Source organism: Myotis nattereri (assembly GCF_964212035.1).
Source record: "Myotis nattereri genome assembly, chromosome: 1".
Classification (NCBI taxonomy): Eukaryota; Metazoa; Chordata; class Mammalia; order Chiroptera; family Vespertilionidae; genus Myotis; species Myotis nattereri.
In genome coordinates this window covers 42,750,103-42,819,993 of record NC_138075.1, presented here as the reverse complement: position 1 = coordinate 42,819,993, position 69,891 = coordinate 42,750,103, and the positions used below count along the sequence as shown (strand labels likewise).

The window sequence follows — 69,891 nt, the reverse complement described above, 5'->3', positions numbered from 1 at the left end:
TTATTTTATTTTATTTTTAAAAATATGTTTTTATTGATTTCAGAGAGAAAGAGGGAGAAGGAGAGAGAGATAGAATCAATGATGAGAGAGAATCATCCATTGGCTGTCTCTGCATGCCCCCTACTGGGGATTGAGCCTGCAACCGGGACATGTGCCCTGACCAGGAATCAAATGGTGACCTCCTAGCTCATAGGTCGACACGCAACCACTGAGTCACACCGGCCGGGTGCATGTGGGTTTTAAGAGGCAACGCCATTCTGCTGGGCGTGGAAGAGAACAGGCACCCTCAGCTTTTGCTGGCTTCCTCAGACAAGCTGTCCTGCAAGCCGATGAGCCGAGTCCCCTGGGCTAGTGTCTGATGGAAAAGATGAGTGAGGTGCAACTTGCCAGGATGACAGAGAAGAGCTCAGCTGCCTCTCCCTGCTTCATTCAGACATGAGGACAATTCAGCCAACAAGCACCATTTGCCACACGGAGGTTCCCGGACCCTGGGGTATAGGCAGGCCTGGGATGGACCCTGCACAAGCTTAGCTCTGGATCTTATAGTCTTCCCCTCCACTCCACCGTATGTGTCTCCATCTCCCTGGACCCTCACTTCCTTGACCTCTGCATCTCCCTTTTCTTTTACCCTATGTCCAAAAAATATCTCCCATCCACCCACTTCTCTCCATTTCCATGGCCTCTACCAGAGTTTAAAGCACCGTCATCTCTTGCCCGGAGTGGTCAGACGAATTTCCACTCTTCCATGGCCCAACCCATTCTCCCCACCACAGCCACCGGGACCTTAAAATGTCAGTCCTCTGCTTGAAACCCTTTGTTGGTTTCCCACTGACAAAGAATGAAAGGTTTTGCAATGACATTTTACTTAGCTGTTCCCTTCTTGCCGGACAACTGGAGTGTTTAAACGTCTTTCTAGTGTTCTAGCGATGCCTCCCTGTGCGTGTGTATGACCATTTCTCTAAGGTAGAGACCGGCATGAGGAACAGCTACATTCAGGGGCTGGCATATTTTTTAATGTGATAGATACATGTCTTTAAACCACTCTTCTTGGCACAGAAGAGACCTCCTGGGAGGCCAGGTGAGCAAGGAGATGCATGTTCATGGCGGTCAGCTCTCACAAAGCACTCAGCTCCGCACACCTCTCCCTTTCTCACTTCCTTCTGAATCCTCTGGTCTTTCCACCCCCGACGACTTCTCTTCTGTGCCTCTTCCCTTGTGGAATTTCTTACTGGTTTACAAAAAAAAAGGAGACCTCAAGTTTTCTTTGGCATTGCTATTGAATGGAAATAGGAGCCCACTGTAGCCCTCTGCTGAGGAAGCCAGCCCAGCGCCAACTGAGGGACAACTTTGAGTTCCCTCCCCGACATCAAACTGTTGTTGCCTCTCCCACCCTCTCTGGTTCCTCAGTGGATGTAGGGAAGGGCCCGGCAATTACTTATCTCAAGAAGAAGAAAAAAAAAATGATTCCCCTATGGAGTAGGATGGGAGCAGAAAAAACTTGAGAAAAGGTATAAGAAATCCTTTGTTTAAAAATAGCCCAGAATTTCTGCTTGGTATTTTCCTGATGTTTATTTATTGAAAAACCTGACTCCCGCTCCTCTTGAGTGTGAGGTGGACAGTGGAAAGGCTTGGCCTCACGCTGGAGCCCGGCATGCATTCAGCAGGTTGTTACTGAGCACCTCAGGGCTTGGCCTCACCCTGAGCCCGGCATGCATTCAGCAGGTTGTTACTGAGCACCTCGGGGGCTTGGCCTCACCCTGAGCCCGGCATGCATTCAGCAGGTTGGTATTGAGCACCTCGGGGCTTGGCCTGGGCACTGATTAACGGAGTCATCACTGGCCCTGATGCAGAAGTAGGGTCCTGGAAGCTCCCTGCCATGTGAGTCAGTGCCTGTTTAGTTGGTGTTACGGATTGAATGATTGTGTTCCCCCCAAATCCCTATGTTAAAGCAGTAACCCCCAACCCCCAATGTGATGGTATTTGGAGATGGGGCCTTTGAGTGGTAGTTAGGGTAAATGAAGACAGGAGGGTGGGGCCCTGGTCTGCTGATATTAGTACCCTTATAAAAAAGAGAGAGAGAGAGAGAGAGAGAGAGAGAGAGAGAGAGAGAGAGAGAGAGACTGGAGAGTTCTCTCTTTCTTCTCCTCCCCTCCCTTTCCTTCCCCTCTTCTCCCCTCCCCTCCAATCCCTGCCCCTTCTCCCCTCTCCTTCCTTCCTTCTTCTTCTTCTTCTTCTTCTTCTTCTTCTTCTTCTTCTTCTTCTTCTTCTTCTCCTGTCTCTCTCTCTCTCTCCCATCCAAGTACTAACCAGGCCCGACCCTGCTTAGCTTCCGAGATCAGACGAGATCTGGCGCATTCAGGGTGGTATGGCCATAGACTCTCTCTCTCTCTCAATGAGAAGGCAGACATCTGCAAGCCAGGAAGAGTGCCCAGCTATCCCCAGGAATCCAATTGGCCATCACCTTGATATTGAACTTCTGTGCCTCCAGAACTGTGAGAAAATAAATTGCTGTTGTCATAGCCACTCAGTCTATGGAATTTTGTTATGGCAGCCTGAGCAGACTAAGGTTGTTGGGTACCCGGGAGATGCCATGAGGGTGGGGTCCATGGGAACTTGGGGGTAGTGGCTAGTCACCAATAGGTACCGAAATATTTCACTATTTTAACAACTGGTACCAATATACTGTTATATACCAGCACTGTTCATGGGGTTTACATTACAGAGGGGGCTGACTATACACAAAGTAAGAAAAATAAATAATATGTCAATGGTGTGATGTGCTATGGAGGAAAACAAGGAAGTGGAGCAGATTAGGAAGCACCCTGGGGCAGGGAGGAAAGAGAAGGAAAATGGCTTGTTCCTCGTCCTTTAAGGGCACTTTCCAGAAGTTGCACATTACACTTAAAGCCCGTTGCTCAAAACTTAGTCACACAGCTACACCTTGCTGCAAGGGAAGATGGGAAACCTGGCCTAATTCTGCAGAGTTTCATTACTGATGATGCATACAATGGATATTGGGGGACAGAAGGGGAACACCAATAACAGGCCAAATTGATATCATGCGCCTCTTAATGTGATGCCCTGAGAAGAACTACAAAAACATGAGCATCACGAAGTACAAGAAAGGGTGGGGGAATCTGCTAGAACACAGGGCACTAAAGGGATGGGACAACGAACTGCAATTTGTCAGCCATGATTGGATCTTAAATTGAAAAAATTGAATATGGTTATATATTAAGTAATATTATCATATCATTGTTAAGTTGAATGATACTGTAACAATGTAGACAAATGTTCAAGTCCTTAGGTGGTACACATTGAAATATTTAGGGGAGAAGTGTTATGACATAAGCAACTTATTTTCAAATAGTTCAGGACAAAAATGTGTATACATAGAGACAGAGGAAGTGAAACTACAGACGGAGCTAAATGCCTAACAACTGGTGGGTCTGGGGGAAGGATAGGTGGATGTGCATTGGAGTATTCTGTAAACTTCTCTGTAGTTTGATTTAAAACAAAAACAAAACGTTGGAAAAGATGGTACAGAACCTTGGATGGGTTGGAGGGAGGACAGGGCTGGGCCCAAGCATGGCTGAAAGCGGAACTCCATCTCCTCAGCAGCTCTCGCCGCATCCACCAGCGCTTCTCTCTGCAGCTGGGGCTCTTTCTGTCTTGCTGCAGACAGGCTCAGACCAGGAGCAGGGCACAATCCACAGGCCTCTAGATTCCAGCCTCCCATCTAGTAACCAGAGAGGAAAGAAGTGCTCAACTCCGTGCTTCAGGCTCAAGAATCCTGGGAAGAGCCAGGACCCAGGGGTAGCTATTGACTCCAGGTGATGGGCGGGAGGGGGGGTGGGGGTGGGGGGGACTTCATAAAGGCAAAGGCACCAGGAGGGAGAATCAGTTACAGCTGGTGGGGAGGAGGAGAGGAGCAGTGGAATCAGGTTGATTCAACACTTTCTTACTAAGGTGACAGGGGAAGGTGAGGCCATTGCCTACAGGAGAGAAGATAAGAAGACAAGTTGGGTGTTCTATTTCGAACGTGGTGAGTTCAGAAGCTCTGAGGGCATCTGGGGGGAGACATCTCACATATTGTTGGAAACAGTTCTGTAGCTCAGAAGAGCATTGGCAGTCCCAGGCTCTTGGTGACTGTGTGGGTGTGTCAGTGTCATCCCTGGTCCTGCAGCCTAGCAGCAGGGCCTGTCCCTGTAACTGGCCCCCTGGGTGGGGGAGACCTGGCTAATCACAGGGGAGCAGAGGCCGGAGCCATGGAGAGTCATTGCATCCACATTTCTGTTCAATGCTTCAGCTTTCCCGGCTCAGCGAGGGCTGCTCCTGGGCGGTGCTGAGCGAGTGTTTGAACAGCATTTAGTTCCTAAGCCTGCAGTGGCGTGAGCCCCCCAGGTTCAGAGCCTCCTGCTGGGGTAGGCAGCCCTCTCAGCTTCTCCTTCAAGCCCAGCTACTGCAGGAGCCATAGAGCCACTCAGAGCTCTGGCCTGGCTTTCCACAGACAGCTCCTGCCAAGAAGTGTGTCACTGGGGGAAGGGAAATATAGCCAAAGGCCCAGGGGACTGGCCCCTTCTCCTAGCTTCCTCTCTGGACACACAGGGCTCCTTTATTTGCTGTGGTCCTTTCCCCTTCTTACTCAGGGGAAGTTGAGCCTGTGTCTATCCCTGAGATCCAGAGTGAGTCAGGCATGGATTTGGATTCAGTTTCTCCATCCACCAAATGGGAATAGTAGTGCCTCCTGGGAGGAAGTGGAAGTCAGTGAGTCAGCTCAGCATAGGAGCTGGGCACACAGCTTGGCGTGTGAGGGCTGGGAGACGTGTCAGCTGCTCTCCCCAGGAGAGTCTCCTCTCCTGGTGCCGCTCAGCCCTCCCCTGGGGAGGTTTCTGGTCACAGAACAGAAGAGATCTTTTCAAATTGGAGGCCAAACGATGCTGTAGGGAGGGAGGCTGGAGGAGGGTGGCTGGGACTTCACTTGGGTAACTCCCAGGCAGAAGACTCTGGGGCTTTCCTATCATCTTCGCAGTAAATGGCCCATTTAGAAAGCTGAGTCACTACCAGCCACTCAGCCTGTGGAGACAGACAGAAACAGGAAACAAGGTGAACACCCCAAAGCAGGGCTGTCACCCACAGGCCTGGGGTCTGCCTGGCTGTTCAGCTCTCAGAAGCACCTGGACAGGCTCAGGGTCTGCATGTTCCTGGACCAAGTTTACTCTCATCCCATTGATTCCTTTTCTTTGCTCCCAAATAGCCTCCTTGTTTTGGAGTTATACATTTACAAAGAAAGTGTGGCCTCCTCATGGCTTGCTCACAGAGGGTGCCGGGCCTGTACCTCCCTCCACTTCCAAACTAAGCGGTCTGACATCTGAGTGAAAAGTGAGGCATCTACTGTGTCCCCATAAGAACAGACCTGCCTGGCTGTCTATGCTTATGCCGAACTCTATCATAAAAAGCAAATTCCCAGGAGAGTTTCCATAGACGCTCTGGGTGCCTAAGGTGCTGAATTCATGAAAGGCAGGAAAAAAGGGAGCAATGAGGGCAGCACAGGTAGCAAAGAACAGCTGCAGGAATGTGGCCATCAGTTCATCCAAGGCAAACCCTTGAAGAGGGATCAGGAGGGCACAGGCTTCCAATTGCTGATTTTATAGCCACTCAACCCCCAACTGAATTCTGAGTCACCAATCAGGCTGTTAAACCAGGGGCTCCCCATCCTGCCTCCAGCAGCCTAGTCAGTGCCAGTGCCCTGCAGGGGAGAGGGCGGCCCCATGGCACCATCTCCTGGTGTGCAGAGAAGTTTCCAACCCAAGGCAATATTTTTTGAAAAAAGATTATCATTGATTTCAGAGATGAAGGGAGAGAAAGAAAGATATAGAAACACCAATGATGAGAGAGAATCACTGATTGGATGCCTCCTGCACGCCCCCTACTGGGGATCGAGCCCACAACCCCAGTGTGTGCCCTTGCCTGGAATCGAACCTGGGACCCTTCATTCTACAGGCTGATGCTCTATCCATTGAGTCAAACCAGCTAGGGCCAAAGCAACTGTAGCACTCAACTACAGCTGCCCATTGAAAAAGGGAAACCAGTGGCCCAGTGAAAACATTCTCAACCTGGCCCCTCCCTCAGTAAACTTCTTGTCAGGACCAAGTGTGGGGCCCCAACTTGTCTGTGGCTTGAGGATCCAGCTCTCACTTGTGGGAGCTCTGAGATGCAGGAGGTTCCGTTCCTGGGAAGTTCCTGGGCCCCCACAGCTTTGGGCATCAAGGTCCCAGCAAAGCATGGTGACCAGGGCAGTCATGGGATGGAGCTTCTATCAGTTGGTCAGTGTGGGCTGGTGGTGGGAGGGGTGGGAGGTGCCCATTCCTGTCTCCCAGGGGCTTAAGCTCCTCCCACTGCCCCCACATTAGGTGACCAGGGCTTCTTTGGGTGACACTGCTGGGTAGTGGGTCTCTGGTCCAGCTTCTCTTCTGGAACCTTAGACTCTTTTACCATCTACCATCCCTGAGAATTCCCAGGCCCCACCCATCCACGTTCCCCTCAAGTCTTTCCCTTCATCCTCTTCCCCCTCTCTAAATCCTCCCTCTCTTTATGGTGACATTCTCCTCCCCTTTCCTGCTTCCAGAGGACTCAGGCCACCTTTCCTCCCATCACAGCGGTCAGTGGCCTGACTAGCAGGTCTCTCTCTGAGTCTTTGGGGAACTCCCATGTGAGCATCACGGAGGCCCAGGCCCTTCCCCGTGGTGGGGGGAGGAGGAAACATTTTCTACTCCTTCCTACTGAGTCATCTCCCCAACCTCCACCACCCACCACAGGAATTAAATGGGGTGGAGGGGAGTGCTTTTTTAGAGAGAGAAAGAGAGAGAGAGAGAGAGAGAGAGAGAGAGAGAGAGAGAGAGAGAGAACAGGATGTAAGCTTACAATAAAACAAAGACTCACCGAAACCGGTTTGGCTCAGTGGATAGAGCATCGGCCTGCGGACAGAAAGGTCCCAGGTTCGATTCCGGTCAAGGGCATGTACCTGGGTTGCGGGCACATCCCCAGTAGATGTGCAGGAGGCAGCTGATCGATGTTTCTCTCTCATCGATGTTTCTAACTCTCTATCTCTCTCCCTTCCTCTCTGTAAAAAATCAATAAAATATATTTTTTTAAAAAAAAAACAAAGACTCAAGCAAATTATAACTAATAAGATTCAGCAAGTTTGCCAGAAACAAGATCAACCTGCACAAATCAACAGCATCTCTCCCACCCACAGCAGCTACTAGAAAATATTACTAAAGAAATCATTCACAGTAGCAGTAAGGATCACAAAATATCTGGGCATTAACACTAAAACTTCTATACAAATTTAAAAATTTAAGATGATCTGAATAAGTAGAGCATCCTCCCGTGCTTCTGTACTGGATAACCTAATATAGAATGCCTCATCTTGGATGGCTTTATTAAGACCTAATTGAATTAATGATTAACCTACAGAGGCAGTGCAATTCCATTAAAAATTCCAAATTGGATTTCTTTTTGAGGAACTCAGTACATCATTAAGAAAAAGTTATTTGCTTTTTCTTTGTGTGTTGCATCAGTTTATTTAACAATATAAGATATGGGTTGGTACTTTACTATACTGATTGAATCTTCTTGTGTTTTCATATCTATGGTAATTATAGCACTGGCATGATTGACACTAGACTTGCTTTTCCTCATTTCAAGTTTCACATAGAAGAATCTCTTCTCTATTAACATTAGCATGGCCTAAGAGAGTGATCATCCCTATTTTTGGTCTAAAATCAGTTTTATCAGAGAAACTAAGCAACATTTTCAACATCTTTGACAAGAGTTTGGCTTAAGACAGAATGTATAGATGGATATGGTGTGTGTGTGTGTGTGTGTACTCAGGAGCCAATTCCAATCATCCAGGGGCAATAATTTGAGAACACCCTGAGGAAATAATAGAAAAAATCTCCCCACAATGTCAGAAAGCCGTCAGGATACATTTTAAGCTTGCATTATTTCAGGAATCAGTTTCTGAGTATTATTTTTCTTCTCTTTTAAACATAAATGTTTCAAATCTTAAAAATATAGATATAATGAACTTTCTTTCCTATTAAGAAAGCATGAGTCACCAGCAATTACCCCCCACCCCCTCCCAGGAACGAAAAATGTTTTAAGAAAGCAAAAAGAGAGACATTTAAATCAACTGGCTTTTAACAAAAACATAAACTTTTTATTGTTTCTTTGAACAGCAATCTACCCTTCTGTGGCTTGGAAGTAGCAGTTCCATCTAGGAATAAAAAAAGCCTAGATTCTTGAATTTCAGTACAAATGGTCCAAGAACATTGAACAAAAAAAGTGATTTCTCACAAGGCTACAAAACCTACACAAACTTTTCTAGGGTGTCTACTGTGGTGTCACCGACCAGGACAGCTCACTGGGCAATGCACTCCTGTGGGGGTGTTCAGCTGTGGTGGCATTGCATGTTTGGGGTTCCCCAAGTGTCCCTGATCTATGGAGCTGGCCATGGTGACTGGGAGTCCTGGGTGGGGAGAACCAGTCTGGAGGGAGAGATGGTGTGGTGAAGGCTGGGCATATCCGTGGTGATGGGCTGGAACGTGGAGGCTGCGACTGGGGTCTGGAGACTGGACAGGGGTCAGAGATCTCACCTGGCTACTGAGGGATGTGGCCATCTGCTGGCCAGGGAGGAGAGGCCTGTGGCTCTCTGAGAGCATGTGCTGCTGGGGCTCACGGGGTTTGTTAGGTCCGTGCTGACAGCAGACAGGTCAAAAGATGTTGTGAGAATTTAGAAATTTTATTTTTTTAATTTTAAAAATACAGTGGGGCCTTGACTTACGAGTGTCCTGACTAACGAGTTTTTCGAGATAGGAGCCGTCTCTCGGCCGATTTTTTGCTTTGAGTTGTGAGCTAAAATTCGGGTTACAAGCCAGTTTCAGATACACCACCGCTAGTTGGTGCAGCGAACGTCACAGTGAATGCCACAACATCAGTCCAGCATCACGTCTCATTCGTTCACTTTAAGATTTGACATACGAGTATTCTGAGTTACGAGCTCCGTTACGGAACGAATTAAACTCGTAAGTCAAGGCCCCACTGTATATCTTATTGATTTTTTTTACAGAGAGGAAGGGAGAGGGATAGAGTTAGAAACATCAATGAGAGAAAACGTTATCAGCTGCCTCCTGCACCTCCTACTGGAGATGTGCCTGCAACTAATGCATATGCCGCTGACCAGAATTGAACCTGGGACCCTCAGTGTGCAGGCTGACACTCTATCCACTGAGCCAAGCCGGTTAGGGCTAGAAATGGTATTATTAATACACCAGCATATCCATTTCAGCAAGCAAGAGTAGGGAGGGCGGGATATTTATGTCTCCGTGTGGGCTGGATGGAGGTGCAGGTGGTTGCAGGAAGCTGGGTCTAGAGCTGCTTTTCTCGGCTGCTTAGCTGTCTCCTGTGACACCTGAAATGAGAACAACAGGAAAACGGCAGAGAGGACAGGAGCCTCAAGGGGGGACAACAGAAAGTACTGAACGCAGGGGAGAAACTGAGGGCAGGGGAAAGGTACAGAATATGCCTGACAGGGTTTGGCCGGCCTGGGACCCAATCGGCTGCTGGATCTGCGGCTGCTGCATGGCTGCTGGTGGCATCATGTCCCTGAGGCTGCTGGAACTGGGCGTGTCCTGCCAGGCCTGCGGCCATGCCAGCGCTGCCCTCCTGCTGCTGCTGCTGCTGCTGCTCCGCGGCATCTCTCTGTGCTGTGGTTCATTCTCGCCACGCTGGGGTTGCGCCCCGGGTACATGATGTTCAAGGCCTGGCCCTGGGGGTTCAGGCCTCCCACTGTTGCTGCTGCGGAGGGACAGCAGGTCAGGGCCCGCTGGCTTGCATGGCGTTCAGGTTCTGCAGGCTGGGCTGCAGGCTGGGCTGGAGCTGAAGGTTAGTGGGCTTCCCCGTGGACACTGGTGGGGCAAAGTTCTGGCCGAGCTAATGAAGCCGGCTGGTGACATGCTTACAGGCCAGGGCTGGGACTGAGTCGGAGGCTGTGGTGTCTGGGGTGTGTTGGGCTGCTGTGGGGGTGTCCAGGGTGGTGCTCAAGGAGGGGATAGCAGACTGCTGAGGCACGTGACGGGAGTTCATGGTGGCATCCGCTGGCGCATGAGCTACCCTTGCAGCAGGCGGTTCCCAATCCGCTGCAGGCGGAGCCGGAGCCGCTCTCGGCGGAGCCTGAGCTGCTGCTCGCGGATCTTCTGTTTGATGTTGAGGCACAAGGGAACCGGGCATGGGTTTTCTTGGCATTCTTTGGCATGGTAGCAGCAAAGGGCGATTAGCTGCTTGCACACTGGGCAGCCTCCAATGGCCTTGCGCTGGCAGCGCGTGGTGTGCAGCACAACACGCTTCAGCTTCTGACAGTCGTTCCGAGAGCAGTTGGCGTCGCCGCAATGGCGGGCGTGCCTCAGGGTCTGGATGCTGCGCAGGATGCTCAGGCGCCGAGCCTCCCGGATGCTCCTGAACTGCATCTCCCCCTGGTTGCCGCCCTGATCGGCCTCCTCGGCCTCTTCCTCCCGGCCCAGCCCCACCTTCACCATCTCGTGGGTGTGGCCCTTGGTGTTGTAGCAGTTGATGCAAAGGTCGTAGTCCTCGCACCCGGGGCAGTGCCAGCCTGTCTCCACCTGCTGCTTGCACTCAGTGCAGGTGAGGACACAGCGGTCCTGGCCCTGGTTGTGCATCGGCAACAGCATCGCTAGGGAACCTAGGAAAGAAGAGCAGAGAGGACAGACTTGTTCAAATACCTTCAAAACCACAGAAATACATGCAGACTTACCTTCTCAGGGGTCAAGAACCAGTTACGGTTTTGTTGGGCTATTGGCTGCATGGGAACCAGTGCCCCTAAGGAACAACAACTCTGCACCTTGAGGTCCCTGTGTGGCCAGAATGAACTACAAAAGAGTGGCTCCGGGCGAGAAGGCACTTGCTGTTCCCCAGGCCGCCTATGGGAGCTGCCTCCGAAAGTCAGCGGCAGCGACACCGGCCTGCGAGTGAGACACAGGAGGCAGAGGCACAAACGGAGGCAGGCGGCGCTGCCTCCGAAAGTCAGCGGCAGCGACACCGGCCTGCGAGTGAGACACAGGAGGCAGAGGCACAAACGGAGGCAGGCGGCGCACACAGCACAGGCCCCGTCTCCCCACTGGACACTGTGGTGTCGCTACTGAGACCGGCTCCCACCGCCGGAGGAGCTGCGCTGCGAGCTGAGGGGATGCACTCGGGCTGAGACCAACGTCCGCCATTCCACCAAACAGCCCCATTCTCAGCATCCTGCAACTTTTACCTCCACGAGGCCACGCGGACCTTCAGCTCCCTAAACTCTGTCAGGTCTGATCAAACCACCGCAGCGACACCCCCGCCCCGGGAAACAGTCCCGTAGACCATTTGGCAACTGACCGTCCCTTCCGCTCAGACCACAGGCCCTTCCGCTCAGACCACAGTCCATTCCGCTCAGACCACAGGCCCTTCCGCTCAGGCCACAGTCCATTCCGCTCAGACCACAGGCCCTTTGCTCAGACCAGTCACTTTCCGTCCCATCCTTGCCCACGGTCCTGACCGGCCCAGAGAATTTCCCGCAGGAAAAGCCCCTTTAGAGCCCTTTGAACCCTCTGCCTCCCCCGTCCCCGGGTGCTGGCACCATTTGGGGCCTGAGCCCATCTGCTTTCCGGATGAGGATGATCTAATAAATGTATAATTCGTTACCACTTTTGGCCTCGTGCACGTGAGGTCTGATCAAATAATCAAATAGATAGCCCTCCCCTGGGAAACAGGCCCTCAGACCATTTTGCAGCCGACATTCCCTTCCGCTCAGACCACATTCCCTTCGCTCAGACCAGTCACCGCCCCGCCGGACCCGCCCGGAGAATCCCCGCCACGGAAAAGCCCCCTCGAGTCCTTAAAAACTCTGACCCCCCGATCTCTGGGTGCGGCACCATGTAGGGGCTCGGCCCATCTACTTTCTAGATGACCTCACACATTTTTAATTCTGTACCTCTGTCAGCCTCGTGCAGGTCCTCCTTCGCTCCTCCAGCGACCCTCACAAATTCCTGAGAGAAGTAATAAGAAAGCTATCGACAACTTCCGGTTTTCACCAGACAGAAATCCGGAAGCGGTCCGTTCCCTTTCCGCCTCCGTTCCGTTCCTGCCTCCGTTCCCTTCCGGCCTCCGTCTGCTTCGCTGCCTCCGCCCCCTTCCTGTCTCCGCCCCTTCCCCGCGCCGCTCCTCGCCCCCCGCCCGCGCAGGGATTGCCAGAAGGGGGTGTGCTCCTCCCAGATCCTTGGACAACAGATTTGGGTTGTTCTCCGGTTGGGACAACAGACAGAGACGTTTCCAGTGACGAGGAAGGAGACGGAGGCTCCTGCAGGGGCTGACTTGCCCAGGTTCACCTCCCTAATAAGTGGTGGAGCAGTTACAGAGAATTCAGTTGCGTTGGACGAAAACAAAACCGGACATGGAGGATAAGTAGTGGCATATGGACTGATTTTGTGAAATAAAGTTGACTTCATGTCATTTGTTAAATGAATCCATCAGACTGATTGTCCCAATTATGCCCCGATTAATTAATTATCTGTCTAGACTTAGTGGGAAAAACGCAGGTTATAGGAGTCAGCAATCACGGCCTGTGCCCTGGTACTTCAATGTCTAGACAGCTGAGCCGAACCGGAACACAAGAACACACAAGACAGAATCAGTGTGCAATCACTCAGGGTTTACTTACCTATTCCTAGCGGGTCCTAGGCTCCAGCAGAGGCCACCGGCCATGCACACCGAAAGACGGACGATGAAGACCGAGACAGACAGGCGGCCGCACTTGGTTCAGGTCGCACGGCAGAGCAGTCAGTCGGGCTTGTCCCACGGAGCTGAGCGATGCGGAGTCCTCCTCTCATCAGGCGGGAGACATCGACTGAACGAAATCTGTTGCTTATGTAGCCAGTGGTCAACAACTTGTGTCTCATCCGTGTGGGCCTTTGCTAGGAGCCGGGTGTGTAGGCTTTAAGGGCTTTAGCCGTGGTTCTCAACCTTGGCTGCACATTAGAATCTCCTGGGAATCTTCTTAAAATCCTGATTCCTGGGCCTCATCCTCCGGAAATTCTGTTTCTTTGTCATGGGGTGGGGTCACAACATTAGTAACAAAGAAACAGAATTTCCGGAGGATGAGGCCCAGGAATCAGGATTTTAAGAAGATTCCCAGGAGTTTCTAATGTGCAGCCAAGGTTGAGAACCACTGGCTCAGGGCATTCACATCCAGATAGTGGGGCGTTCACCACATTTTGGAAGTTACCCAGTATTGGGGTCTTCACACAGCAAACATTTCACACATTAATCATTTCACACCGTAATTCTTTCCACACATTACAGGGGTTTCCTTATGACCATAACGTTAATATAAAACTGCTGTAATACAATTGACTGTAGATTTGGAAAAACTCGGGTTTGTGTTTACATGTATGCACACATTCCAGACATAATTCAGTAGGAAAGCCCTTTCTAAAGCATATTGAAACGAAAATAATCACATTTTCCAAAAGTTTAATGGTGCTTGTTAGCGTTTACGTGGAAGTAGGCAATCAACTTTAGTCCTGTTGCATTTCCAGTGCAGTTGCCAAGCAGTTGGAGCTTCTGGTTTCTAGATGTGCTTAGATTTCTAGAGGAAAATAAGTAACATGGAAGGCAGCTCCTACAAGAAAAATCCAAATTGCCACTCATTTATAATATTAGAAAATCAGAAATGATCTCACTAAAAAATAAGGCATAACAATCAGATCTCATCAATTCTATTTCCACTCTCTTTGCCAACTTGTCATTCACTTGGTATTACTGCAAAATAACACCCTTTCCTCTTGTTTTTAGCAGGAGTCGTCTAGGTCAGTGGTCGGCAAACCAGGGCTCACAAGCCACATGTGGCTCTTTGGCCCCTTGAGTGTGGCTCTTCCACAAAATACCACGTGATGGCGCACAAGGACAGTGCGATTGAAACTTCTGTGGGATACAGGGAAGGCCCGGGCCATTCATGCAGGAGCTGAGTGAGCCAGTCAGCCAGCAGTCTCATGTGCAGTGGTTAGTCCTAGTCGCGTCTGCAAATCGCGCGCGGGTGACAAAAGTACCTACTCGACACATAAAGTTACCTGTATTTTTCCAACCAACGGCAAATCCTACAGGTTTTTTTTGTCATCAGCTTAAGAATTGTAATTGTTTTGTGTTGATGGCTTTATTATTATAAAATGAAACATTTTTTAGGTGCCCTGTTTGAGATGGCTACAAAGAAGAAGCAAAGAAAAACAGAAGACGAAAACCGTGAATTTATAGTTGAATTTGAAGTTGAATGTACCTACCTATATAGTTTAAGTTTAAAAAATTTGGCTCTCAAAAGAAATTTCAATCGTTGTACTGTTGATATTTGGTTCTCTTGACTGATGAGTTTGCCGACCACTGGTCTAGGTTTTGCTGTATTAGTAAGCAAACCCCAAATTACAGAGGCTTATAGCTTGATCGTAGTTGAAGCTAAGGAATGAGTATGGCAGTTTTGGCAGTCTATTGTCCGTGCTTTTATATAGGTTTATTTTTGTAATAAACAGTTTTTAAACCTCCATTGCTTAAAGCAACAGAATTTTGCTTTTTGCTCACACTCCAGGTCCATCATGGATCAGTAAGGTGTGTCCTCCTCTACTGCACTCTGTCCTCAGTGAGAGACACAGGCCAGCAAGCTGTCACCATCAGGAGTGTTGCTGGTTACACGCGGAGTAAAGGACCATGCAGGAGCCATGAGCTGGTCCTTAAGGCTTTGTGAGGAAGTAAGCTATCATGGTGTTCTCCTTTCACTGGCAAGGGAATGCTCATGGCCACACTTAACTTAAGGGGCTTGGGAACTATGATCCTACTGTGCGCTCAGGAGAAGTAAAACAGGATCTAGTTGGTGAACAGCACTAATACTTGTCACAGCCCTGAAGAGATGTGAATCTGGGAATTGAAGGCCAAAAGGTGCTTTTAATTTTTCCTAATAGATCTCACAACAAAAGACAAAAACACTCAGCTTTCTCATTTGGGAAAAAGCAGTCACATTATAGAAATATGGGCAGTCCCACAGAATCAGGAACAGCTTATCTGTCTCTACGTTTCCAATGTAAAGTGTCCTGTCCTGTCTTTATCAGGTGCTAACGTAAGATTTGCTGAACTAAAGGAAACTGGGGCAAGCAGCGTGCATTACCGGGCATCCCCTAGAGCACCCATTTCTCATCTTGCTTCTGACTTTTCCAAACTCTGTCTCATGACATCCCCGGGCAGAGCGGGGAGGGCCTGGTGCTTTTCTAGTTCACTGGGTTATGGAGGCTGTTCTGCATGGCCAGGATTTCTCAGCTGAGAGCCTTGAGCTTGACCTCACCAATGTCAGGGGCTCCAGGAGGGAGCCTCAGGATCATCCTACCCCAATACTGCATCTTCCAGCTGAGGAAACTGAACCCCAAAGAAAGTAACCACTTCTATTTAGGACTATATGGCTCCCAAGACCCTTGGTCTTAACATTCTCCATGCTTACATCTGAATTGACTTTGCAACCTCGCTATCCTGGGCCCCGTCATGTGCTTTCTCTGTCTCTCTCTTTACTATGTTAGCCATGCTGAGAATTGCCATGTGTTCAGGCAAACGAGGGGGGGTGGGGAGGGAAGAACTATGTAAATAGTGCTGACAATTCTACCTGCTATTCCCCTAAATGAAGGAAGGAGAATCTCCTACTCCCAGTCGGTCTTGCTCTCCGGCCCCTCCTGTGTGTGATAATTAGTGAGGATTTGTGTAGTTCTAGCACAGTCCCTAGATACAGGCCAACTCTTCACCTGGGGCTCTACTGAACAAACACTACGTATTCTGTCCCCAAACTCGAGTAAAAGCTGGTCCATCATATGGAATCATGGTCTCCAACGTGGCAACTTCTGAAAGGATTTCTGAGGGTAATTGGGACTCTTATCACTGTCTTAGGACCTAAGCGGGGGTGTGATGTGCCTATGCCCTAATCGTGGCCCACACGGGAGACAGGCTGACAAGAAGGGACACACTCAGAGCAGGGCCAGGTGTAAAGTCACCCTGTGGTGGGCTCTAACTGGAGAGTCTTTTGGGCAAGAGAGTGTGGAGAGAATGAAAACATCACTGAACTATAAAATCATTATAATATCGAAGAATTTAAAGACTTAATGACTCAGCAAAGGTGGAAAACGTTAAAACACAGAGCTCAGTCATTAGAAATGCGTTTTGCACACCACGTTCACCCTCTGTGAAAATGGGGGAGAAATACATTTAGGGTAGGATTGCCACACTTGCCCAAGCGGGTGGGTGAGAAAAGTGGTCCTAAGCGCCCAATGAGACGAAAGCTCTCAGGTGCCCCCATTGCCTTTCTGTAACTATTTGAAGCCGCCACCAATTCACCACTCCAGGGACTGCCGACTGTGCAAGATGCAGAAGCATTTTGCTGAGAGAGATTCCCTCATGGGGAAGAGGCCACGAAGAGACGGGCTTGGTGGAAGCATCAGGAGGAAAGGCAGCTGGAGAAATGTGTGGGCAGCAACACGAGGGAAGCAACCTGCCAGAGAGCACATCAGTCTCCTACCCGTGCATGGTGCTTTCTTCGTACCCGTCCTTAGTTACCCACTGTACTCACTTGCTGGGGCTGCCAAAACCAAGGATCAGAGACCGGGGGCTTGCCCAACAGACACGTTTCCTCACGTTTCTGGAGGTTGGAAGCCCCAGATCAGGTGTTGGCAGGTTGGTTTCTTCTGACGTTTCTCTCCTCGGCTTATAGATGGCTTCCTCCTTTCTGTGTCTTCACGCGTCTTTCCTCTGGGCCGGCTGTGCCCACATCTCATCTTCTTCAAAGGACACCCTCTTTTTGGTGCAGGACAGACCCTCAGGAGCTCCTGTTAAACTTAATTACCGTGCTGAGGGCCTTATCTCCAAGTCAGTCACCTGCTAAGGTACTGGGAGTTAGGACTTCAGCATATAAATTTGTGGGGCGGGGGAGACACATTTTAGCCCATCACAGTCACTAGATGATTATAATACATCAAAAAGGGAGGCTGAGAGGTTTCTTTCCTTCACAGAGAAGATGAAAAGGTCATGGTGTATGGGGTGGCTTCTGCCTTTTAAGCTGTTTGATGGCCTGAAACTCCAACAAGGACTCCTGTTGCCAAACTGCTGGGACAGTGAGGGGGCAAAAGCCAGGGCTGCTGGCCGTGGACCAGGCATGTGACCCTCAGCCATGCCTCAGTTTCCTTATCTGTGAACCACAGGAATTAGGTCCTGACTGGATGTAATGATTGGCACTCCAACTTGCTTCTGTGAGCTTTCTCGTGTGGCAGAAACAAGACAGCTGACACCTCCATTCTGGTTCTGAATTCGGTCACCCAGCTCAATGCACTGTGTGAGATGGGAGGACAGCAATGAAGGCAAGGCTACTTTTCTGTTGCCATATCTGCTGTCCAGGTGAATCACATAAAAGGAAAGAGGAGGCTGGAGTTAGGGTGGTAGGGTCTCATAACCGGACTGAAGGTCTTGCAGAACAGTTGCTGTGAGGGAGTAGCAGCAGAGCAGTGCCCTGGAAACCCTTAAGACATGATGCAAAATGTGAAAAAGTGCCTAGCTGCATTGCTGTAATAATAATGCTAATGCCTGTCAATAAGGGCCTGGCTGAATAAGCAGTGGCATATGCACACACACACACACAGTGGAATCCTATATAATAAGGGTAATATGCAAATCGACCTAAGGCTTGAACACCTGGAACAAATGACCAGTCGCTATGATGCGCACAAACTATGACGGGGCAGACACTTAACACAAGAGCTGCCCCCTGGTAGTCAGTGTGCTCCCACAGGGGGAGCGCTGCTCAGTCAGAGGCCTGCTCATGGCTGGCCAGTGCAGCTGCAGTGGTGGGAGCCTCTCCTGCCTCTGTGGCAGCACTAAGGATGTCTGACTAATGGCGTAGGCCCACTCACCACGGGGATCGGGCCTAAGCCGTCAGTCGGACATCCCACAAGGGCTCCCAGGCTGCCAGAGGGATGTCTGACTGCCAACTTAGGCCTGATCCCCCAGGGAGTGCTGCAGAGCTCTGGCCTAACTTTCCACAGACAGCTCCCTGCCAAGGAGTGTGTCACTGGGGGAAGGTAAATATAGCCAAAGGCCGAGGGGACTGGCCCCTTCTCCTAGCTTCCTTTCCAGGACACAAAAGGCTCCCTTTCTTTGCTCTGGTCTTTTTTGCCTGTGTCTATCCCTGAGATCCAGATTGAGTTTTGGATTTGAGTTTCTCCATCTACCAAATAGGAATAATAGTGCAGCTGCCTCCTGGGAGGAAGTGGAAGCAGTGAGTCAGCTCAGGTTAGGAGCTGGCAGAGAGATTGGCATGTGGGGCCTGGGGGACAAGGTGAACACGCAGTAGCACGGGCCTCACCCACTAGCTTGGGGTCGGCCTGGCTGTTGAGCTCTCATCAGCAGCTGGACAGACTCAGGGTCTGCATGTTCCTGGACCAAGTTTACTCTCATCCCATTGATTCCTTTTCTTTGCTCCCAAATAGCCTCCTTGTTTTGGAGTTATACATTTACAAAGAAAGTGTGGCCTCCTCATGGCTTGCTCACAGAGGGTGCCGGGCCTGTACCTCCCTCCACTTCCAAACTAAGCGGTCTGACATCTGAGTGAAAAGTGAGGCATCTACTGTGTCCCCGTAAGCACAGACCTGCCTGGCTGTCTCTGCTTATGCTGAACTCTATCATAAAAAGCAAATTCCTAGGAGAGTTTCCATACATTCAGGGAACTGGGTGCCTGAGGTGCTAAATTCATGAAAGGCAGTAAAAAGGGAGCAATGAGGGCAGCAGAGATAGCAAAGAACAGCTGCAGGAATGTGGCCATCAGTTCATCCAAGGCAAACCCTTGAAGAGGGATCAGGAGGGCACAGGCTTCCAATTGCTGATTTTATAGCCACTCAGCCCCCAACTGAATTCTGAGTCACCAATCAGGCTGTTAAACCAGGGGCTCCCCCATTCTGCCTCCAGCAGCCTAGTCAGTGCCAGTGCCCTGCGGGGGAGAGGGCTGCCCCATGGCACCATCTCCTGGTGTGCAGAGAAGTTTCCAACCCAAGGTAACATTTTTTGAAAAAAGATTATCATTGATTTCAGAGATGAAGGAAGAGAAAGAAAGATATAGAAACACCAATGATGAGAGAGAAGCACTGATTGGCTGCCTCATGCACGCCCCCTACTGGGGATCCAGCCCCAACCTCAGCGTGTGCCCTTGCCTGGAATAGAACCAGGGACCCTTCAGTCTGTAGGCTGATGCTCTATCCATTTGAGTCAAACCAGCTAGGGCCAACTACAGCTGCCCATTAAAAAAGGGAAACCAGTGGCCCAGTGAAAACATTCTCAACTCCGGCCCCTCCCTCAGTAAACATCTTCTCAGGACCAAGTGTGGAATCCCAACTTGTCTGTGGCTTGAGGATCCGGCTCTCACTTGTGGGAGCTCTGAGATGCAGGAGGTTCTGTTCCTGGGAAGTTCCTGGGTCCCCACAGCTTTGGGCATTAAGGTCCCAGCAAAGCATGGTGACCAGGGCAGTCATGGGATGGGGCTTCTATCAGTTGGTCAGTGTGGGCTGGTGGTGGGAGGGGTGGGAGGTGCCCATTCCTGTCTCCCAGGGGCTTAAGCTCCTCCCACTGCCCCCACATTAGGTGACCAGGGCTTCTTTGGGTGACACTGCTGGGTAGTGGGTCTCTGGTCCAGCTTCTCTTCTGGAACCTTAGACTCTTTTACCATCTACCATCCCTGAGAATTCCCAGGCCCCACCCATCCACATTCCCCTCAAGTCTTTCCCTTCATCCTCTTCCCACTCTCTAAATCCTCCCTCTCTTTATGGTGACATTCTCATCCCCTTACCTGCTTCCAGAGGACTCAGGCCACCTTTCCTCCCATCACAGCGGTCAGCGGCCTGACTAGCAGGTCTCTCTCTGAGTCTTTGGGGAACTCCCATGTGAGCATCATGGAGGCCCAGGCCCCTCCCTGAGGTGGGGGGAGGAGGAAACATTTTCTACTCCTTCCTAGTGAGTCATCTCCCCAACCTCCACCACCCACCACAGAAATTAAATGGGGTGGGAGGAGTGCTTCTTTAGAGAGAGAGAGAGAGAACAGGATGTCAGCTTACAATAAAACAAAGATTCAAGCAAATTATAACTAATAAGATTCAGCAAGTTTGCCAGATACAAGATCAGCCTGCATAAATCAACAGCATCTCTCCCACCCACAACAGCTACTAGAAAATATTACTAAAAAGAAATCATTCAGCCGAAACCGGTCTGGCTCAGTGGATAGAGCATCTGCCTATGGACTGAAGGGCCCTGGGTTCGATACCGGTCAAGGGCATGTACCTGAGTTGTGGGCACATCCCTAGTAGGAGGTGTGCAGGTGGCGGCTGATCGATGTTTCTCTCTCATTGATGATTCTGACTCTATCTCTCTCTCTCTTCCTCTCTGTAAAAAATCAATAAAATATATTAAAAAAAGAAAAGAAATCATTCACAGTAGCAATAAGGATCACAAAATATCTGGGCATTAACACTAAAACTTCTATACAAATTTAAAAATTTAAGATGATCTGAATAAGTAGAGCATCCTCCCGTGCTTTTGTACCCGATGACCTAATATAGAATGCCTCATCTTGGATGGCTTTATTAAGACCTAATTGAATTAATGATTAACCTACAGAGGCAGTGCAATTCCATTCAAATTCCAAATTGGATTTCTTTTTGAGGAACTCAGTACATCATTAAGGTAAAGTTATTTGCTTTTTCTTTGTGTGTTGCATCAGTTTATTTAACAATAGAAGATATGGGTTGGTACTTTACTATACTGATTGAATCTTCTTGTGTTTTCATATCTATGGTAATTACAGCACTGGCATGATTGACACTAGACTTGCTTTTCCTCATTTCAAGTTTCTCACAGAAGAAAGAATGCTCTTCTCTATTAACATTAGCATGGCCTAAGAGAGTGATCATCCCTATTTTTGGTCTGAAATCAGTTTTATCAGAGAAAGTAAGCAACATTTTCAACATCTTTGACAAGAGTTTGGCTTAAGCCAGAATGTATAGACGGATGTGGGGTGTGTGTGTGTGTGTGTACTCAGGAGCCAATTCGTATCATCCAGGGGCAATAATTTGAGAACACCCCGAGTAAATAATAGATAAAAAATCTCCCCACAATGTCAGAAAGTCGTCAGGATACATTATAAGCTTGCATTATTTCAGGAATCAGTTTCTGAATATTATTTTCCTTCTCTTTTAGGCAAAAATGTTTCAAATCTTAAAAATATGGTTATAATGAACTTTCTTTCCTATTAAGAAAGCATGAGTCACCGGCAATTACCCCCCACCTTGTCCAACGAACAAAAATTTTTTAAGAAAGCAAAAAGAGAGACATTTAAATCAACTGATTTTTAACAAAAACATAAACTTTTTATTGTTTCTTTGAACAGCAATCTACTCTTCCCTGGCTTGGAAGTAGCAGTTCCATCTAGGAATAAAAAGAGCCTAGATTCTTGAATTTCAGTACAAATGGTCCAAGAACATTGAACAAAAAAGTGATTTCTCACAAGGCTACAAAACCTACACAAACTTTTCTAGGGTGTCTACTGTGGTGTCACCGACCAGGGACAGCTCACTGGGCAATGCACTCCTGTGGGGGTGTCCAGGGTGGTGCTCAACAAGGGGATGGCAGACTGCCGAGGCACGTGACAGGAGTTCATGGTGGCATTCGCTGGCGCATGAGCTACCCTTGCAGCAGGCGGTTCCCAATCCGCTGCTGACGGAGCCGGAGCCGCTGCTCGCGGATCTTCTGTTTGATGTTGAGGCACAAGGGAACCGGGCATGGGTTTTCTTGGCATTCTCTGGCATGGTAGCAGCAAAGGGCGATTAGCTGCTTGCACACTGGGCAGCCTCCAATGGCCTTGCGCTGGCAGCGCGTGGTGTGCAGCACAACACGCTTCAGCTTCTGACAGCCCCTCTGAGAGCAGTTGGCGTCGCCGCAATGGCGGGCGTGCCTCAGGGACTGGATGCTGCGCAGGATGCTCCGGCGCCGAGCCTCCCGGATGCTCCTGAACCGGCGCTGCCCCTGGTTGCCGCCCTGATCGCCCTCCTCGGCCTCTTCCTCCCGGCCCAGCCCCACCTTCACCATCTCGTGGGGGTGGCCCTTGGTGTTGTAGCAGTTGATGCAAAGGTCGTAGCCCTCGCACCCGGGGCAGTGCCAGCCTGTCTCCACCTGCTGCTTGCACTCAGTGCAGGTGAGGACACAGCGGTCCTGGCCCTGGTTGTGCATCTCCACCAGCATCGCTAGGGAACCTAGGAAAGAAGAGCAGAGAGGACAGACTTGTTCAAATACCTTCAAAACCACAGAAATACATGCAGACTTACCTTCTCAGGGGTCAAGAACCAGTTACGGTTTTGTTGGGCTATTGGCTGCATGGGAACCAGTGCCCCTAAGGAACAACAACTCTGCACCTTGAGGTCCCTGTGTGGCCAGAATGAACTACAAAAGAGTGGCTCCGGGCGAGAAGGCACTTGCTGTTCCCCAGGCCGCCTATGGGAGCTGCCTCCGAAAGTCAGCGGCAGCGACACCGGCCTGCGAGTGAGACACAGGAGGCAGAGGCACAAACGGAGGCAGGCGGCGCACACAGCACAGGCCCCGTCTCCCCACTGGACACTGTGGTGTCGCTACTGAGACCGGCTCCCACCGCCGGAGGAGCTGCGCTGAGAGCTGAGGGGATGCACTCGGGCTGAGACCAACGTCCGCCATTCCACCAAACAGCCCCATTCTCAGCATCCTGCAACTTTTACCTCCACGAGGCCACGCGGACCTTCAGCTCCCTAAACTCTGTCAGGTCTGATCAAACCACCGCAGCGACACCCCCGCCCCGGGAAACAGTCCCGTAGACCATTTGGCAACTGACCGTCCCTTCCGCTCAGACCACAGGCCCTTCCGCTCAGACCACAGTCCATTCCGCTCAGACCACAGGCCCTTTGCTCAGACCAGTCACTTTCCGTCCCATCCTTGCCCACGGTCCTGACCGGCCCAGAGAATTTCCCGCAGGAAAAGCCCCTGTAGAGCCCTTTGAACCCTCTGCCTCCCCCGTCCCCGGGTGCTGGCACCATTTGTGGCCTGAGCCCATCTGCTTTCCGGATGAGGATGATCTAATAAATGTATAATTCGTTACCACTTTTGGCCTCGTGCACGTGAGGTCTGATCAAATAATCAAATAGATAGCCCTCCCCTGGGAAACAGGCCCTCAGACCATTTTGCAGCCGACATTCCCTTCCGCTCAGACCACATTCCCTTCGCTCAGACCAGTCACCGCCCCGCCGGACCCGCCCGGAGAATCCCCGCCACGGAAAAGCCCCCTCGAGTCCTTAAAAACTCTGACCCCCCGATCTCTGGGTGCGGCACCATGTAGGGGCTCGGCCCATCTACTTTCTAGATGACCTCACACATTTTTAATTCTGTACCTCTGTCAGCCTCGTGCAGGTCCTCCTTCGCTCCTCCAGCGACCCTCACAAATTCCTGAGAGAAGTAATAAGAAAGCTATCGACAACTTCCGGTTTTCTCCAGAGAGAAATCCGGAAGCGGTCCGTTCCCTTTCCGCCTCCGTTCCGTTCCTGCCTCCGTTCCCTTCCGGCCTCCGTCTGCTTCGCTGCCTCCGCCCCCTTCCTGTCTCCGCCCCTTCCCCGCGCCGCTCCTCGCCCCCCGCCCGCGCAGGGATTGCCAGAAGGGGGTGTGCTCCTCCCAGATCCTTGGACAACAGATTTGGGTTGTTCTCCGGTTGGGACAACAGACAGAGACGTTTCCAGTGACGAGGAAGGAGACGGAGGCTCCTGCAGGGGCTGACTTGCCCAGGTTCACCTCCCTAATAAGTGGTGGAGCAGTTACAGAGAATTCAGTTGCGTTGGACGAAAACAAAACCGGACATGGAGGATAAGTAGTGGCATATGGACTAATTTTGTGAAATAAAGTTGACTTCATGTCATTTGTTAAATGAATCCATCAGACTGATTGTCCCAATTATGCCCCGATTAATTAATTATCTGTCTAGACTTAGTGGGAAAAACGCAGGTTATAGGAGTCAGCAATCACGGCCTGTGCCCTGGTACTTCAATGTCTAGACAGCTGAGCCGAACCGGAACACAAGAACACACAAGACAGAATCAGTGTGCAATCACTCAGGGTTTACTTACCTATTCCTAGCGGGTCCTAGGCTCCAGCAGAGGCCACCGGCCATGCACACCGAAAGACGGACGATGAAGACCGAGACAGACAGGCGGCCGCACTTGGTTCAGGTCGCACGGCAGAGCAGTCAGTCGGGCTTGTCCCACGGAGCTGAGCGATGCGGAGTCCTCCTCTCATCAGGCGGGAGACATCGACTGAACGAAATCTGTTGCTTATGTAGCCAGTGGTCAACAACTTGTGTCTCATCCGTGTGGGCCTTTGCTAGGAGCCGGGTGTGTAGGCTTTAAGGGCTTTAGCCGTGGTTTTCAACCTTGGCTGCACATTAGAATCTCCTGGGAATCTTCTTAAAATCTTGATTCCTGGGCCTCATCCTCTGGAAATTCTGTTTCTTTGTTACTAATGTTGTGACCCCACCCCATGACAAAGAAACAGAATTTCCGGAGGATGAGGCCCAGAAATCAGGATTTTAAGAAGATTCCCAGGAGATTCTAATGTGCAGCCAAGGTTGAGAACCACTGGCTCAGGGCATACACATCCAGATAGTGGGGCGTTCACCACATTTTGGAAGTTACCCAGTATTGGGGTGTTCACACAGCAAACATTTCACACATTAATCATTTCACACCGTAATTCTTTCCACACATTACAGGGGTTTCCTTATGACCATAACGTTAATAAAAAACTGCTGTAATACAATTGACTGTAGATTTGGAAAAACTCGGGTTTGTGTTTACATGTATGCACACATTCCAGACATAATTCAGTAGGAAAGCCCTTTCTAAAGCATATTGAAACGAAAATAATCACATTTTCCAAAAGTTTAATGGTGCTTGTTAGCGTTTACGTGGAAGTAGGCAATCAACTTTAGTCCTGTTGCATTTCCAGTGCAGTTGCCAAGCAGTTGGAGCTTCTGGTTTCTAGATGTGCTTAGATTTCTAGAGGAAAATAAGTAACATGGAAGGCAGCTCCTACAAGAAAAATCCAAATTGCCACTCATTTATAATATTAGAAAATCAGAAATGATCTCACTAAAAAATAAGGCATAACAATCAGATCTCATCAATTCTATTTCCACTCTCTTTGCCAACTTGTCATTCACTTGGTATTACTGCAAAATAACACCCTTTCCTCTTGTTTTTAGCAGGAGTCGTCTAGGTCAGTGGTCGGCAAACCAGGGCTCACAAGCCACATGTGGCTCTTTGGCCCCTTGAGTGTGGCTCTTCCACAAAATACCACGTGATGGCGCACAAGGACAGTGCGATTGAAACTTCTGTGGGATACTCAGCACAGGGAAGGCGCGGGCCATTCATGCAGGAGCTGAGTGAGCCAGTCAGCCAGCAGTCTCATGTGCAGTGGTTAGTCCTAGTCGCGTCTGCAAATCGCGCGCGGGTGACAAAAGTACCTACTCGACACATAAAGTTACCTGTATTTTTCCAACCAACGGCAAATCCTACAGGTTTTTTTGTCATCAATTTAAGAATTGTAATTCTTTTGTGTTGTTGGCTTTATTATTATAAAATGAAACATTTTTTAGGTGCCCTGTTTGAGATGGCTACAAAGAAGAAGCAAAGAAAAACAGAAGACGAAAACCGTGAATTTATAGTTGGATTTGAAGTTGAATGTACCTACCTATATAGTTTAAGTTTAAAAAATTTGGCTCTCAAAAGAAATTTCAATCGTTGTACTGTTGATATTTGGTTCTCTTGACTGATGAGTTTGCCGACCACTGGTCTAGGTTTTGCTGTATTAGTAAGCCAACCCCTAATTATGGAGGCTTATAGCTTGATCACAGTTGAAGCTAAGGAATGAGTATGGCAGTTTTGGCAGTCTATTGTCTGTGCTTTTATATAGGTTTATTTTTGTAATAAACAGCTTTTAAACCTCCATTGCTTAAAGCAACAGAATTTTGCTTTTTACTCACACTCCAGGTCCATCATGGATCAGTAAGGTGTGTCCTCCTCTACTGCACTCTGTCCTCAGTGAGAGACACAGGCCAGCAAGCTGTCACCATCAGGAGTGTTGCTGGTTACACGAGAAGTAAAGGACCATGCAGGAGCCATGTGCTGGTCCTTAAGGCTTTGTGAGGAAGTAAGCTATCATGGTGTTCTCCTTTCACTGGCAAAGGAAGGCTCATGGCCACACTTAACTTAAGGGGCTTGGGAACTATGATCCTACTGTGCGCTCAGGAGAAGTAAAACAGGATCTAGGTGGTGAACAGCACTAATACTTGTCACAGCCCTGAAGAGATGTGAATCTGGGAATTGAAGGCCAAAAGGTGCTTTTAATTTTTCCTAATAGATCTCACAACAAAAGACAAAAACACTCAGCTTTCTCATTTGGGAAAAAGCAGTCACATTATAGCAAGATGGGCAGTCCCACAGAATCAGGAACAGCTTATCTATCTCTACGTTTCCAATGCAAAGTGTCCTGTCCTGTCTTTATCAGGTGCTAACGTAAGATTTGCTGAACTAAAGGAAACTGGGGCAAGCAGCGTGCATTACCCGGCATCCCTTAGAGCACCCATTTCTCATCTTGCTTCTGACTTTTCCAAACTCTGTCTCATGACATCCCCGGGCAGAGCGGGGAGGGCCTGGTGCTTTTCTAGTTAACTGGGTTATGGAGGTTGTTCTGCATGGCCAGGATTTCTCAGCTGAGAGCCTTGAGCTTGACCTCACCAATGTCAGGGGCTCCAGGAGGGAGCCTCAGGATCATCCTACCCCAATACTGCATCTTCCCGGTGAGGAAACTGAACCCCAAAGAAAGTAACCACTTCTATTTAGGACTATATGGCTCCCAAGACCCTTGGTCTTAACATTCTCCACGCTTACATCTGAATTGACTTTGCAACCTCGCTATCCTGGGCCCAGTCATGTGCTTTCTCTGTCTCTCTCTTTACTATGTTAGCCATGCTGTGAATTGCCATGTGTTCAGGCAAACGAGGGGGGGTGGAGGGGAAGAACTATGTAAATAGTGCTGACAATTCCGCCTGCTATTCCCCTAAATGAAGGAAGAAGAATCTGCTACTCCCAGTCGGTCTTGCTCTCCGGCCCCTCTTGTGTGTGATAATTAGCGAGGATTTGTGTAGTTCTAGCACAGTCCCTAGATACAGGCCAACTCTTCACCTGGGGCTCTACTGAACAAACACTACGTATTCTGTCCCCAAACTTGAGGAAAAGCTGGTCCATCGAATGCAATGAAAAATGGAATCATGGTCTCCAACGTGGCAACTTCCGAAAGGATTTCTGAGGGTAATTGGGACTCTTCTCACTGTCTTAGGACCTAAGCGGGGGTGTGATGTGCCTATGCCCTAATCGTGGCCCACACGGGAGACAGGCTGACAAGAAGGGACACACTCAGAGCAGGGCCAGGTGTAAAGTCACCCTGTGGTGGGCTCTAACTGGAGAGTCTTTTGGGCAAGAGAGTGTGGAGAGAATGAACACATCACTGAACTATAAAATCATTATAATATCCAAGAATTTAAAGACTTAATGACTCAGCAAAGATGGAAAACGTTAAAACACAGAGCTCAGTCATTAGAAATGCGTTTTGCACACCACGTTCACCCTCCGTGAAAATGGGGGAGAAATACATTTAGGGTAGGATTGCCACACTTGCCCAAGCGGGTGGGTGAGAAAAGTGGTCCTGAGCGCCCAATGAGACGAAAGCTCTCAGGTGCCCCCATTGCCTTTCTGTCACTATTTGAAGCCGCCACCAATTCACCACTCCAGGGACTGCTGACTGTGCAAGATGCAGAAGCATTTTGCTGAGAGAGATTCCCTCATGGGGAAGAGGCCATGAAGAGACGGGCTTGGTGGAAGCATCAGGAGGAAAGGCAGCTGGAGAAATGTGTGGGCAGCAACACGAGGGAAGCAACCTGCCAGAGAGCACATCAGTCTCCTACCCGTGCATGGTGCTTTCTTCGTACCCGTCCTTAGTTACCCACTGTACTCACTTGCTGGGGCTGCCAAAACCAAGGATCAGAGACCGGGGGCTTGCCCAACAGACACGTTTCCTCACGTTTCTGGAGGTTGGAAGCCCCAGATCAGGTGTTGGCAAGGTGGTTTCTTCTGACGTTTCTCTCCTCGGCTTATAGATGGCTTCCTCCTTTCTGTGTCTTCACGCGTCTTTCCTCTGGGACGGCTGTGCCCACATCTCATCTTCTTCAAAGGACACCCTCTTTTTGGTGCAGGACAGACCCTCAGGAGCTCCTGTTAAACTTAATCACCGCGCTGAAGGCCTTATCTCCAAGTCAGTCACCTGCTAAGGTACTGGGAGTTAGGACTTCAGCATATAAATTTGTGGGGCGGGGGAGACACACTTTAGCCCATCACAGTCACTAGATGATTATAATACATCAAAAAGGGAGGCTGAGAGGTTTCTTTCCTTCACAGAGAAGATGAAAAGGTCATGGTGTATGGGGTGGCTTCTGCCTTTTAAGCTGTTTGATGGCCTGAAACTCCAACAAGGACTCCTGTTGCCAAACTGCTGGGACAGTGAGGGGGCAAAAGCCAGGGCTGCTGGCCGTGGACCAGGCATGTGACCCTCAGCCAAGCCTCAGTTTCCTTACCTGTGAACCACAGGAATTAGGTCCTGACTGGATGTAATGATTGGCACTCCAACTTGCTTCGTATGGCAGAAACAAGACAGCTGACACCTCCATTCTGGTTCTGAATTCGGTCACCCAGCTCAATGCACTGTGTGAGATGGGAGGACAGCAATGAAGGCAAGGCTACATTTCTGTTGCCATTTCTGCTGTCCAGGTGAATCACATAAAAGGAAAGAGGAGGCTGGAGTTAGGGTGGTAGGGTCTCATAACCGGACTGAAGGTCTTGCAGAACAGTTGCTGTGAGGGAGTAGCAGCAGAGCAGTGCCCTGGAAACCCTTAAGACATGATGCAAAATGTGAAAAAGTGCCTAGCTGCATTGCTGTAATAATAATTCTAATGCCTGTCAATAAGGGCCTGGCTGAATAAGCAGTGGCATATGCACACACACACACACAATGGAATCCTATATAATAAGGGTAATATGCAAATCGACCTAAGGCTTGAACACCTGGAACAAATGACCAGTCGCTATGATGCGCACAAACTATGACGGGGCAGACACTTAACACAAGAGCTGCCCCCTGGTAGTCAGTGTGCTCCCACAGGGGGAGCGCTGCTCAGCCAGAAGCCGGCTCATGGCTGGCCAGTGCAGCTGCAGTGGTGGGAGCCTCTCCTGCCTCTGTGGCAGCACTAAGGATGTCCGACTAATGGCGTAGGCCCACTCACCACGGGGATCGGGCCTAAGCCGTCAGTCGGACATCCCACAAGGGCTCCCAGGCTGCCAGAGGGATGTCTGACTGCCAACTTAGGCCTGATCCCCCAGGGAGTGCTGCAGAGCTCTGGCCTAACTTTCCACAGACAGCTCCCTGCCAAGGAGTGTGTCACTGGGGGAAGGTAAATATAGCCAAAAGCCCAGGGGACTGGCCCCTTCTCCTAGCTTCCTTTCCAGGACACAAAGGGCTCCCTTTCTTTGCTCTGGTCTTTTTTGCCTGTGTCTATCCCTGAGATCCAGATTGAGTTTTGGATTTGAGTTTCTCCATCTACCAAATAGGAATAATAGTGCAGCTGCCTCCTGGGAGGAAGTGGAAGCCAGTGAGTCAGCTCAGGTTAGGAGCCAGCAGAGAGCTTGGCATGAGGGGCCTGGGGGACAAGGTGAACACGCAGCAGCACGGGCCTCACCCACTAGCTTGGGGTCGGCCTGGCTGTTGAGCTCTCATCAGCAGCTGGACAGACTCAGGGTCTGCATGTTCCTGGACCAAGTTTACTCTCATCCCATGGATTCCTTTTCTTTTTTCCCAAATAGCCTCCTTGTTTTGGAGTTATACATTTACAAAGAAAGTGTGGCCTCCTCATGGCTTGCTCACAGAGGGTGCCGGGCCTGTACCTCCCTCCACTTCCAAACTAAGCGGTCTGACATCTGCGTGAAAAGTGAGGCATCTACTGTGTCCCCGTAAGCACAGACCTGCCTGGCTGTCTCTGCTTATGCCGAACTCTATCATAAAAAGCAAATTCCCAGGAGAGTTTCCATACATTCAGGGAACTGGGTGCCTGAGGTGCTAAATTCATGAAAGGCAGAAAAAAAGGGAGCAATGAGGGCAGCAGAGATAGCAAAGAAGAGCTGCAGGAATGTGGCCACCAGTTCATCCAAGGCAAACCCTTGAAGAGGGATCAGGAGGGCACAGGCTTCCAATTGCTGATTTTATAGCCACTCAGCCCCCAACTGAATTCTGAGTCACCAATCAGGCTGTTAAACCAGGGGCTCCCCATCCTGCCTCCAGCAGCCTAGTCAGTGCCAGTGCCCTGCAGGGGAGAGGGCGGCCCCATGGCACCATCTCCTGGTGTGCAGAGAAGTTTCTAACCCAAGGTAACATTTTTTGAAAAAAGATGATCATTGATTTCAGAGATGAAGGAAGAGAAAGAAAGATATAGAAACACCAATGATGAGAGAGAAGCACTGATTGGCTGCATCCTGCACGCCCCCTACTGGGGATCGAGCCCACAACCTCAGCGTGTGCCCTTGCCTGGAATCGAACCAGGGACCCTTCAGTCTGTAGGCTGATGCTCTATCCATTGAGTCAAACCAGCTAGTGGCAACTACAGCTGCCCATTAAAAAAGGGAAACCAGTGGCCCAGTGAAAACATTCTCAACTCCGGCCCCTCCCTCAGTAAACTTCTTGTCAGGACCAAGTGTGGGGCCCCAACTTGTCTGTGGCTTGAGGATCCAGCTCTCAATTGTGGGAGCTCTGAGATGCAGTAGGTTCCGTTCCTGGGCCCCCACAGCTTTGGGCATCAAGGTCCCAGCAAAGCATGGTGACCAGGGCAGTCATGGGATGGAGCTTCTATCAGTTGGTCAGTGTGGGCTGGTGGTGGGAGGGGTGGGAGGTGCCCATTCCTGTCTCCCAGGGGCTTAAGCTCCTCCCACTGCCCCCACATTAGGTGACCAGGGCTTCTTTGGGTGACACTGCTGGGTAGTGGGTCTCTGGTCCAGCTTCTCTTCTGGAACCTTAGACTCTTTTACCATCTACCATCCCTGAGAATTCCCAGGCCCCACCCATCCACGTTCCCCTCAAGTCTTTCCCTTCATCCTCTTCCCACTCTCTAAATCCTCCCTCTCTTTATGGTGACATTCTCCTCCCCTTTCCTGCTTCCAGAGGACTCAGGCCACCTTTCCTCCCATCACAGCGGTCAGTGGCCTGACTAGCAGGTCTCTCTCTGAGTCTGTGGGGAACTCCCATGTGAGCATCACGGAGGCCCAGGCCCCTCCCTGAGGTGGGGGGAGGAGGAAACATTTTCTGCTCCTTCCTAGTGAGTCATCTCCCCAACCTCCACCACCCACCACAGAAATTAAATGGGGTGGGGGGAGTGCTTCTTTAGAGAGAGAGAGAGAGAGAGAGAGAGAGAGAGAGAGAGAGAGAAAGAGAGAGAGAGAGAGAGAGAGAGAGAGAGAGAGAGAGAGAGAGAACAGTATGTCAGCTTACAATAAAACAAAGATTCAAGCAAATTATAACTAATAAGATTCAGCAAGTTTGCCAGATACAAGATCAGCCTGCACAAATCAACAGCATCTCTCCCACCCACAACAGCTACTAGAAAATATTACTAAAAAGAAATCATTCAGCCGAAACCGGTCTGGCTCAGTGGATAGAGCATCTGCCTGCGGACTGAAGGGCCCCAGGTTTGATTCCGGTCAAGGGCATGTACCTGAGTTGTGGGCACATCCCTAGTAGGAGGTGTGCAGGTGGCGGCTGATCGATGTTTCTCTCTCATTGATGTTTCTGACTCTATCTCTCTCTCCCTTCCTCTCTGTAAAAAATCAATAAAATATATTAAAAAAAGAAAAGAAATCATTCACAGTAGCAGTAAGAATCAAAAAATATCTGGGCATTAACACTAAAACTTCTATACAAATTTAAAAATTTAAGATGATCTGAATAAGTAGAGCATCCTCCCGTGCTTTTGTACCCGATGACCTAATATAGAATGCCTCATCTTGGATGGCTTTATTAAGACCTAATTGAATTAATGATTAACCTACAGAGGCAGTGCAATTCCATTCAAATTCCAAATTGGATTTCTTTTTGAGGAACTCAGTACATCATTAAGGTAAAGTTATTTGCTTTTTCTTTGTGTGTTGCACTCAGCTTATTTAACAATAGAAGATATGGGTTGGTACTTTACTATACTGATTGAATCTTCTTGTGTTTTCATATCTATGGTAATTATAGCACTGGCATGCTTGACACTAGACTTGCTTTTCCTCATTTCTAGTTTCACATAGAAGAAAGAATCTCTTCTCTATTAACATTAGCATGGCCTAAGAGAGTGATCATCCCAATTTTTGGTCTGAAATCAGTTTTATCAGAGAAACTAAGCAACATTTTCAACATCTTTGACAAGAGTTTGGCTTAAGCCAGAATGTATAGATGGATGTGGGGTGTGTGTGTGTGTGTGTACTCACTAGCCAATTACAATCATCCAGGGGCAATAATTTGAGAACACCCCGAGTAAATAATAGAAAAAATCTCCCCACAATGTTAGAAAGTCGTCAGGATACATTTTAAGCTTGCATTATTTCAGGAATCAGTTTCTGAATATTATTTTCCTTCTCTTTTAGGAAAAAATGTTTCAAATCTTAAAAATATGGTTATAATGAACTTTCTTTCCTATTAAGAAAGCATGAGTCACCGGCAATTACCCCCCACCTTGTCCAACGAACAAAAATTTTTTAAGAAAGCAAAAAGAGAGACATTTAAATCAACTGGTTTTTAACAAAAACATAAACTTTTTATTGTTTCTTTGACCAGCAATCTACCCTTGTGTGGCTTGAAAGTAGCAGTTTCATCTAGGAATAAAAAGAGCCTAGATTCTTGAATTTCAGTACAAATGGTCCAAGAACATTGAACAAAAAAGTGATTTCTCACAATGCTACAAAACTTACACAAACTTTTCTAGGGTGTCTACTGTGGTGTCACCGACCAGGGACAGCTCACTGGGCAATGCACTCCTGTGGGGGTGTCCAGGGTGGTGCTCAACAAGGGGATGGCAGACTGCCGAGGCACGTGACAGGAGTTCATGGTGGAATTCGCTGGCGCATGAGCTACCCTTGCAGCAGGCGGTTCCCAATCCGCTGCTGACGGAGCCGGAGCCGCTGCTCGCGGATCTTCTGTTTGATGTTGAGGCACAAGGGAACAGGGCATGGGTTTTCTTGGCATTCTTTGGCATGGTAGCAGCAAAGGGCGATTAGCTGCTTGCACACTGGGCAGCCTCCAATGGCCTTGCGCTGGCAGCGCGTGGTGTGCAGCACAACACGCTTCAGCTTCTGACAGCCCCTCTGAGAGCAGTTGGCGTCGCCGCAATGGCGGGCGTGCCTCAGGGACTGGATGCTGCGCAGGATGCTCAGGCGCCGAGCCTCCCGGATGCTCCTGAACTGCATCTCCCCCTGGTTGCCGCCCTGATCGCCCTCCTCGGCCTCTTCATCCCGGCCCAGCCCCACCTTCACCATCTCGTGGGGGTGGCCCTTGGTGTTGTAGCAGTTGATGCAAAGGTCGTAGCCCTCGCACCCGGGGCAGTGCCAGCCTGTCTCCACCTGCTGCTTGCACTCAGTGCAGGTGAGGACACAGCGGTCCTGGCCCTGGTTGTGCATCTCCACCGGCATCGCTAGGGAACCTAGGAAAGAAGAGCAGAGAGGACAGACTTGTTCAAATACCTTCAAAACCACAGAAATACATGCAGACTTACCTTCTCAGGGGTCAAGAACCAGTTACGGTTTTGTTGGGCTATTGGCTGCATGGGAACCAGTGCCCCTAAGGAACAACAACTCTGCACCTTGAGGTCCCTGTGTGGCCAGAATGAACTACAAAAGAGTGGCTCCGGGCGAGAAGGCACTTGCTGTTCCCCAGGCCGCCTATGGGAGCTGCCTCCGAAAGTCAGCGGCAGCGACACCGGCCTGCGAGTGAGACACAGGAGGCAGAGGCACAAACGGAGGCAGGCGGCGCACACAGCACAGGCCCCGTCTCCCCACTGGACACTGTGGTGTCGCTACTGAGACCCGCTCCCACCGCCGGAGGAGCTGCGCTGCGAGCTGAGGGGATGCACTCGGGCTGAGACCAAAGTCCGCCATTCCACCAAACAGCCCCATTCTCAGCATCCTGCAACTTTTACCTCCACGAGGCCACGCGGACCTTCAGCTCCCTAAACTCTGTCAGGTCTGATCAAACCACCGCAGCGACACCCCCGCCCCGGGAAACAGTCCCGTAGACCATTTGGCAACTGACCGTCCCTTCCGCTCAGACCACAGGCCCTTCCGCTCAGACCACAGTCCATTCCGCTCAGACCACAGGCCCTTTGCTCAGACCAGTCACTTTCCGTCCCATCCTTGCCCACGGTCCTGACCGGCCCAGAGAATTTCCCGCAGGAAAAGCCCCTGTAGAGCCCTTTGAACCCTCTGCCTCCCCCGTCCCCGGGTGCTGGCACCATTTGGGGCCTGAGCCCATCTGCTTTCCGGATGAGGATGATCTAATAAATGTATAATTCGTTACCACTTTTGGCCTCGTGCACGTGAGGTCTGATCAAATAATCAAATAGATAGCCCTCCCCTGGGAAACTGGCCCTCAGACCATTTTGCAGCCGACATTCCCTTCCGCTCAGACCACATTCCCTTCGCTCAGACCAGTCACCGCCCCGCCGGACCCGCCCGGAGAATCCCCGCCACGGAAAAGCCCCCTCGAGTCCTTAAAAACTCTGACCCCCCGATCTCTGGGTGCGGCACCATGTAGGGGCTCAGCCCATCTACTTTCTAGATGACCTCACACATTTTTAATTCTTTACCTCTGTCAGCCTCGTGCAGTTCCTGCTTCGCTCCTCCAGCGACCCTCACAAATTCCTGAGAGAAGTAATAAGAAAGCTATCGACAACTTCCGGTTTTCTCCAGACAGAAATCCGGAAGCGGTCCGTTCCCTTTCCGCCTCCGTTCCGTTCCTGCCTCCGTTCCCTTCCGGCCTCCGTCCGCTTCGCTGCCTCCGCCCCCTTCCTGTCTCCGCCCCTTCCCCGCGCCGCTCCTCGCCCCCCGCCCGCGCAGGGATTGCCAGAAGGGGGTGTGCTCCTCCCAGATCCTTGGACAACAGATTTGGGTTGTTCTCCGGTTGGGACAACAGACAGAGACGTTTCCAGTGACGAGGAAGGAGACGGAGGCTCCTGCAGGGGCTGACTTGCCCAGGTTCACCTCCCTAATAAGTGGTGGAGCAGTTACAGAGAATTCATTTGCGTTGGACGAAAACAAAACCGGACATGGAGGATAAGTAGTGGCATATGGACTGATTTTGTGAAATAAAGTTGACTTCATGTCATTTGTTAAATGAATCCATCAGACTGATTGTCCCAATTATGCCCCGATTAATTAATTATCTGTCTAGACTTAGTGGGAAAAACGCAGGTTATAGGAGTCAGCAATCACGGCCTGTGCCCTGGTACTTCAATGTCTAGACAGCTGAGCCGAACCGGAACACAAGAACACACAAGACAGAATCAGTGTGCAATCACTCAGGGTTTACTTACCTATTCCTAGCGGGTCCTAGGCTCCAGCAGAGGCCACCGGCCATGCACACCGAAAGACGGACGATGAAGACCGAGACAGACAGGCGGCCGCACTTGGTTCAGGTCGCACGGCAGAGCAGTCAGTCGGGCTTGTCCCACGGAGCTGAGCGATGCGGAGTCCTCCTCTCATCAGGCGGGAGACATCGACTGAACGAAATCTGTTGCTTATGTAGCCAGTGGTCAACAACTTGTGTCTCATCCGTGTGGGCCTTTGCTAGGAGCCGGGTGTGTAGGCTTTAAGGGCTTTAGCCGTGGTTCTCAACCTTGGCTGCACATTAGAATCTCCTGGGATCTTCTTAAAATCCTGATTCCTGGGCCTCATCCTCCGGAAATTCTGTTTCTTTGTCATGGGGTGGGGTCACAACATTAGTAACAAAGAAACAGAATTTCCGGAGGATGAGGCCCAGGAATCAGGATTTTAAGAAGATTCCCAGGAGTTTCTAATGTGCAGCCAAGGTTGAGAACCACTGGCTCAGGGCATTCACATCCAGATAGTGGGGCGTTCACCACATTTTGGAAGTTACCCAGTATTGGGGTCTTCACACAGCAAACATTTCACACATTAATCATTTCACACCGTAATTCTTTCCACACATTACAGGGGTTTCCTTATGACCATAACGTTAATAAAAAACTGCTGTAATACAATTGACTGTAGATTTGGAAAAACTCGGGTTTGTGTTTACATGTATGCACACATTCCAGACATAATTCAGTAGGAAAGCCCTTTCTAAAGCATATTGAAACGAAAATAATCACATTTTCCAAAAGTTTAATGGTGCTTGTTAGGGTTTACGTGGAAGTAGGCAATCAACTTTAGTCCTGTTGCATTTCCAGTGCAGTTGCCAAGCAGTTGGAGCTTCTGGTTTCTAGATGTGCTTAGATTTCTAGAGGAAAATAAGTAACATGGAAGGCAGCTCCTACAAGAAAAATCCAAATTGCCACTCATTTATAATATTAGAAAATCAGAAATGATCTCACTAAAAAATAAGGCATAACAATCAGATCTCATCAATTCTATTTCCACTCTCTTTGCCAACTTGTCATTCACTTGGTATTACTGCAAAATAACACCCTTTCCTCTTGTTTTTAGCAGGAGTCGTCTAGGTCAGTGGTCGGCAAACCAGGGCTCACAAGCCACATGTGGCTCTTTGGCCCCTTGAGTGTGGCTCTTCCACAAAATACCACGTGATGGCGCACAAGGACAGTGCGATTGAAACTTCTGTGGGATACGCAGCACAGGGAAGGCGCGGGCCATTCATGCAGGAGCTGAGTGAGCCAGTCAGCCAGCAGTCTCATGTGCAGTGGTTAGTCCTAGTCGCGTCTGCAAATCGCGCGCGGGTGACAAAAGTACCTACTCGACACATAAAGTTACCTGTATTTTTCCAACCAACGGCAAATCCTACAGGTTTTTTTGTCATCAATTTAAGAATTGTAATTGTTTTGTGTTGATGGCTTTATTATTATAAAATGAAACATTTTTTAGGTGCCCTGTTTGAGATGGCTACAAAGAAGAAGCAAAGAAAAACAAGACGAAAACCGTGAATTTATAGTTGAATTTGAAGTTGAATGTACCTACCTATATAGTTTAAGTTTAAAAAATTTGGCTCTCAAAAGAAATTTCAATCGTTGTACTGTTGATATTTGGTTCTGTTGACTGATGAGTTTGCCGACCATGGACTAGGTGTTGCTGTATTAGTAAGCAAACCCCAAATTACAGAGGCTTATAGCTTGATCACAGTTGAAGCTAAGGAATGAGTATGGCAGTTTTGGCAGTCTATTGTCTGTGCTTTTATATAGGTTTATTTTTGTAATAAACAGTTTTTAAACCTCCATTGCTTAAAGCAACAGAATTTTGCTTTTTGCTCACACTCCAGGTCCATCATGGATCAATAAGGTGTGTCCTCCTCTACTGCACTCTGTCCTCAGTGAGAGACACAGGCCAGCAAGCTGTCACCATCAGGAGTGTTGCTGGTTACACGCGGAGTAAAGGACCATGCAGGAGCCATGTGCTGGTCCTTAAGGCTTTGTGAGGAAGTAAGCTATCATGGTGTTCTCCTTTCACTGGCAAGGGAAGGCTCATGGCCACACTTAACTTAAGGGGCTTGGGAACTATGATCCTACTGTGCGCTCAGGAGAAGTAAAACAGGATCTAGTTGGTGAACAGCACTATACTTGTCACAGCCCTGAAGAGATGTGAATCTGGGAATTGAAGGCCAAAAGGTGCTTTTAATTTTTCCTAATAGATCTCACAACAAAAGACAAAAACACTCAGCTTTCTCATTTGGGAAAAAGCAGTCACATTATAGCAAGATGGGCAGTCCCACAGAATCAGGAACAGCTTATCTGTCTCTACGTTTCCAATGCAAAGTGTCCTGTCCTGTCTTTATCAGGTGCTAACGTAAGATTTGCTGAACTAAAGGAAACTGGGGCAAGCAGCATGCATTACCCAGTATCCCTTAGAGCACCCAGTTCTCATCTTGCTTCTGACTTTACCAAACTCTGTCTCATGACATCCCCGGGCAGAGCGGGGAGGGCCTGGTGCTTTTCTAGTTCACTGGGTTATGGAGGTTGTTCTGCGTGGCCAGGATTTCTCAGCTGAGAGCCTTGAGCTTGACCTCACCAATGTCAGGGGCTCCAGGAGGGAGCCTCAGGATCATCCTCCCCCAATACTGCATCTTCCAGGTGAGGAAACTGAACCCCAAAGAAAGTAACCACTTCTATTTAGGACTATATGGCTCCCAAGACCCTTGGTCTTAACATTCTCCACGCTTATGTCTGAATTGACTTTGCAACCTTGGTATCCTTGGCCCAGTCATGTGTTTAAAATGTTAGCCATGCTGTGAATTGCCATGTGTTCAGGCAAACGGGAGAGAAAAAGAGAGAGAGAGAGAGAGAGAGAGAGAGAGAGAGAGAGAGAGCTATTTAAATAGTGCTGACAATTCTGCCTGCTATTCCCCTAAATGAAGGAAGGAGAATCTGCTGCTCCCAGTGGGTCTTGCTCTCCGGCCCCTCCTGTGTGTGATAATTAGTGAGGCTTTGTGTAGTTCTAACACAGTCTCTAGATACAGGCCAACTCTTCACCTGGGGCTGTACTGAACAAAGACTACGTATTCTGTCCCCAAACTCGAGGAAAAGCTGGTCCATTGAATGCAATGAAAAATGGAATCATGGTCTCCAACGTGGCAACTTCCGAAAGGATTTCTGAGGGTAATTGGGACTCTTCTCACTGTCTTAGGACCTAAGCTGGGGTGTGATGTGCCTATGCCCTAATCGTGGCCCACACGGGAGACAGGCTGACAAGAAGGGACACACTCAGAGCAGGGCCAGGTGTAAAGTCACCCTGTGGTGGGCTCTAACTGGAGAGTCTTTTGGGCAAGAGAGTGTGGAGAGAATGAAAACATCACTGAACTATAAAATCATTATAATATCCAAGAATTTAAAGACTTAATGACTCAGCAAAGATGGAAAACGTTAAAACACAGAGCTCAGTCATTAGAAATGCGTTTTGCACACCACGTTCACCCTCCGTGAAAATGGGGGAGAAATACATTTAGGGTAGGATTGCCACACTTGCCCAAGCGGGTGGGTGAGAAAAGTGGTCCTGAGCGCCCAATGAGACGAAAGCTCTCAGGTGCCCCCATTGCCTTTCTGTCACCATTTGAAGCCGCCGCCAATTCACCACTCCAGGGACTGCCGACTGTGCAAGATGCAGAAGCATTTTGCTGAGAGAGATTCCCTCATGGGGAAGAGGCCACGAAGAGACGGGCTTGGTGGAAGCATCAGGAGGAAAGGCAGCTGGAGAAATGTGTGGGCAGCAACACGAGGGAAGCAACCTGCCAGAGAGCACATCAGTCTCCTACCCGTGCATGGTGCTTTCTTCGTACCCGTCCTTAGTTACCCACTGTATTCACTTGCTGGGGCTGCCAAAACCAAGGATCAGAGACCGGGGGCTTACCCAACAGACACGTTTCCTCACGTTTCTGGAGGTTGGAAGCCCCAGATCAGGTGTTGGCAGGTTGGTTTCTTCTGAGGCTTCTCTCCTCGGCTTATAGAGGGCTTCCTCCTTTCTGTGTCTTCACGCGTCTTTCCTCTGGGCCGGCTGTGCCCACATCTCAGCTTCTTTGAAGGATGTGGGGGGAAGGATGTCGGTATTGGCTATAGAGTTAAGCATGGGATTGACCGGGGGCAGAGCCACAAACTAGTCCCTGTTTAGAGGGCAGAGACCTCTTAGCATAATTAAGTTTGACCTTATGGCCGCCCCTAGATCTTTCCTGGGTAGCTGATGGGCTGTGGGAGGTGAGCGGGTGCTGCCAAAACAAGTGAAACTCACAAGAACATTGTAACTATGGTGACCACTATCTTGTTTTTCTCCGACTATAAAATAAAGCTTGCAGTCTGGATCCTTCTCTGTGGCCTCAGCCAGGGACAGGAGATCCATTGAGCCCCAGCTGTATTCTCTTCGTCTGTCTTTTCTTGAGTCCTTTGCCGACCCTCCTCAGGCTCACCAAACCCTTGGTTGTGCTGGCCTGGCACAGGAGGACACCCTCTTTTTGGAGTAGGGCCGACCCTCAGGAGCTCCTGTTAAACTTAATCACCGCACTACAGGCCTTATCTCCAAGTCAGTCACCTGCTAAGGTACTGGGAGTTAGGACTTCAACATATAAATTTGTGGGGCAGGGGACACACACATTTTAGCGCATCACAGTCACTAGATGATTATAATACATCAAAAAGGGAGGCTGAGAGGTTTCTTTCCTTCACAGAGAAGATGAAAAGGTCATGGTGTATGGGGTGGCTTCTGCCTTTTAAGCTGTTTGATGGCCTGAAAGTACAACAAGGACTCCTGTTGCCAAACTGATGGGACAGTGAGGGGGCAAAGGCCAGGGCTGCTGGCCGTGGACCAGGCATGTGACCCTCAGCCATGCCTCAGGTTCCTTACCTGTGAACCACAGGAATTAGGTCCTGACTGGATGTAATGATTGGCACTCCAACTTGCTTCTGTGAGCTTTCTCGTGTGGCAGAAACAAGACAGCTGACACCTCCATTCTGGTTCTGAATTCCATCCCCCAGCTCAATGCACTGTGTGAGATGGGAGGACAGCAATGAAGGCAAGGCTACTTTTCTGTTGCCATTTCTGCTGTCCAGGTGAATCACATAAAAGGAAGGAGGAGGCTGGAGTTAGGGTGGTAGGGTCTCATAACCAGGCTAAGGATCTTGCAGTGCAGTCGCTGTGAGAAAGTAGCCGCAGAGCAGTGCCCTGGGAACCGTTCCTTAAGACATGCTGCAAACTGTGAGAAAGTGCCTAGCTGCACTGCTGTAATAACAATTCTAATGCCTGTCAACAAGGGCCTGGCTGAATAAGCAGTGGCATATGCACACACACACACACACACACACACAGTGGAATCCTATATAATAAGGGTAATATTCAAATTGACGTTAAGGGCAGTACAACCGGAAAAAATGACCAGTCGCTATGATGCGCACAAACTATGAGGGGGCAGACACTTAACGCAAGATCTGCTTCCTGGTAGTCATTGTGCTTCTACAGGGGGAGCACCACTCAGTCAGAAACCGGCTCATGGCTGGCCAGTGCAGCTGCAGTGGTGGGAGCCTCTCCTGCCTCTGTGGCAGCACTAAGGATGTCCGACTAATGGCTTAAGCCCACTCACCACGGGGAGCGGGCCTAAGGCGTTAGTTGGATATCCCACAGGGGCTCCCAGGCTGCCAGAGGGATGTCTGACTGCCAGCTTAGGCCTGATCCCCCAGGGAGTGCTGCAGAGCTCTGGCCTAGCTTTCCATAGACAACTCCCTGCCAAGAAGTGGGTCACTGAGGGAAGGGAAATATAGCCAAAGGCCCAGGGGACTGGCCCCTTCTCCTAGCTTCCTTTCCAGGACACAAAGGGCTCCCTTTCTTTGCTATGGTACTTTTTGACTGTGTCTATCCCTGAGATCCAGAGTGAATTTTGGATTTGAGTTTCTCCATCTATCAAATAGGAGTAATAGTGCAGCTGCCTCCTGGGAAGAAGTAGAAGTCGGTGAGTCAGCTCAGGTTAGGAGCCGGCAGAGAGCTTGGCATGAGGGGCCTGGGGGACAAGGTGAACACGCAGCAGCACGGGCCTCACCCACTAGCTTGGGGTCGGCCTGGCTGTTGAGCTCTCATCAGCAGCTGGACAGACTCAGGGTCTGCATGTTCCTGGACCAAGTTTACTCTCATCCCATGGATTCCTTTTCTTTTTTCCCAAATAGCCTCCTTGGTTTGGAGTTATACATTTACAAAGAAAGTGTGGCCTCCTCATGGCTTGCTCACAGAGGGTGCCGGGCCTGTACCTCCCTCCACTTCCAAACTAAGCGGTCTGACATCTGCGTGAAAAGTGAGGCATCTACTGTGTCCCCGTAAGCACAGACCTGCCTGGCTGTCTCTGCTTATGCCGAACTCTATCATAAAAAGCAAATTCCCAGGAGAGTTTTCACACATTCAGGGCTCTGGGTGCCTGAGGTGCTAAATTCATGAAAGGCAGGAAAAAGGGAGCAATGAGGGCAGCACAGGTAGCAAAGAAGAGCTGCAGGAATGTGGCCATCAGTTCATCCAAGGCAAACCCTTGAAGAGGGATCAGGAGGGCACAGGCTTCCAATTGCTGATTTTATAGCCACTCAGCCCCCAACTGAATTCTGAGTCACCAATCAGGCTGTTAAACCAGGGGCTCCCCATCCTGCCTCCAGCAGCCTAGTCAGTGCCAGTGCCCTGCAGGGGAGAGGGCAGCCCCATGGCACCATCTCCTGGTGTGCAGAGAAGTTTCTAACCCAAGGCAACATTTTTTGAAAAAAGATTATTATTGATTTCAGAGATGAACGGAGAGAAAGAAAGACATAGAAACACAAAGGATGAGAATCACTGACTGGCTGCCTCCTGCACGCCGCCTACTGGGGATCGAGCCCACAACCCCAGTGTGTGCCCTTGCCTGGAATCGAACCTGGGACCCTTCAGTCTGCAGGCTGATGCTCTATCCATTGAGTCAAACCAGCTAGGGCCAAAGCAACTGTAGCACTCAACTACAGCTGCCCATTGAAAAAGGGAAACCAGTGGCCCAGTGAAAACATTCTCAACCTGGCCCCTCCCTCAGTAAACTTCCTGTCAGGACCAAGTGTGGGGCCCCAACTTGTCTGTGGCTTGAGGATCCAGCTCTCACTTGTGGGAGCTCTGAGATGCAGGAGGTTCCGTTCCTGGGAAGTTCCTGGGCCCCCACAGCTTTGGGCATTAAGGTCCCAGCAAAGCATGGTGACCAGGGCAGTCATGGGATGGAGCTTCTATCAGTTGGTCAGTGTGGGCTGGTGGTGGGAGGGGTGGGAGGTGCCCATTCCTGTCTCCCAGGGGCTTAAGTTCCTCCCACTGCCCCCACATTAGGTGACCAGGGCTTCTTTGGGTGGTACTGCTGGGTAGTGGGTCTCTGGTCCAGCTTCTCTTCTGGAACCTTAGACTCTTTTACCATCTAGCAACCCCGAGAATTCTCAGGCCCCACCCATCCACGTTCCCCTCAAGTCTTTCCCTTCATGCTCTTCCCCCTCTCTAAATCCTCCCTCTCTTTATGGTGACATTCTCCTCCCCTTTCCTGCTTCCAGAGGACTCAGGCCACCTTTCCTCCCATCACAGTGGTCAGCGGCCTGACTAGCAGGTCTCTCTCTGAGTCTTTGGGGAACTCCCATGTGAGCATCACGGAGGCCCAGGCCCCTCCCTGAGGTGGAGGGAGGAGGAAACATTTTCTACTCCTTCCTAGTGAGTCATCTCCCCAACCTCCACCACCCACCACAGGAATTAAATGGGGTGGGGGGGGGAGTGCTTTTTTAGAGAGAGAAAGAGAGAGAGAGAACAGGATGTCAGCTTACAATAAAACAAAGATTCAAGCAAATTATAACTAATAAGATTCAGCAAGTTTGCCAGATACAAGATCAGCCTGCACAAATCAACAGCATCTCTCCCACCCACAACAGCTACTAGAAAATATTACTAAAAAGACATCTTTCACAGTAGCAATAAGGATTACAAAGTATCTGGGCATTAACACTAAAACTTCCATACAAATTTAAAAATTTAAGATGATCTGAATAAGGAGAGCATCTCCCGTGCTTTTGTACCGGATTACCTAATATAGAATGCCTCATCTTGGATGGCTTTATTAAGACCTAATTGAATTAATGATTATCCTACAGAGGCAGTGCAATTCCATTCAAATTCCAAATTGGATTTCTTTTTGAGGAACTCAGTACATCATTAAGGTAAAGTTATTTGCTTTTTCTTTGTGTGTTGCACTCAGCTTATTTAACAATAGAAGATATGGGTTGGTACTTTACTATACTGATTGAATCTTCTTGTGTTTTCATATCTATGGTAATTATAGCACTGGCATGATTGACACTAGACTTCCTTTTCCTCATTTTAAGTTTCACAAAGAAGAAAGAATCTCTTCTCTATTAACATTAGCATGGCCTAAGAGAGTGATCATCCCTATTTTTGGTCTAAAATCAGTTTTATCAGAGAAACTAAGCAACATTTTCAACATCTTTGACAAGAGTTTGGCTTAAGCCAGAATGTATAGATGGATGTGGGGTGTGTGTGTGTGTGTGTGTGTGTGTGTGCACGCGCACTCAGGAGCCAATTCGTATCACCCAGGGGCAATAATTTGAGAACACCCCGAGTAAATAATAGAAAACATCTCCCCACAATGTCAGAAAGTCGTCAGGATACATTATAAGCTTGCATTATTTTAGGAATCAGTTTCTGAATATTATTTTTCTTCTCTTTTAAACATAAATGTTTAAAATCTTAAAAATATGGATACAATGAACTTTCTTTCCTATTAAGAAAGCATGAGTCACCAGCAATTATCCCCCACCCCTCCCAGGAACAAAACATGTTTTAAGAAAGCAAAAAGAGAGACATTTAAATCAACTGGTTTTTAACAAAAACATAAACTTTTTATTGTTTCTTTGAACAGCAATCTACCCTTGTGTGGCTTGGAAGTAGCAGTTCCATCTAGGAATAAAAAGAGCCTGGATTCTTGAATTTCAGTACAAATGGTCCAAGAACATTGAACAAAAAAGTGATTTCTCACAAGGCTACAAAACCTACACAAACTTTTCTAGGGTGTCTACTGTGGTGTCACAGACCAGGACAGCTCACTGGGCAATGCACTCCTGTGGGGGTGTTCAGCTGTGGTGGCATTGCATGTTTGGGGTTCCCCAAGTGTCCCCGATCTATGGAGCTGGCCATGGTGACAGGGAATCCTGGGTGGGGAGAACCAGTCTGGGGGGAGAGATGGTGTGGTGAAGGCTGGGGCCTATCCATGGTGATGGGCTGGAACGTGGAGGCTGCGACTGGGGTCTGGAGATTGGACAGGGGCCAGAGATCTCACCTGGCTACTGAGGGATGTGGCCATCTGCTGGCCAGGGAGGCGAGGCCTGTGGCTCTCTAAGAGCATGTGCTGCTGGGACTCACGGGGTTTGTTAGGTCCGTGCTGACAGCAGACAGGTCAAAAGACATTGTGAGAATTTAGAAATTTTATTTTATTAATTTTAAAAATACAGTGGGGCCTTGACTTACGAGTGTCCTGACTAACGAGTTTTTCAAGATATGAGTCCTCTCTCGGGCGATATTTTGCTTTGAGTTGTGAGCTAAAACTTGGGTTACAAACCAGCTTCAGATACCCCACCGCTAGTTGGCGCAGTGAACGTCACAGTGAACGCCACAACATCAGTCCAGCATCACGTGTCTCACTCATTCACTTTAAGATTTGACATACGAGTATTCTGAGTTACGAGCTCCGTTACGGAACGAATTAAACTCGTAAGTCAAGGCCCCACTGTATATCTTATTGATTTTTTTTACAGAGAGGAAGGGAGAGGGATAGAGTTAGAAACATCAATGAGAGAAAACGTTATCAGCTGCCTCCTGCACCTCCTACTGGAGATGTGCCTGCAACTAATGCATATGCCGCTGACCAGAATTGAACCTGGGACCCTCAGTGTGCAGGCTGACACTCTATCCACTGAGCCGAGCCGGTTAGGGCTAGAAATGGTATTATTAATACACCAGCATATCCATTTCAGCAAGCAAGAGTAGGGAGGGCGGGATATTTATGTCTCCGTGTGGGCTGGATGGAGGTGCAGGTGGTTGCAGGAAGCTGGGTCTAGAGCTGCTTTTCTCGGCTGCTTAGCTGTCTCCTGTGACACCTGAAATGAGAACAACAGGAAAACGGCAGAGAGGACAGGAGCCTCAAGGGGGGACAACAGAAAGTACTGAACGCAGGGGAGAAACTGAGGGCAGGGGAAAGGTACAGAATATGCCTGACAGGGTTTGGCCGGCCTGGGACCCAATCGGCTGCTGGATCTGCGGCTGCTGCATGGCTGCTGGTGGCATCATGTCCCTGAGGCTGCTGGAACTGGGCGTGTCCTGCCAGGCCTGCGGCCATGCCAGCGCTGCCTTCCTGCTGCTGCTGCTGCTGCTGCTGCTCCGCGGCATCTCTCTGTGCTGTGGTTCATTCTCGCCACGCTGGGGTTGCGCCCCGGGTACATGATGTTCAAGGCCTGGCCCTGGGGGTTCAGGCCTCCCACTGTTGCTGCTGCGGAGGGACAGCAGGTCAGGGCCCGCTGGCTTGCATGGCGTTCAGGTTCTGCAGGCTGGGCTGCAGGCTGGGCTGGAGCTGAAGGTTAGTGGGCTTCCCCGTGGAGACTGGTGGGGCAAAGTTCTGGCCGAGCTGAAGAAGCCGGCTGGTGACATGCTTACAGGCCAGGGCTGGGACTGAGTCGGAGGCTGTGGTGTCTGGGGTGTGTTGGGCTGCTGTGGGGGTGTCCAGGGTGGTGCTCAAGGAGGGGATGGCAGAGTGCTGAGGCACGTGACGGCAGTTCATGGTGGCATCCGCTGGTGCATGAGCTACCCTTGCAGCAGGCGGTTCCCAATCCGCTGCAGGCGGAGCCGGAGCCGCTCTCGGCGGAGCCGGAGCCGCTGCTCGTGGATCTTCTGTTTGATGTTGAGGCACAAGGGAACAGGGCATGGGTTTTCTTGGCATTCTTTGGCATGGTAGCAGCAAAGGGCGATTAGCTGCTTGCACACTGGGCAGCCTCCAATGGCCTTGCGCTGGCAGCGCGTGGTGTGCAGCACAACACGCTTCAGCTTCTGACAGTCGTTCCGAGAGCAGTTGGCGTCGCCGCAATGGCGGGCGTGCCTCAGGGTCTGGATGCTGCGCAGGATGCTCAGGCGCCGAGCCTCCCGGATGCTCCTGAACTCGATCTCCCCCTGGTTGCCGCCCTGATCGCCCTCCTCGGCCTCTTCATCCCGGCCCAGCCCCACCTTCACCATCTCGTGGGGGTGGCCCTTGGTGTTGTAGCAGTTGATGCAAAGGTCGTAGTCCTCGCACCCGGGGCAGTGCCAGCCTGTCTCCACCTGCTGCTTGCACTCAGTGCAGGTGAGGACACAGCGGTCCTGGCCCTGGTTGTGCATCGGCAACAGCATCGCTAGGGAACCTAGGAAAGAAGAGCAGAGAGGACAGACTTGTTCAAATACCTTCAAAACCACAGAAATACATGCAGACTTACCTTCTCAGGGGTCAAGAACCAGTTACGGTTTTGTTGGGCTATTGGCTGCATGGGAACCAGTGCCCCTAAGGAACAACAACTCTGCACCTTGAGGTCCCTGTGTGGCCAGAATGAACTACAAAAGAGTGGCTCCGGGCGAGAAGGCACTTGCTGTTCCCCAGGCCGCCTATGGGAGTTGCCTCCGAAAGTCAGCGGCAGCGACACCGGCCTGCGAGTGAGACACAGGAGGCAGAGGCACAAACGGAGGCAGGCGGCGCACACAGCACAGGCCCCGTCTCCCCACTGGACACTGTGGTGTCGCTACTGAGACCGGCTCCCACCGCCGGAGGAGCTGCGCTGCGAGCTGAGGGGATGCACTCGGGCTGAGACCAACGTCCGCCATTCCACCAAACAGCCCCATTCTCAGCATCCTGCAACTTTTACCTCCACGAGGCCACGCGGACCTTCAGCTCCCTAAACTCTGTCAGGTCTGATCAAACCACCGCAGCGACACCCCCGCCCCGGGAAACAGTCCCGTAGACCATTTGGCAACTGACCGTCCCTTCCGCTCAGACCACAGGCCCTTCCGCTCAGGCCACAGTCCATTCCGCTCAGACCACAGGCCCTTTGCTCAGACCAGTCACTTTCCGTCCCATCCTTGCCCACGGTCCTGACCGGCCCAGAGAATTTCCCGCAGGAAAAGCCCCTGTAGAGCCCTTTGAACCCTCTGCCTCCCCCGTCCCCGGGTGCTGGCACCATTTGGGGCCTGAGCCCATCTGCTTTCCGGATGAGGATGATCTAATAAATGTATAATTCGTTACCACTTTTGGCCTCGTGCACGTGAGGTCTGATCAAATAATCAAATAGATAGCCCTCCCCTGGGAAACTGGCCCTCAGACCATTTTGCAGCCGACATTCCCTTCCGCTCAGACCACATTCCCTTTCCTCAGACCAGTCACCGCCCCGCCGGACCCGCCCGGAGAATCCCCGCCGAGGAAAAGCCCCCTCGAGTCCTTAAAAACTCTGACCCCCCGATCTCTGGGTGCGGCACCATGTAGGGGCTCAGCCCATCTACTTTCTAGATGACCTCACACATTTTTAATTCTGTACCTCTGTCAGCCTCGTGCAGGTCCTCCTTCGCTCCTCCAGCGACCCTCACAAATTCCTGAGAGAAGTAATAAGAAAGCTATCGACAACTTCCGGTTTTCTCCAGACAGAAATCCGGAAGCGGTCCGTTCCCTTTCCGCCTCCGTTCCGTTCCTGCCTCCGTTCCCTTCCGGCCTCCGTCCGCTTCGCTGCCTCCGCCCCCTTCCTGTCTCCGCCCCCTCCCCGCGCCGCCCCTCACCCCCGGCCCGCGCAGGGATTGCCAGAAGGGGGTGTGCTCGTCCCAGATCTTGGACAACAGATTTGGGTTGTTCTCCGGTTGGGACAACAGACAGAGACGTTTCCAGTGACGAGGAAGGAGACGAAGGCTCATTCGGGGGCTGTTATGGCCCCACCCCATAACAAAGAAACAGAATTTCCGGAGGATGAGGCCCAGGAATCAGGATTTTAAGAAGATTCCCAGGAGATTCTAATGTGCAGCCAAGGTTGAGAACCACTGGCTCAGGGCATACACATCCAGATAGTGGGGCGTTCACCACATTTTGGAAGTTACCCAGTATTGGGGTCTTCACACAGCAAACATTTCACACTTTAATCATTTCACACCGTAATTATTTCCACACATTACAGGGGTTTCCTTATGACCATAACGTTAATAAAAAACTGCTGTAATACAATCGACTGTAGATTTGGAAAAACTCGGGTTTGTGTTTACATGTATGCACACATTCCAGACATAATTCAGTAGGAAAGCCCTTTCTAAAGCATATTGAAACGAAAATAATCACATTTTCCAAAAGTTTAATGGTGCTTGTTAGCGTTTACGTGGAAGTAGGCAATCAACTTTAGTCCTGTTGCATTTCCAGTGCAGTTGCCAAGCAGTTGGAGCTTCTGGTTTCTAGATGTGCTTAGATTTCTAGAGGAAAATAAGTAACATGGAAGGCAGCTCCTACAAGAAAAATCCAAATTGCCACTCATTTATAATATTAGAAAATCAGAAATGATCTCACTAAAAAATAAGGCATAACAATCAGATCTCATCAATTCTATTTCCACTCTCTTTGCCAACTTGTCATTCACTTGGTATTACTGCAAAATAACACCCTTTCCTCTTGTTTTTAGCAGGAGTCGTCTAGGTCAGTGGTCGGCAAACCAGGGCTCACAAGCCACATGTGGCTCTTTGGCCCCTTGAGTGTGGCTCTTCCACAAAATACCACGTGATGGCGCACAAGGACAGTGCGATTGAAACTTCTGTGGGATACGCAGCACAGGGAAGGCGCGGGCCATTCATGCAGGAGCTGAGTGAGCCAGTCAGCCAGCAGTCTCATGTGCAGTGGTTAGTCCTAGTCGCGTCTGCAAATCGCGCGCGGGTGACGAAAGTACCTACTCGACACATAAAGTTACCTGTATTTTTCCAACCAACGGCAAATCCTACAGGTTTTTTTTGTCATCAATTTAAGAATTGTAATTGTTTTGTGTTGATGGCTTTATTATTATAAAATGAAACATTTTTTAGGTGCCCTGTTTGAGATGGCTACAAAGAAGAAGCAAAGAAAAACAGAAGACGAAAACCGTGAATTTATAGTTGAATTTGAAGTTGAATGTACCTACCTATATAGTTTAAGTTTGAAAAATTTGGCTCTCAAAAGAAATTTCAATCGTTGTACTGTTGATATTTGGTTCTCTTGACTGATGAGTTTGCCGACCACTGGTCTAGGTTTTGCTGTATTAGTAAGCAAACCCCAAATTACAGAGGCTTATAGCTTGATCACAGTTGAAGCTAAGGAATGAGTATGGCAGTTTTGGCAGTCTATTGTCTGTCCTTTTATATAGGTTTATTTTTGTAATAAACAGTTTTTAAACCTCCATTGCTTAAAGCAACAGAATTTTGCTTTTTACTCACACTCCAGGTCCATCATGGATCAGTAAGGTGTGTCCTCCTCTACTGCACTCTGTCCTCAGTGAGAGACACAGGCCAGCAAGCTGTCACCATCAGGAGTGTTGCCGGTTACACGCGGAGTAAAGGACCATGCAGGAGCCATGTGCTGGTCCTTAAGGCTTTGTGAGGAAGTAAGCTATCATGGTGTTCTCCTTTCACTGGCAAAGGAAGGCTCATGGCCACACTTAACTTAAGGGGCTTGGGAACTATGATCCTACTGTGCGCTCAGGAGAAGTAAAACAGGATCTAGGTGGTGAACAGCACTAATACTTGTCACAGCCCTGAAGAGATGTGAATCTGGGAAATGAAGGCAAAAGGGTACTTTTAATTTTTCCTAATAGATCTCACAACAAAAAACAAAAACACTCAGCTTTCTCATTTGGGAAAAAGCAGTCACATTATAGCAAGATGGGCAGTCCCACAGAATCTGTCTCTACGTTTCCAATGCAAAGTGTCCTGTCCTGTCTTTATCAGGTGCTAACATACATAAGATTTGCTGAACTAAAGGAAACTGGGGCAAGCAGCGTGCATTACCCGGTATCCCTTAGAGCACCCAGTTCTCATCTTGCTTCTGACTTTACCAAACTCTGTCTCATGACATCCCCGGGCAGAGCGGGGAGGGCCTGGTGCTTTTCTAGTTCACTGGGTTATGGAGGCTGTTCTGCGTGGCCAGGATTTCGCAGCTGAGAGCCTTGAGCTTGACCTCACCAATGTCAGGGGCTCCAGGAGGGAGCCTCAGGATCATCTTCCCCCAATACTGCATCTTCCCGGTGAGGAAACTGAACCCCAAAGAAAGTAACCACTTCTATTTAGGACTATATGGCTCCCAAGACCCTTGGTCTTAACATTCTCCACGCTTTCATCTGAATTGACTTTGCAACCTGGGTATCCTGGGCCCAGTCATGTGCTTTCTCTGTCTCTCTCTTTACTATGTTAGCCATGCTGTGAATTGCCATGTGTTCAGGCAAAGGGGAGAGAGAGAGAGAGAGAGAGAGAGAGAGAGAGAGAGAGAGAGAGAGAGCTATTTAAATAGTGCTGACAATTCTGCCTGCCATTCCCCTAAATGAAGGAAGGAGAATCTGCTGCTCCCAGTCGGTCTTGCTCTCCGGCCCCTCCTGTGTGTGATAATTAGCGAGGCTTTGTGTAGTTCTAGCACAGTCCCTAGATACAGGCCAACTCTTCACCTGGGGCTGTACTGAACAAAGACTACGTATTCTGTCCCCAAACTCGAGGAAAAGCTGGTCCATTGAATGCAATGAAAAATGGAATCATGGTCTCCAACGTGGCAACTTCTGAAAGGATTTCTGAGGGTAATTGGGACTCTTCTCACTGTCTTAGGACCTAGGCTGGGGTGTGATGTGCCTATGCCCTAATCATGGCCCACACAGGAGGCTGACAAGAAGGGACACACTCAGAGCAGGGCCAGGTGTGAAGTCACCCTGTGGTGGGCTCTTACTGGAGAGTCTTATGGGCAACAGAGTATTGAGAGAATGAAAACATCACTGAACTTCAAGATCATTAAAATATTGAAGAATTTAAAGACTTAATGACTCAGGAAAACTCAGTTGAAAAGCAGAGATCAGTCATTACAAATGCATTTTGCACACCACGTTCACCCTTCGTGAAAATGGGGGAGAAATACATTTAGGGTAGGATTGCCACACTTGCCCAAGCGGGTGGGTGATAAAAGTGGTCCCGAGCGCCCAATGAGACGAAAGCTCTCAGGTGCCCCCATTGCCTTTTTTTTTTTTTTTTAAGTATTTCATGTTTTCACTCCAGTGAGTCGAGACACTTTTTTTTTTTTTTTAACATATTCCATTGAGTTTTTACTGAGAGGAAAAGAGAGAGATAGAGAGTCAGAAACATCGATGAGAGAGAAACATTGACCAGCTGCCTCCTGCACACTCCCTACTGAGGATGTACCCGCAACCAAGGTACATGCCCTTGACCGGAATCTAACCTGGGACCTTTCAGTCCGCAGGCCGACGCTCTATCCACTGAGCCAAACCGGTTTCGGCCTCCATTGCCTTTTATCACCATTTGAAGCTGCCGCCAATTCACCACTCCAGGGACTGCCGACTGTGCAAGATGCAGAAGCATTTTGCTGAGAGAGATTCCCTCATGGGGAAGAGGCCACGAAGAGACGGGCTTGGTGGAAGCATCAGGAGGAAAGGCAGCTGGAGAAATGTGTGGGCAGCAACACGAGGGAAGCAACCTGCCAGAGAGCACATCAGTCTCCTACCCGTGCATGGTGCTTTCTTCGTACCCGTCCTTAGTTACCCACTGTACTCACTTGCTGGGGCTGCCAAAACCAAGGATCAGAGACCGGGGGCTTGCCCAACAGACACGTTTCCTCACGTTTCTGGAGGTTGGAAGCCCCAGATCAGGTGTTGGCAGGTTGGTTTCTTCTGAGGCTTCTCTCCTCGGCTTATAGAGGGCTTCCTCCTTTCTGTGTCTTCACGCGTCTTTCCTCTGGGCCGGCTGTGCCCACATCTCATCTTCTTCAAAGGACACCCTCTTTTTGGTGCAGGACAGACCCTCAGGAGCTCCTGTTAAACTTAATCACCGCGCTGAAGGCCTTATCTCCAAGTCAGTCACCTGCTAAGGTACTGGGAGTTAGGACTTCAGCATATAAATTTGTGGGGCGGGGGAGACACACTTTAGCCCATCACAGTCACTAGATGATTATAATACATCAAAAAGGGAGGCTGAGAGGTTTCTTTCCTTCACAGAGAAGATGAAAAGGTCATGGTGCATGGGGTGGCTTCTGCCTTTTAAGCTGTTTGATTTCCTGAAACTCCAACAAGGACTCCTGTTGCCAAACTGCTGGGACAGTGAGGGGGCAAAGGCCAGGGCTGCTGGCCGTGGACCAGGCATGTGACCCTCAGCCATGCCTCAGTTTCCTTATCTGTGAACCACAGGAATTAGGTCCTGACTGGATGTAATGATTGGCACTCCAACTTGCTTCTGTGAGCTTTCTCGTGTGGCAGAAACAAGACAGCTGACACCTCCATTCTGGTTCTGAATTCGGTCATCCAGCTCAATGCACTGTGTGAGATGGGAGGACAGCAATGAAGGCAAGGCTACTTTTCTGTTGCCATATCTGCTGTCCAGGTGAATCACATAAAAGGAAGGAGGAGGCTGGAATTAGGGTGGTAGGGTCTCATAACCAGGCTGAGGGTCTTGCCAAGCAGTTGCTGTGAGGGAGTAGCAGCAGAGCAGTGCCCTGGGAACCGTTCCTTAAGCTATGCTGCAAAATGTGAAAAAGTGCCTAGCTGCACTGCTGTAATAACAACTCTAATGCCTGTCAATAAGGCCTGGTTGAATAAGCAGTGGCATATGCACACACATAGAGTAGAATCTACACTAATAAAAGAGAAACATGGTAATTGGCGTATGACCGCTACCGTTTTCATTGGCTAATCAGCGAGATATGCAAATTAACTGTCAGCCAAGATGGCGGCCGGCAGCCAGGCAGCTTGAAACTAACATGAGGCTTGCTTGCCTCAGTGACGGAGGATCGTTGGAGAAAACCAACGTTCCCCGCCTGCGGCTGCAGGCCTCTGAGCGGGCAGTTTAAGAAACATTGTAACAAATACCGCTGGACTTCAGCCAGCAGATTCGCAACATTATAAGCAAAGGCCAGAAACCTACTTTCAGCCACGGAAGCCTAAGAGCTGGAGCCAAGCCTCAAGGTAAAGCTGGCCCAGAATAAAAAAAAAAAAATGAAAAGAAAAAAAGGAGCGGTTGGGAGCTTCAGTCACCCCCAGCCTGAAAACAGCCCTCAGCCCCTCACCCAGACTGGCCAGGCACCCCAGTGGGGACCCCCACCCTGATCCAGGACACCCTTCAGGGCAAACCAGCCGGCCCCACCCATGCACCTGGCCTCTACCCTATATAGTAAAAGGGTAATAAGCCTCCCGGCACCGGGATCAGCATGACAGGGGGCAGCGCCCAAACCCCCTGATCGCCCTGCGGCTCTGTGTGTGACAGGGGGCGGGGCCCCAACCCCCTGAGCATCCCTGCTCTGTTCCTGATAGGGGGGAGCTCCCCAACCCCCCCTCCCCCATGGGCCCTGCTCTGTGTGTGACGGGGTAGAGCCATAACCTCCCCATCGGCCCTGCCCTGAGTGTGAGAGTGGCGGCGCCCCAACCCCCTGATCGGCCCTGCTCTGTGGGTGATAGAGGGCAGTGCCCCAACCCCCTGATGGGCCCTGCTCTGTGTGTGACGGGGGCAGCACCCCAACCCCCTGATTGGCCCTGCTCTGTGCGTGACAGGGGGTGGCGCCGCAACCTCCCCATCGACCCTGACTTGAGTGTGACAGGGGACGGTGCCCCAACCCCCCAATTGGCCCTACCCTGAGCGTGACTGAGGGTGGCATCATAACCTCCCAATCTTCCCCGCTCTCTGCATGACGGGGCGGCGCACCAACTCCCCAGTCGGCTCTGCTCTGAGCCCAACCAGGGGCTGCACCTAGGGATTGGGCCTGCCCTCTGCCACCCAGGAGCAGGCCCAAGCCAGCAGGTCGTTATCTCCCGAGGGGTCCCAGACTGCGAGAGGGCACAGGCCAGGCTGAGGGACCCCCATTTCCCCCCAAGTGCACAAATTTTTGTGCACCGGGCCTCTAGTCCTATATTAGAAGAGGGGAGAAACCAAGATGGCGGCATAGGTTAACGCAGGAGATTGCTGCCTCGAACAACCACTTCAGAGATATAACTAAAGGACAGAACGGACATCATCCAGAACCACAGGAAGGCTGGCTGAATGGAAATTCTACAACTCGGAGGAAAGGCAATATCATACCCAGACTCAGAGGAGGCACAGTGCTGAAGTGAAATACTTAGGTGCGAGGTGCGCGCAGAGCGGGCTGGCGGCGGAGGGCGCAGTTGTTGTTTTCAATCGGGAGGGAGTTTCAGACTCTGAGCTCCAGATCTGGGCAAGTCTCTGGGGACCCAGACTCAAATGGGAGAAGCGGGACTGTCTGGCTTCGGTCGGAACTTGAAGGCAGCTTTCTCTCCGAGGTTTGCAGCAGTTGCTGGGACTCTGAGAGGCAGAGCCCCTAGGGACAGAACTGAGAGCAGCCATAACTGCTTGCTCCACCCGCCCTGTTGATCCCCTGAGACCCGCCCCACCCAAGCCCTGCGCAGAGCCATTTGCCTTATAGCCTCAGGTAAAGGCTAGATTAGCACCGCCCTAGAGATCTAGCACAGAAGCTCTCCCTCTGCAGACACAGCTGACTCTCATAGCCAGTTAGCCTGGAGGTCAAATCACCCCTGGTATTACAGACAACAATCAAGGCTTAACTACAAGACTGCGCATAAAGACCACTAGGGGGTGCACCAAGAAAAGATATAAAAATGCGGAGACAAAGAAACAGGACGCAAATGTCAGAAATGTAAGATATAGAGCTCAAAACCACACTTTTAAGGTCTCTCAAGAACTGTCTAGAAGCTGCCGATAAACTTAGTAAGGCCCTCGAAAAGACTGGTGAGACTGCCGATAAATGTAGTGAGATCCTCAAGAAATCTAATGAGACCCTCGATGTTGTGATAAAGAACCAACTAGAAATTAAGCATACACTGACTGAAATAAAGGATATTATACAGACACCCAACAGCAGACCAGAGGAGCGCAAGAATCAAGTCAAAGATTCGAAACGCGAAGAAGCAAAAAACACCCAACTGGAAAAGCAAAATGAAAAAAGAATCCAAAAATACGAAGATAGCATAAGGAGGCTCTGGGACAGCTTCAAGCATACCAACATCTGAATTATAGGGGTGCCAGAAGATGAGAGAGAGCAAGATATTGAAAACCTATTTGAAGAAATAATGACAGAAAACTTCCCCCACCTGGTGAAAGAAATAGACTTACAGGTCCAGGAAGTGCAGAGAACCCCAAACAAAAGGAATCCAAAGAGGACCACACCAAGACACATCATAATTAAAATGCCAAGAGCAAAAGACAAAGAGAGAATCTTAAAAGCAGCAAGAGAAAGAAACCCAGTTACCTACAAGGGAATACCCATACGACTGTCAGCTGATTTCTCAACAGAAACTTTGCAGGCCAGAAGGGAATGGCAAGAAATAGTCAAAGTGATGAATAGCAAGAACCTACAACCAAGATTACTTTATCCAGCAAAGCTATCATTCAGAACTGAAGGTCAGATAAAGAGCTTCACAGATAAGGAAAAGCTAAAGGAGTTCATCACCACCAAACCAGTACTATATGAAATGCTGAAAGGTATCCTTTCAGAAGAGGAAGAAGAAGAAAAAGGTAAAGATACAAATTATGAACAACAAATATGCATCTATCAACAAGTGAATCTAAGAATCAAGTGAATAAATAATCTGGTGATCATAATAGAATCAGGGACATAGAAAGGGAATGGACTGACTATTCTTGGGGGGGAAAGGGGTGTGGGAGATGCGGAAAGAGACTGGACAAAAATTGAGCACCTATGGAAGAGGACAGTGGGTGGGGAGTGAGGGCGGAGGGTGGGGCGGGAACTGGGAGGAGGGGAGTTATGGGGGGAAAAAAAGAGGGACAAATGTAATAATATGAACAATAAAGATTTAATTTAAAAAAAAAAAGAAAAGAAAAGGGTAATATGCAAATTGACCTTAATGGCTGAACAACGGGAACAAACTATAATGTGCGCTGACCCCCAGGGGGCAGACACTCAATGCAGGAGCTGCCCCCTGGTAGTCAGTGTGCTTCCACAGGAGGAGTGCTGCTCAGTCAGAAGCTGGCTCATGGCTGGCCAGTGCATCTGCAGTGGCGGGAGCCTTTCCTGCCTCCGCAGCAGCACTAAGGATGTCTGACTAACCAAGGGGAGTGGGCCTAAGCTATGAGTTGGACATCCGCCAAGGGCTCCCAGGCTGCCAGAGAGATGTCCGGCTGCCAGCTTAGGCTCAATCCCCAGTGTGTGGGTCTAAGCCGTCAGTCAGACATCCTCCAAGAGGTCCCAGACTGCAAGAGGGCACAGGCTGGGCTGAGAGACCCCCGAGTGCACGAATTTGCATGCACCGGGCCTCTAGTGTTCTATAAGGGAATAAAAATAATATTTCTGTATATTGCCCTGACATAGTTTTCAAGATATGTAGTTGTGGGAACTATGCCTGTGTCACCAGATAATTAGAGTGTGGAGGCCTTGTTGATAGTACACCTGACAGCCATGGCCACTCTCAACTTGGGAATCTTTTTTTTTAAAAGTAGAACTTTATTTAAATTTTTATTGATGTTGGAGAGGAAGGGAGAGGGAGAAAGAGATAGGAACATCAATGATAAGAGAGAATCATTGATTGACTGCCTCCTGCACGCCCCCTAACTGGGGGGTCGAGCCTGCAACCCAGGCATGTGCCCTTGACCAGAATCAAACCCAGGACCTTTCAGTCCACAGGCCGACGCTCTATCCCAGCCGTGGGCAAACTACGGCCCGCGGGCCGGATCCGGCCCTTTTGAAATGAATAAAACTATTGAAAAAAAAGACCGTACCCTTTTATGTAATGATGTTTACTTTGAATTTATATTAGTTCACACAAACACTCCATCCATGCTTTTGTTCCGGCCCTCTGGTCCAGTTTAAGAACCCATTGTGGCCCTAGAGTCAAAAAGTTTGCCCACCCCTGCTCTATCCACTGAGCCAAACTGGCTAAGGCTGAACTTGGGAATCTTAATCACAATGTCCAATGACTGCTCAGCTTCATGGCCACAGTGACTTCACGGTACACTGCTCCTCTGTAATCCAAATGATCGATGTCACTGTTGGCAACTGGCCTCTTTTGTCTAAGTGGTATAATGCATTACTGACCAGCTAGGAGTGCAGGAGTGCAGGACAGCCTGGAGAGAGGGAAGAGGCTAGAGAGGCAAGAGTAGAGCGCTCAGGTGCCACGACTATGTGAGGCAGTGAGGGGCAGCATGCACCTGCTCAGATAATAGCTGTGGGTACAAAGGCTAATGCTGCTTGGTGAGAACGATGTATTTGTTCACCAGCGGGTGTGCAGCTGCCTCTATGGGATTTTGCTATGAAGAACTGATTTGTCTGATGGCTAAATGGCCACTGGCTTTTACAATAAAGACTCATTCTTATTCACGCACAACTTCTCATGGCTTCTCTGTCTCTAAGACTGGTGTCCAAGAAGGTCCAGCCCCTGGCAGAGGGGCTCAGAACCAATAATTAGTGTAGCCAGCAGTGTTTGAGAAGGAACCTGCTCTGACACTTGCCGTAGTCATTAGTAGGAATCAGAAGAATATGCGGACACAGAGCAGCTGTGCTCTAGCTGTGCTCTGACAATAGCCAAGGGAAAGAAGCAAAGTGGATAACGAGGGATAAAACTATGCTATTTAGAAAGGGAGGATAGATATGTATACTTAAAAGAAATCTCAGAAAAATGGACAAACAAAAAAGAAGTCCTAAGACTTAACAGCCAAAATAGTGTGATTGTGGGGTCTCAAACTCCGGTGTGAAACTAGAAAGAAAGGGGCAAAACTGCCTGCCTGCTTCTCCCCCAGGTTCAGACTAGAAAGTAGGGAGGAAGCAGAGAGGTGGCTGGGGAGGTGCAGAAGGTCGATGAGCGTTTCCTGGGTGCCTGCCATTTACAGCACCTGAGCCAGGCCCCTCACATTCATTTTCTCCTTTAATCCTTCTCAGCTTCTCTTTGAGCTAGGTCCGTGGTCGGCAAACCGCGGCTCGTGAGCCACATGCGGCTCTTTGGCCCCTTGAGTGTGGCTCTTCCACAAAATACCACGTGCTGGCGCGCACCGACAGTGCGATTGAAACTTCGTGGCCCATGCGCAGAAGTCGGTTTTCGGCCTGAGCGAGTCTATTTTGAAGAAGTGCTGTTGATATTTGGCTCTGTTGACTAATGAGTTTGCCGACCACTGAGCTAGGTGTTTCTACTGTCCCCACTTTATAGATAAGAAAAGGAGAGCCAAGAGAAGTCAGGCGACTTGGTCAAATTCATAAAACAGGTACAGTCCCAGAAAGAGGGGTTTGTACCTGGGCCTTGATATCCCAGCTGCAGCCTCACCCTCCAGGTAGAGCCCTTATGCCCGGCCACATAGAGGTAATCCTCCTCAGAATCCAGTTTCTGACTTCTTCTCCGCCCACTCCCAGAGGCACCAGGCCTGGCTGCAAGGGAGGGGCCCCTAGCTTCCTCCCTTCCGGCTTCTCCTGGTCTGGCTGCCGGGGAGGGAGGAGGCCCTCTAAGGCACTGGCTTTGGATTTGATTGCATATGAAATCACCTGAGGAGTTTCAAAAACTACTGATAATCAGATTCTGTTTTTTTTTTTGTTTTTTGTTTTGTTTGTTTGTTTTAAATATATTTTATTGATTTTTTACAGAGAGGAAGGGAGAGGGATAGAGAGTTAGAAACATCGATGAGAGAGAAACATCGATCAGCTGCCTCCCGCACACTCCCCACTGGGGATGTGCCTGCAACCAACGTACATGCCCTTGACCGGAATCGAACCTGGGACCCTTGAGTCCGCAGGCCGACGCTCCATCCACTGAGCCAAACCAGTCAGGGCCAGATTCTGTTTTAACGTTACGGGTTTCAGCCTAGCAGCAGGGCCTGTCCCTGTAACCGGCCCCCTGGGTGGGGGAGACCTGGCTAATCACAGGGGAGCAGAGGCCGGAGCCATGGAGAGTCATTGCATCCACATTTCTGTTCAATGCCTCAGCTTTCCCGGCTCAGCCAGGGCTGCTCCTGGGCGGTGCTGAGCGAGTGTTTGAACAGCATTTAGTTCCTAAGCCTGCAGTGGCCTGAGCCTCCTGTTAGGTCGAAGAGAGCCCAGGATCGGATGCATGCAGACGTGTGATGAGATAATGGACTCCCCCTGGCATTTCTAACAGATCAGCGTGCCAGACCCAGATACAGGCTTCTCCCAGAATCAACACGACCCCCACACAGATACTGACTCCTTCCTGAATACCTGGCTGACCCCCTGCAGCGGAAACTTCCTCAGCTGAATACCTCAGCTCATGACCTTGCCCCTCATCCAACCGCAGTATAAAAAAAGCGCCCCCTCCCTGTTGGCGAGAATCCACGTGCCCTGTCTTTAGGGTACCTGGGTCTCCTGGGACGCAATATACCTTTTCCTTTTCTTTCTTTTTCTGATTCACTGGACTCTCTTTATTTCCTACGGCGCCTCCTGAGCCACCTAACCTAACAGCCCCCACGTTCAGAGCCTCCTGCTGGGGTAGGCAGCCCTCTCAGCTTCTCCTTCAAGCCCACCTACCACAGGAGCCATAGAGCCACTCAGAGCTCTGGGCTGGCTTTCCACAGACAGCTCCTGCCAAGAAGTGTGTCACTGGGGGAAGGGAAATATAGCCAAAGGCCCAGGGGACTGGCCCCTTCTCCTAGCTTCCTCTCTGGACACACAGGGCTCCTTTATTTGCTGTGGTCCTTATGCCTGTGTCTATCCCTGAGATCCAAAGTGAGTTTTGGATTTGAGTTTCTCCATCTACCAAATGGGAATAATAGTGCAGCTGCCTCCTGGGAGGAAGTGGAAGTCAGTGAGTCAGCTCAGGTTAGGAGCCGGCAGAGAGCTTGGCATGTGGGGGCTGGGGGACAAGGTGAACACGCAGCAGAACGGGCCTCACCCACAGGCCTGGGGTCCGCCTGGCTGTTCAGCTCTCAGAAGCACCTGGACAGACTCAGGGTCTGCATGTTCCTGGACCAAGATTACTCTCTCATCCCATTGATCCCTTTTCTTTGCTCCCAAATAGCCTTCTTGTTTTGGAGTTATACATTTACAAAGAAAGTGTGGCCTCCTCATGGCTTGCTCACAGAGGGTGCCAGGCCCTTACACCCCCATCCACCCAGAACCCTCCCCCAACCTAAGCGTTCTGACAGTGTGAAGTGAGGCATTTGCCTGTGTCCAGGCATGAACAGACCTGCCAGGCTGTCTTTGTTTATGCTGATCTCTATCATAAAAAGCAAATTCCTAGGAGAGTTTACATACATTCAGGGATCTGGGTGCCTGAGGTGCTGAATTCATGAAAGGCAGTAAAAAGGGGAGCAATGAGGGCAGCACAGGTAGCAAAGAACAGCTGCAGGAATGTGGCCATCAGTTCATCCAAGGCAAACCCTTGAAGAGGGATCAGGAGGGCACAGGCTTCCAATTGCTGATTTTATAGCCACTCAGCCCCCAACTGAACTCTGAGTCACCAATCAGGCTGTTAAACCAGGGGCTCCCCATCCTGCCTCCAGCAGCCTAGTCAGTGCCAGTGCCCTGCGGGGGAGAGGGCGGCCCCATGAAGTTTCCAAACCAAAGTAACCAAAGTAACTCAGCTACACTTGCCCAGTGAAAACATTCTCAACTCCGGCCCCTCCCTCAGTAAACTTCCTGTCAGGACCAAGTGTGGGGCCCCAACTTGTCTGTGGCTTGAGGATCCAGCTCTCACTTGTGGGAGCTCTGAGATGCAGGAGGTTCCGTTCCTGGGAAGTTCCTGGGCCCCCACAGCTTTGGGCATTAAGGTCCCAGCAAAGCATGGTGACCAGGGCAGTCATGGGATGGGGCTTCTATCAGTTGGTCAGTGTGGGCTGGTGGTGGGAGGGGTAGGAGGTGCCCATTCCTGTCTCCCAGGGGCTTAAGCTCCTCCCACTGCCCCCACATTAGGTGACCAGGGCTTCTTTGGGTGGTACTGCTGGGTAGTGGGTCTCTGGTCCAGCTTCTCTTCTGGAACCTTAGATTCTTTTACCATCTACCATCCCTGAGAATTCCCAGGCCCCACTCATCCACATTCCCCTCAAGTCTTTCCCTTCATGCTCTTCCCCTCTCTAAATCCTCCCTCTCTTTATGGTGACATTCTCCTCCCCTTTCCTGCTTCCAGAGGACTCAGGCCACCTTTCCTCCCATCACAGCGGTCAGCGGCCTGACTAGCAGGTCTCTCTCTGAGTCTGTGGAGAACCCGATGTGAGCATCACGGAGGCCCAGGCCCCTCCCTGAGGTGGGGGAGGAGGAAACATTTTCTACTCCTTCCTAGTGAGTCATCTCCCCAACCTCCACCACCCACCACAGAAATTAAATGGGGTGGGGGGAGTGCTTCTTTAGAGAGAGAGAGAAAACAGGATGTCAGCTTACAATAAAACAAAGATTCAAGGAAATTATAACTAATAAGATTCAGCAAGTTTGCCAGATACAAGATCAGCCTGCACAAATCAACAGCATCTCTCCCACCCACAACAGCTACTAGAAAATATTACTAAAAAGAAATCATTCACAGTAGCAATAAGGATCACTAAATATCTGGGCATTAACACTAAAACTGCCAGATAAAATTTAAAAATTTTTGTAAAGGAATCAAAATGATCTGAATAAGTAGAGCACTTCCCAAGCTTTTGTACCAGATGACCTAATATAGAATGCCTCATCTTGGATGGCTTCATTAAGACCTAATTTAATCAATGATTAACCTACCACAGTGCAATTCCATTCAAAATTCCAGTTTTATTTCTTTTTGAGGAACTCAATACATTTTTAGGGTAATGTTATTTGTTTTGTTTTGTTTTGTTTTGTCTGTTGTACGCAGTTTATTTAACAATATAAGAAATGAGTTGGTACTTTACCATCCTATACAGGGATTGATCTTCTTGAATTTTCTTATTTGTGGTAGTTATAGCGCTTGCATGATTGACACTAGACTTGCTTTTCCTGATTTCAAGTTTTACATAGAAGAATGCTCTTCTCTATTAACATTAGCATGGTCTTAAGAGAGTCATCATCCCTATTTTTTTGTCTAAAACTAGTTTTATCAGAGAAACAAAGCATCATTTTCTATATCTGCCAAAGAGTTTGGCTTAAGCCAGTACAGATGTGTGGGAGTGTGTGTGTGTGTGTGTGTGTGTGTGTGTGTGTGTGTATACGCAGGAGCCAATTCCTATCAACAGGGGTAATACTGGGAGAATGCCCAGAGTTCACAATAGAAAAAATCTGCCCATAACATCAGAAAGTTGTCCGGATAAATTATAAGCTTGCATTATTTCAGGAATCAGTTTCTGAATATTATACTTCTCACTTTTTAAACAAATGTTTAAAACCTTAAAAATATAAGTAAAAATATGGATATAATGGACTTGATTTTCCCGTTAAAAAAAGGCGTGAATCACCAGCAATGATGACAAAAAATCCAAACAGAACCTCTCTCCCCCAAGAACAAAAAAAAAATATTGAAACAGCAAAAAGAGAGAGAACATATATTTAAATCAACTGGTTTTTAACAAAAACATATGCTTTTTATTGTTTCTTTAAACAGCAATCTACACTTCTGTGGCTTGGAAGTAGCAGTTCCATCTAGGAATAAAGAGCCTAGCTGCTTGGATTTCACTACAAAAGGTCCAAGAACATGGAACGAAAAATAGTGATTTTCTCACAAGGCTACAAAACCTACACAAACTTTTCTAGGATGTCTACTGTGGTGTCACCAACCAGGGACAGCTCACTGGACAATGCACTGCTGTGGGGGTATTGCATATTTGGGGTTCCACAAGTGTCCCTGATCCACTGGGAGTCTTGGGTGGGGAGAACCAGTCTTGGGGAAGACGTGGTGTGGTGAAGGCTGGGGCGTATCCGTGGTGATGGGCTGGAATGTGGAGGCTGGGACTGGGGTCTGGAGACTGGACAGGGGTCAGAGATCTCACCTGGCTACTGAGGGATGTGGCCATCTGCTGGCCGGGGAGGTGAGGCCTGTGGCTCTCTGAGAGCATGTGCTGCTGGGGCTCATGGGGTTTGTTAGGTCCGTGCTGACAGGAGACTGGCCAAGAGACGTTGTGAGAGTTTTAGAAACTTTATTTTTAATACACACCAGCATATTTATTTCAGCAAGCAAGAGTAGGGAGGGCGGGATATTTATGTCTCTGTGTGGGCTGGATGGAGGTGCAGGTGGTTGCAGGAAGCTGGGTCTAGAGCTGCTTTTCTCGGCTGCTTAGCTGTCTCCTGTGACACCTGAAATGAGAACAACAGGAAAACGGCAGAGAGGACAGGAGCCTCAAGGGGGGACAACAGAAAGTACTGAGCGCAGGGGAGAAACTGAGGGCAGGGGAAAGGTACAGAATATGCCTGACAGGGTTTGGCCGGCCTGGGACCCAATCGGCTGCTGGATCTGCGGCTGCTGCATGGCTGCCGGTGGCATCATGTCCCTGAGGCTGCTGGAACTGGGCGTATCCTGCCAGGCCTGCGGCCATGCCAGCGCTGCCTTCCTGCTGCTGCTGCTGCTCCGCGGCATCTCTCTGTGCTGTGGTTCATTCTCGCCACGCTGGGGTTGCGCCCCGGGTACATGATGTTCAAGGCCTGGCCCTGGGGGTTCAGGCCTCCCACTGTTGCTGCTGCGGAGGGACAGCAGGTCAGGGCCCGCTGGCTTGCATGGTGTTCAGGTTCTGCAGGATGGGCTGCAGGTTGGGCTGGAGCTGAAGGCCGGGCTGGCTGGGCGCTCACTTGGCCGTGTGCTATTTGATGAGATCTGCCATCAGCTGAGTGTTTGACTTGGGGATGTTGAGCACATGCTGCCGCTGGGGGAGCTGGGAGACTTCAGGGTCCACAGCAGGTCCTGCAGGCCCCCCGGTGAGATGCTCTGATGTGGCTGCACCTTGGGTCTGCATAGACATCACGGGTCTGGGCATGCCCCACATGGGCTGTTGCTGGGCGATGGGTGCCGGCTGCCACTGCCGGGGGTCGGGGGGCAGAATAACAGGCCCACTGACCTGGTTGGGTCACATTCAGGCCCATGGGGGCCATCTGGCTCTCAGGGGTCACAGTCCCACAGGGGCAGAGTGTTGTTGGTGCTCACCCAGTACAGATGCTGCCGCTGCTGCACCTCACATGCCATCTGCCGGGCGCCTCCACTGCTGCAGGTGGGCCTGGCAGGGGCAGTGAAGCTGGCATCTGGTTAGTGGGCTTCCCACGAGTGCAAACTGGTGGGGGCTGAGTTTCTGGCCACGCTGGAGAAGCCGGCTGGAGACATGCTCACAGGCGAGGGCTGGGGCAGAGTCGAGGGCTGTGGTGTCCAGGGTGTGCTGGGATGCAGTGTCGGGGGCGCGGGTGGTGCTGAGGAGGGAAAGCAGGCGCTGCTGAGGCACGTGCGGCTGTGGATGGTGGCATCCGCCGGTGCATGAGCTAGGCGTGCTGCCGGCGGTACTGCAACTCCTGCTGGTGGAGCTTCTGCTTGATGTGGAGGCAGTAGGGAACGGCGCATGGGCTTTCTTGGCATTGTTTGGCATGGTAGCAGCAAAGGGCGATGAACTGCTTGCACACGCCACAACCTCCATGGGTCTTGCGCTCGCAGCCCTTGGTGTGCTCCACGACACGCTTCATCTTCTGGCAGGACACCTGCGGGCAGTTGGCGTCACGGCACTGGCGGGCGTGCCTCAGGGACTGGATGCAGCGCTGGATGGCCAGGCGCCGCAACTCCCGGAGGCTCCTCAACCGGCGCTGCCCCTGGTTGCCGCCCTCATCGCCCACCTCGGCCTCTCCATCCGGGCCCAGCCCCACCTTCACCATCTCGTGGGGGTGGCCCTTGGTGTTGTAGCAGTTGATGCAAAGGTCGTAGCCCTCGCACCCGGGGCAGTGCCAGCCTGTCTCCACCTGCTGCTTGCACTCAGTGCAGGTGAGGACACAGCGGTCCTGGCCCTGGCTGTGCATCTCCACCGGCATCGCTAGGGAACCTAGGAAAGAAAAGCAGAGAGATGCCAAAACCGGTTTGGCTCAGTGGATAGAGCATCGGCCTGCGGACTGAAAGGTCCCAGGTTCGATTCCGGTCAAGGGCATGTACCTGAGTTGCGGGCACATCCCCAGTAGGAGATGTGCAGGAGGCGGCTGATCGATGTTTCTCTCTCATCGATGTTTCTAACTCTCTATCTCTCTCCCTTCCTCTCTGTAAAAAATCAATAAAATATATTAAAAAAAAAAAAAAAAAAAAAGAAGAGCAGAGAGGAGAGACTCGTTCAGTCAAATACCTTCAAAACCACAGAAATACATGCAAACTTACCTTCTCAGGGGGCAAGCCACCAGTTACGGTTTTGTTGGGCTATTGGCTGCATGGGAACCAGTGCCCCTAAGGAACAACAACTCTGCACCTTGAGGTCCCTGTGTGGCCAGAATGAACTACAAAAGAGTGGCTCCGGGGGAGAAGGCACTTGCTGTTCCCCAGGCCGCCTATGGGAGTTGCCTCCGAAAGTCAGCGGCAGCGACACCGGCCTGCGAGTGAGACACAGGAGGCAGAGGCACAAACGGAGGCAGGCGGCGCACACAGCACAGGCCCCGTCTCCCCACTGGACACTGTGGTGTCGCTACTGAGACCGGCTCCCACCGCCGGAGGAGCTGCGCTGAGAGCTGAGGGGATGCACTCGGGCTGAGACCAACGTCCGCCATTCCACCAAACAGCCCCATTCTCAGCATCCTGCAACTTTTACCTCCACGAGGCCACGCGGACCTTCAGCTCCCTAAACTCTGTCAGGTCTGATCAAACCACCGCAGCGACACCCCCGCCCCGGGAAACAGTCCCGTAGACCATTTGGCAACTGACCGTCCCTTCCGCTCAGACCACAGGCCCTTTGCTCAGACCAGTCACTTTCCGTCCCATCCTTGCCCACGGTCCTGACCGGCCCAGAGAATTTCCCGCAGGAAAAGCCCCTGTAGAGCCCTTTGAACCCTCTGCCTCCCCCGTCCCCGGGTGCTGGCACCATTTGGGGCCTGAGCCCATCTGCTTTCCGGATGAGGATGATCTAATAAATGTATAATTCGTTACCACTTTTGGCCTCGTGCACGTGAGGTCTGATCAAATAATCAAATAGATAGCCCTCCCCTGGGAAACTGGCCCTCAGACCATTTTGCAGCCGACATTCCCTTCCGCTCAGACCACATTCCCTTTCCTCAGACCAGTCACCGCCCCGCCGGACCCGCCCGGAGAATCCCCGCCACGGAAAAGCCCCCTCGAGTCCTTAAAAACTCTGACCCCCCGATCTCTGGGTGCGGCACCATGTAGGGGCTCAGCCCATCTACTTTCTAGATGACCTCACACATTTTTAATCCTTTACCTCTTTCGGCCTCGTGCAGTTCCTCCTTCGCTCCTTCGGCGACCCGAACAGACGCCTAACAGCTTTAAGAAGAAAAGAAAACTGGCAAAACTTCCTGGCTCCTCCTGAAAGCTGCCTAAAGGCAAAAATTCCTGCAGAAATGCGGGAACCGCTCCGCCCCCTTCGCTGCCCCGCCCCTTTCCCGCCTCCGCTCCCCCCCGCCCCCCCCCCCCCCGCCCCCGCGCTGGCATCTCCAGAAGGCCCTGTGCTCCTCCCAGATCCTTGAACAACAGATTTGGGTTGTTCTCCGGTTGGGACAACAGACAGAGACGTTTCCAGTGACGAGGAAGGAGACGGAGGCTCCTGCAGGGGCTGACTTGCCCAGGTTCACCTCCCTAATAAGTGGTGGAGCAGTTACAGAGAATTCAGTTGCGTTGAACGAAAACAAAATCAGACATGGTGGATAAGTAGGGCATATGGACTAATTTTGTGAAATAAAGTTGATTTCATGTCATTTGTTAAATGAATCCATCAGACTGCTGTAATACAATTGAGTGTAGATTTGGAAAAACTCGGGTTTGTGTTTACATGCATGCACACATTCCAGAAATAATTCAGTAGGAAAGCCCTTTCTAAAAAATATTAAAACGAAAATAATCACATTTTCCAAAAGTTTAATGGTGCTTGTTAGCGTTTACGTGGAAGCAGGCAATTAACTTTAGTTCTGCTGCCAATGTTATGGGTTAGCTCAACGAGATAGACCACCGACTCAGAATTTAAATTTAAGAGCCTTTATTAAGCTGGCCAGCTGACCACAGCACGTCCCTCCCCCTCTGGGAGCCTAGCAGCATGTGGTGCCGACCAAGGGTGCAGCAAGATCTTTTATTGCAGAACTACACAGTGTGAGAAAAAAAAGGAAAAAACTACAAAGCATTTCATTAGCTGTTCCTTAGAAGTTCACAAAAAGTTCATAAGCACAAAGGGGAGGTAAGCAGAGTCACACCTGGCTGGAGCATATCATAACACATTGTTTTTCTAAGACAATCTAGCAATTTTTCTCCGCCACGGTTCCTGACCCTGACACAACCGGTAACCTTTTTTTTTTTCCCAGCCGCAGGCCCTCCCCCTCCCACATTCCGTCACCCTTCCATGCCGCAGGCCCTCCCCCACATTGAGTAAGTTTTCCATGCCGCAGTCTGCCCCTAGCACACCATTCCAGTGGACTTGACAAACCGTTCGAGCTTCTGGTTTCTAGATGTGCTTAGATTTCTAGAGGAAAATAAGTAACATGGAAGGCAGCTCCTACAAGAAAAATCCAAATTGCCGTTCAATTATAATATTAGAAAAACAGAAATGATCTCACTAAAAAATAAGGCATAACAATCAGATCTCATCAATTCTGTTTCCACTCTCTTTGCCTACTTGTCACTCATTCAGCATTTCTATAAAATAACACCCTTTCCTCTTGCTTTTAGCAGGAGTCGTCTAGGTTGTGCTGTATTAACAAGCAAACCCCAAATCACAGAGGCTTATAGCTTGATCATTGTTGAAGCTAAGTAATGGGTATAGCAATTTTGATATATTATTGTCTGTTTTTTTATACAGGTATGTTTGAAAATTTTTGTAATATACCTTTTTTTAAACCTCCATGGCTTAAAGCAACAGAATTTTGTTTTTTGCTCACACTACATGTCCATCATAGGTCAGTAAGGTGCCTCCATCAGGAGTGTTGCTGGTTACACGCAGAGTAAAGGACCATGCAGGAGCCATGTGCTGGTCCTTAAGGCTTTGTGAGGAAGTAAGCTATCATGGTGTTCTCCTTTCACTGGCAAAGGAAGGCTCATGGCCACACTTGACTTAAGGGGCTTGGGAACTATGATCCTACTGTGCGCTCAGGAGAAGTAAAACAGGATCTAGTTGGTGAACAGCACTAATACTTGTCACAGCCCTGAAGAGATGTGAATCTGGGAATTGAAGGCAAAGAGGTGCTCTGATACTCCATCATTTTTCCCGGTGGGTTCATCCCAAAACAAAATCACTCCGCTTTCTCATTTGGGATAAAACGCTCAAATTTATACCAAGGTCAGGAGTCCCACAGTATCAGGAACAGCTTATCTGTCTTTGTGTTTCCAATGCAGAGCGTCCTGTCCTGTCTTTATCAGGTGCTAACATACATAAGATTTGCTGAACTAAAGGAAACTGGGGCAAGCAGCATGCATTACTCGGCATCCCTTAGAGCACCCAGTTCTCATCTTGCTTCTGACTTTACCAAACTCTGTCTCATGACATCCCCGGGCAGAGCGGGGAGGGCCTGGTGCTTTTCTAGTTCACTGGG

General features: G+C 49.9%; 4 protein-coding genes across 7 annotated transcripts; all 4 read right to left on the bottom strand.

Moving 5' to 3' along the window:
- Positions 1–8,198: 8,198 nt before the first annotated feature.
- On the bottom strand, positions 8,199–12,208 carry LOC308521796 (histone lysine acetyltransferase CREBBP-like). Its single transcript, XM_081094901.1, has 2 exons — positions 12,047–12,208; positions 8,199–10,762 (listed from the first exon to the last, which is right to left on the bottom strand). Exon 2 carries the CDS (start codon positions 10,749–10,751, stop codon positions 10,173–10,175), a length of 579 nt encoding a protein of 192 aa, XP_080951027.1. The 5' UTR covers positions 10,752–10,762; positions 12,047–12,208; the 3' UTR covers positions 8,199–10,172.
- Positions 12,209–21,505: 9,297 nt separating this feature from the next.
- Positions 21,506–24,372, bottom strand: LOC308535207 (histone lysine acetyltransferase CREBBP-like). 2 transcript variants are annotated; one of them, XM_081113986.1, is made up of 3 exons: positions 24,300–24,372; positions 23,574–23,628; positions 21,506–22,412 (listed from the first exon to the last, which is right to left on the bottom strand). In XM_081113986.1, the coding sequence occupies exon 3, from the start codon at positions 22,399–22,401 to the stop codon at positions 21,844–21,846; it is 558 nt and encodes a 185-aa protein (XP_080970112.1). In that variant the 5' UTR covers positions 22,402–22,412; positions 23,574–23,628; positions 24,300–24,372; the 3' UTR covers positions 21,506–21,843. The 2 variants fall into 2 exon arrangements, with proteins under 2 accessions (XP_080970112.1, XP_080970111.1); XM_081113985.1 differs by lacking the exon at positions 24,300–24,372 and having other exon boundaries at positions 23,574–23,683.
- Positions 24,373–33,091: 8,719 nt separating this feature from the next.
- Positions 33,092–67,732, bottom strand: LOC308521812 (histone lysine acetyltransferase CREBBP-like). Of its 3 annotated transcripts, none has more exons than XM_081094923.1 (2): positions 67,578–67,691; positions 33,092–34,003 (listed from the first exon to the last, which is right to left on the bottom strand). In XM_081094923.1, the coding sequence occupies exon 2, from the start codon at positions 33,990–33,992 to the stop codon at positions 33,435–33,437; it is 558 nt and encodes a 185-aa protein (XP_080951049.1). In that variant the 5' UTR covers positions 33,993–34,003; positions 67,578–67,691; the 3' UTR covers positions 33,092–33,434. The 3 variants fall into 3 exon arrangements, with proteins under 3 accessions (XP_080951049.1, XP_080951048.1, XP_080951050.1); XM_081094922.1 differs by lacking the exon at positions 67,578–67,691 and adding an exon at positions 35,165–35,293; XM_081094924.1 differs by lacking the exon at positions 33,092–34,003 and adding an exon at positions 64,324–66,206 and having other exon boundaries at positions 67,578–67,732.
- LOC308521803 (histone lysine acetyltransferase CREBBP-like) lies at positions 44,881–48,723 on the bottom strand. Its single transcript, XM_081094912.1, has 2 exons — positions 48,611–48,723; positions 44,881–47,449 (listed from the first exon to the last, which is right to left on the bottom strand). The coding sequence occupies exon 2, from the start codon at positions 47,436–47,438 to the stop codon at positions 46,860–46,862; it is 579 nt and encodes a 192-aa protein (XP_080951038.1). The 5' UTR covers positions 47,439–47,449; positions 48,611–48,723; the 3' UTR covers positions 44,881–46,859.
- Positions 67,733–69,891: the final 2,159 nt, after the last annotated feature.

Coding starts and splice junctions, on each gene's coding strand:
- LOC308521796 (XM_081094901.1), bottom strand. CDS start 10,751: ATGCTGTTGCCGATGCACAACCAGGGCCAGGACCGCTGTGTCCTCACC.
- LOC308535207 (XM_081113986.1), bottom strand. CDS start 22,401: ATGCTGGTGGAGATGCACAACCAGGGCCAGGACCGCTGTGTCCTCACC.
- LOC308521812 (XM_081094923.1), bottom strand. CDS start 33,992: ATGCCGGTGGAGATGCACAACCAGGGCCAGGACCGCTGTGTCCTCACC.
- LOC308521803 (XM_081094912.1), bottom strand. CDS start 47,438: ATGCTGTTGCCGATGCACAACCAGGGCCAGGACCGCTGTGTCCTCACC.